General features: G+C 37.9%; 1 protein-coding gene across 1 annotated transcript; it reads right to left on the bottom strand.

Annotated features, from left to right (window-relative positions):
- Positions 1 to 1,489: 1,489 nt before the first annotated feature.
- TFPI (tissue factor pathway inhibitor) lies at positions 1,490 to 43,660 on the bottom strand. The gene is made up of 9 exons (XM_082483913.1): positions 43,584 to 43,660; positions 32,356 to 32,475; positions 22,512 to 22,712; positions 14,716 to 14,754; positions 11,351 to 11,527; positions 9,680 to 9,775; positions 9,116 to 9,208; positions 2,151 to 2,333; positions 1,490 to 1,772 (listed from the first exon to the last, which is right to left on the bottom strand). Exons 2-9 carry the CDS (start codon positions 32,468 to 32,470, stop codon positions 1,660 to 1,662), a joined length of 1,017 nt encoding a protein of 338 aa, XP_082340039.1. The 5' UTR covers positions 32,471 to 32,475; positions 43,584 to 43,660; the 3' UTR covers positions 1,490 to 1,659.
- Between the last annotated feature and the right edge of the window lie 17,288 nt (positions 43,661 to 60,948).

The following is a 60,948-nucleotide window of genomic DNA, read 5'->3' as shown; positions in this document are numbered from 1 at the left end:
AGAAAATTGACGTTACTAGTTTGCAGCAGCCTGTGGAGTTTATAGGTTTCCTGTCAGAAATGCACTTGTCCGATTTAGTTATTGCATTGTAAGTCTGTGGTGTTTATACATTTTAGATTACAGGACTAGAAAAATATTTTCTGTTGTGCATTTCAGTTTCATGAGCATTTCTCAAATCAGACTTAATAGGTGCTAGATTAAAAGTCATGAAAGGGCTTAGACACCAGAAAGGAGATTCGGACAGAATTTCTGTATAAAACCGTGTGACTTTTACTTACCCGCTCCCTCAGATGCTAGAACGTATAAATGCTTTCATTTTCAGCAGTAAAGCTTTGCCTCTCTGTGGAGTTAGTCCAAAGCTCATCGGGCATATAAACCACAGGTTTTCTGAAATCACGCGTGCGATCTGTGGTGCGCAGGCAAAGGCAGCTTAGCACAAGGGATCATTTAGTATTCTGTCATTGCTGTCCTTGTCCTTGCTGTAGTGTCTGAGCCACTCACATGTATTCCAGCTACTTATTTCCACACCACCTCTCACAAATAGTGTAACTATCCTCAGTAGTTTTAAGCATAAAGAGAAAACGCGTGATACATAAAAAAAAAATAGATTTACAACATCAAAGGCCGAGAAGAGTTTAAAAATATCCTGCTATCTTTTGTTTTGTGGGAAACAAGGTGCTTCTAAAAAACTTAATAGGAAACCAACTCCCTTTTTCTTTTTGTTCCTTCCTTTCCTTTAAAAAAAAATCTCATTGCAAAAGATTTACTCAAGATCAGAGAGCTGCCTTGGAGAAGGGCAGCAACTGCACCACTGTTTCATATCAGTCTTAAAAACACCCATGAAACCCCAACCAAAAAACCCCTCAAAGTCAACTGGAGAGTAAGCATAGTGTTATCTCTAAAGCAACTGTACTGATTTCTATGAAAGGAATTTGTTCTGGTTTTTGTAAAAATTTAATACTTATTTCTGGAAATTACTAGCTTGCTAGCCATGAGTCTAGTTCAGTACCAAAGATAAAAATCAATGATCCCAGAAAAAATATTTTTAAATCTTAACAAGTGTCTGTCAAATTGCTTCACACATTTACGACTAACACGCTCTTTATGGCTTTCAGTGGGTTAATTCTGATCTCACATTCATTTTACAATAGTGTAATTATATGCACTTTGGAAAAGTTAAATCTAGCTTGCATAACCTAAAACAAATCTGATTAAAACAAACCCGGTGCCTATTTCCTCTTTATAGCAATAAGTCTGTCTTTTAGTATATGACTGAAACAATCACGCTTGACAAGTGATTACTCTTTGACAAGTATTATCCTTTTTTTAGCACAAAAACAGATTTAAAAAAAGAATAATGGGTAATAAAATAAATTTGAATCCTGTCTACTTTTTAATCATTATGAGTTATACACCCACACAGTCTGTTCTGTCCTGTTTCAGCTCTGACAATTATATACAATCAAACGACAATTTAAGAGCCTTTATTCAAAGTAAAGGGTAATGTTTATTAACATGAATGAGGAATACATAATAAAAATATAAGCAGCTTAATAATATGTAATCAAAATAATCAGTACAGTAAATATATTTAAAGGGTGTACACTAAAGGCTTCCATTCACAGACGAATAGTAGTTTACTTCACATTTCTATAAAAATCAAAGTTGTGTTCTTTCAGGGATGATTTCCTCACCCAGAGCCTTTAGTGACTGTTTCTTTCTTTTCTTCTTGATTTTTATTAATCTTCTTTCTCCTTTTTTTTTATTGAATCCTAAAGGTAAAATGAAGAAAGTAAGATTAGATGCTGTATGACTAACACATCCAAGATTATCAGAAATAAGAGACAAGTCTTGTTTTCAGGGAACATTCTTAAAAAAAAAGGAAAGAAAGAAGAACATTGTCTTACCTAAAGTCTTCATATGCCTGACCAATGCCAAGTTGTCTTATTTCTGTTCTTGTACACTGTATTTTACTGTCCATCTTTCTCTCTCTAGCTCTGTCTCTCTTCTGATTTCCATTTTCACTTTTCTAAGACTTCCAACTATCCCATTTTATCAGGTCAATACTGACTACCAAAAGTTGTAAGAATGTTTCAGCCTGCATAATATTTACCTTTTATGATAGTCTGTGGCAGTATCACTTCCCATACCTTTCTTGCAGATCCTCAAACATGACTTTCTGGAGATGAAATTATTTTCATTCCCACCGCAACCACTGTAGCTAAATGGGTGACATCTTCCAGTTGAGTAGTTGTAGAAAAATCTTAACTCTTTGGCTCTACAAAGTCCTCTGTCCATAGGGGTCATGCACAAAGAAGGGATAGGGGGTGGTTCTAGAAAGACCGAGAAAAACAAAGTTAGAGACAACACTGCAGTTTACCAGTTTTCTATTATATTGATACTGTATATGATATTTGAAGGTCACAGAACTCTGAAATTTATATGAAATTTAATGGCAAATTCAATTCTGCCCTCCTGAAAATCCAGGATACTTTACATATACATCTGCCTTTTTATGATTAAAGCCAGCAAAAGCTGACCGCAAAGCAAGGTTTGTTTCCTATATATTTAGTGATAGAATTGCCATTTCTGTGATAGGAGATAGTAGTCAAATTCAATTAGAGAAGTTTCAAGTGAAGCGTTTGCAGAAAGTGAAGTGAAATATACAAAACTCAGACAGCTTTTAAAACATCATAAACATTTACGATAATTAATGAAGCGAATTTTCCTAAGTACTGCTAGACATTCTGAAATCAAATAGAAGTAAAAGTACGCAGCATTTCCAATGTCAGATTCAACACCTTAATATTGGGTTTGTGGTATGAATACAGAAAGCTTGACCTAAGTAATAGCAGTTGGTCTATTGGAAAACGCTGAGCAATTATCAAGAAAAGGCTTGTAAATTGCAAAAGAACAAAAGATTGAACGTGAAGATTAAGTGCACAAGGTGACCGAGATGCCGCTGCTTTAGCGCTGCTGTTAGGTTTTTACCATTCCAAGGAGAAGGCTGATGGTTTGTTTCTTCAGTGTCGCTGCAAGTGAGAGTATGAGAACTGAACCACCGGAAGATGAACCTGAAGTGTCCGAAGCACCTGGGCACTGCAGCAAGTTCAAGAAGCAAATCCGTGCCAGAATTCCCAAGCCTGGAGAAACTCCATCATCTATCACCCTGGAGTGACTTGTACAAAATCAGAACGGACGCAATTGCTGCACAGGATGCAAGAAACTGAATGGGAGCCATTTTATCATCGGTTATGAGGGACCCAAAGGAGCACCCTTTTTCTTCAAGAAGTAGCAGAATTGAGATAGCTGAGATCTAAATGCACAAATGGAAGTGTGAAGCTTGTCAGATGGCTTCCTAAAGTTACAAAGCCAGGTAGAAGTGGTTCAGAGGAAAAACCAAGCAAAAATTTTAGGGGATAATTTGCATTACAACAGAGCTGAAGACATCCTGTTGTCACAAAAGCGGGAAGCAGAGGAGTTGCTGAAAGCAAGAAGTTATAAATTAATTTGGGCAATTCAAGAGGCTGACGAGAAGACATCCAAAAAGGACACGATACTTCTTACTTGTCTTACATGTATTACACCTGCTGAAAAAGGTTCATCTGCGAAGTATAATAGCTGAATGGGCATGGTGAAAAAGTATGAAAAATTGCTGGGGAAAAAAAATAAAATGATGATTTATGGAAAGCTAAGACAGCAGAATGAAATTAATGTATTTGAAGCTGTATTAGCAACATCATACTATTCAAAAAGAATCCTGAAATGCAAAAACTGAGTCACCAGTTGGTTATTCAAGATAGAATAAATTAGTTTCAGGTTATAAAATGAGCACTGCTTAACTTGTTTTTATTACTGTGATGTTACTGTAAGAGTAAGGTTCACTCTGGATCAAGGGGAAGAGCCCACAATGCGATACGATTTATATTAAGTCTACTGTTTTATTTATAATGAAGACGGTAGTTAAATTAACTAATGCAATGCTTTTGGTACTGCTCTAACTGGGAACTCTTGTGCCTCGAACTAATTTCATCTCACTCTAGCTGGAAAGGATGTTAGCTTTCAAAGCACATATCCAGCAACATTAAAAAAAAGAAAAAGCTTGCCTTTTTAGCCTGATAATTTCAGAACAAAGCAGAAAGGCTTGCCAGTGATGAAAGGGCCAAACAGCAGAGGTTAAGTATATAACAGAATTTAAATGTATTCTTTGTAATGTAACTTACTTATCTGGTATGTAGAATTTTCCAGAGAGACTTCAGAGTCCCCTCATGAAGGAGTTCTCACAACTGTAAGCTTTAGGGGAGCCATGGAGCCAGTGATGGGGTTACTGATGGATAAGGACTACCTACGTATGTATAAAGCAACTGGCAGAGTGGCATCCAAATGCTATTCGCAATCCCTCTTGCACTCTTTCTAAAAATCATGTTGTTCTTTGCCTAAATTATTGCTAGATACATGCCCCAGATACCAAATGCTATTCCTGTTCATCATCAAAATATCTGCGTATTCTTTACACTCGCAGAAGCAGCCAGCCCACAAAGAAAACCTCTCAATTTTGCCATATAACAGGCGTTTTTTTCAACAAAACAGTATATTACAATAAAAATTAAATGACATCATCATTTCCTCTCTGCGGAGGGTCATAAAAATTATGAATTGATTTTAATATACTGATCACTAAAAGACCTGTTAACTTTAAGTTACTGTAAACATAAAATAGGTACTGTGCCATGCCCAGCCCAACATCTGTATTGGCAGGACAATCTATAAGCCTGTTAGCCAGTATGTTAACACAGTCACTGGGAGCATTAGATCCAGGTAAGTTTTCTCTATTCAGCCCCAGCTTCTAACGCCGTACTTATGTGTATGACGTTACAGTAAGTTTAGATATTTTGCCTGTTCTTGAGTTTCTCTCTCAAGCATTTTGGCTTCAAAGCCTCATTTTCCGGAGCTGTTGAAATGTTTTATCTCCTGCTTTTTCTATGAAGAAAAAAGAAAAAGAAAGAAGCAAATCCCACCACCCGCAAAACTACGCAGAGAGGAAAGGGTACGCACTGAAAACGGTAGAAGAGTAATACATGTCCTACTACCAGAATTCTTTTCCCCTAATCTAGTCATTACAAGTCCATAAATTACAGATGTCAACTTTATTGAGAGACTACTTCAGATAGAAATGCTGGTTTTAACTCTACTTTTTTTCCACAATTTAGATTACATTTTAACATTATATTTTTTCACAGTGCAAGTAGCATTACTCATTACATTATATAACCCATTACATGTTAACATCAAGTGGATCATATGAACATAAAAATTAATAAGTGTCATTAAATTCTTTCTAACTATTTTTATCCATGCAACCACACGGCCTATCCTATGCCTTTGATGCAATTTCTACAGAAATCAACCAGTTACTCGCATTGACAGCAACAGGCCTTGAGACTCTGGCTTCACCCTTAGTGTTCCTGCTATTCTGTTTCTCCAAAATATCTGATTTAAACAGATTTTCAATATTCAATAACAAGCTCATAAACTTGGATTTGCTATGTATATTATTTGCCAAATGTATGGAACATAAGTCAGGTCACGAATGGGTATGGGAAAAAAGAATTTACAATTCATACAGGCAAAGGACAAATGAAAGTTTCCAAGCTGAGTTAGTCAAATCTTTCCAGGTGTAAAGTTTTCTTCTGGAAAATGCTGATACAATGTAATACAAAGTTCTGTTCCCCAGAAACATGGCAATTCCATCAAAAACTTTTCAAGGAAATTAGACCTTGGAACCCATCTTCAATGGAGCTTGGGAACTGGAACTCTGGCCACTAGCTCTGCGGGAGCTTCTCAAATGGGTTTCAGGCTTTACAACAGCAAAATATAGCATAGATCTTTCTGTTATCTTATCTTTCTGTTACTTCTTTTTCTTGATGATGCAGATATTTGGACTGAATTGTTTTGGCGAAAGAGTAAGACCAAAAACTGCAATATTTGATTGATTTTTTTCTTCTGAAAAAAATATGTAAACTAATTATATGTAATAAACAGTATATTAGAGAGGCCACCATTCTTACCTATAAAAAGACTATTGTATCTTACCCTTCACTGCTACCTAAACAACCTTTAAATGTGTATGATTTAAGACATAATTATTACAATACAGCCTTTTCTTGAATCCCAGACACCTCCCCTCTGTGGTGTGAACAGATGACACGATCATACTTCAAATCTCCGAAACATGCATATTCAGATATAGACTCATTTATAAAAATAATCCCAACCCAGCACTGCAACAATAATCATTGTCCCTCAGGCTAAGCTGGGGTTGTGTGACAATGAACTGTTAACTCATCACAGTACAAAAGAAGTTTGAAATGATCTTGGTGAGCTGGATGAGAAGCGACGCTGCCTGCATTCTCTTTCACGAGACACAGGTGCATGACAGTTGTGAAGCTTCAGATTTATTGCCAGATTTTTGATATGTGTAGACTTCAGTATCTCATTTCTGGTTGCAGCAAAGAGAAAATAAAAGCATCTTCACGTAGACAAGCTATTACAAAAATAATGAGTCATCTGCACTTGACGATACTCCATAGGTATAAATTGGTGCAGATCCATTATAGCGAATAGAACTGTGTCAATTTATATCAGCAAAAGATATGTCCCTGACTTTGAGAAGTAATAACAGGAACTGCCTCTGTGTGCCATTCCATATTTGCCGAGTTGAAAATTGCTTTTTGATCCTGCATCCCACTTAGCGAATGCAGAGTATAGCACTTGTAATTTCCTAACATAGATCACTTCGTATAATCTAAAAATGAAAGGTTGGATTCTTGGCTTCACTTTCTCTTAACTTTCCCGGAATAAAAGTTACTTTAGGTCTTGCAGCAGAGTAAGACCAGAACAATCTTGACGCTCTGCAGAAAGTTCATAGCTGAGAGATAGCACTAGAAGTTTCATGTTTATATACAGGGGGGAAAAAAAAGTTTGTTTTGTTTGGCCACAGAAAAGTTCAATTTTCTGAAGATCAAGAACTTCGTTGGAAATCTATTGAGCTGATATCATTACAGAGTTACACATACCGCCAATAATATGTATTTTTTTTTTCTTGGAATCAAGCTGAAATAGCATTTCAATTGTGAGGTAAGGTATTCTGTAAAAGAGAACTCCTTGCAAAATTGTTTTTTAATGGTGGTCATATATTTGAAAAAAATGAAGATACATATCCCCACCAATATACATGCAAAATAGATGTTACAGTGGCAGACAAGCTGCTTTGCCCTTGCTAGAGAAGATGGGCATCAGCCACTCCACCCCGAACAGTCCATCCTGGCTTCATATGTGCACCACCAGATTCTTGTCCCTCACTGAGGGCCGTGGGAGTCACTGCACGTGTTTGTATGAGATGGCTCTACCTTGCAACTTCGGTTTACACCTCTACATGTAGTAACAGCAGGAATGGAGGCAACTCTCTCCACGGTTCTGTGGAGAAATCAGCTGTCGGTTTTGGCCCTACCCTTTCCTCCTCCCATAGTGGAATTGCACAAAGCACAGGATTTTAGCCCATCCCAGCAGCCTGGAAGGTACAGGGTGATAAACCGAATGGCAGCAGATGGCTGCATGGGGCAGGATAGTGCAAGACAGACAAAGGTAGGGAAGAAACTGTGGGGTCTTCAGACTTTCCACTGAAACACACTGGTCCTTCCAAGGTCACATTTCTTACCTGACCCATCCAGCTACACCAACTCCACCCACCCTTGTTCCCCAACCCCTTCTTCCACGGACTTTCGAATCTTCTCTTTCTCTTACTCTCACCTCTCCCTCCCAAAATCTGCTCTACCAGAAAATTCCCTATTGCTGACACAGCCAAGAACCCTTCAGTTTCTTCTGAGAAAACAGTGTGAATCATGCCCCTTTGCTTGCATAGGTTAGTTGTTTTGAGGATTTGGAGATTCCTATTATGAGTAAAAGCCTTCAGGAAACGTGTACGCTTTTATGTCCCTAGACTTATTAACAGGCCTTAAATCATTCAAACGTTTGTCAGTGAAATAACTTGCCAAAAGCTTCACCGTTTTATATTCAGTCGTGTTAATAACAGAGTGCATTGATGCTTCGTATGTGGTAAACAAACAACCCGGCTATCACAGAAACTTACCTCAACTCAACAGTGCATGTGGATCATAGTGCAGGCAAAAAACCATAGACTACAACACACATTCCAGCTTTATTAGACATGTCATTCTAAGCAAAGAGTACAAGAACGTTATCCTACATGCCCATTATCTTACAGATCACATTTAAGACAAAACCCTTAATGAATTTGTAAGCCATCACTCAGTGCCCAGAAGTACAAGTAAGTGTAAACGCAAAAAAGCAACAGAAATGCTTGGTAAGAACGCTCAGGCTTTTTCCAACTGTTTCTTGTTTCCTCTTGCATAACTGTGGATCATAAAAATGACATGCCTCAAATTCAGTCACTCTTTACAGTGTGAGCAAGTACCAGCAATCTATAGTGGACAGCCTCCAGCTGTAGAAACCCTTAAAACCTATCACTCTACAGTGAAGGTCCAGATTCTTATCTGCATTATAATACATAATGCAAAAATACCTTGAAGCAGACACAAAATTAATTCACGCTCATTTTGATTACACTCAAACCAAGAACTGAGTTTAATACGGCCTTAGTGGGGAAAAGAAAAAAAAAAAGTATTATGCTAAATCTGTTGTGCCATATTCCAAAATCCAAATTACGGTCCTTATTTAACAGGTCAGAGGAGCTTTAAATCAGCTGCAAATTAGATCCTCACAAAAATACTAATTTTGACTAAAAGAACTCTTCATCACTGCTTTTTATCTTTAAATTTTTGTATTTATAAGACCTTCAGGAAGCACACACTTTCAGAAGGGTACAAGATGTGGTCTGTCTTCCACTTTCTAATATTTATTGAAGATCTGTAAGTAGCAATATATTTCTTTGCTTTGACTTTCTCTGCTTATCAAAACATTTGACATAGATGGAAGCCCACTCTTTAGTCTCGGATATGTTGGAAAATGGGCGGAAATGGAAAAGCAATCCAGAGTGCATATAAAAGACCGAGAGCTAAGAACTGCAAAATCTTACCAAAAAAAATGGGAAACTGGTTGCGCTCCTCCTTTGGGGAACTACTGTTCAGATTGTCGGACTTCTCATTTCCAGCAGTTGGCAACAAGTTGACTGAAGGGAAAAAAAGTGAAACAGTAAGTGATGGATTATCTAGACACAGCAAAGCTCTGAAAATAAGCTGTGATTGGTACTCATTTGCCGTACTCCATTAAACTCCATATTAAAGAAATATTGTCTTTTAGTGGTAGTAAGTCCCAGAGACATAGGAAACTGATGTGCTGAAGCAATTTTGGGATGGATTCTTTTTGCTTCTTTAATTTTACTGATGTAAGACTTAAATCAAACATGGTTTGGTAAGGATATTTTTTATATTACTAGCAGACATTCTAACCTTTGCAATTGCAAGCCTTTTTCAAAATATGTATTACTGACAACAAAATGGCCACGGACCTAGTTTTAATGTTACTGAATTCACTGTGCTTATGTATTTCAACTTGAAATAAACGGGAAAATGCGCGGAGAAGCCAAAGTGTGTCTGTATTAAAAACGCATTAACTATGAACAGCAAAAGCAAATTCTTACCAAAGATCCCAGGAAACTGGTTGGGTTTTTCCTCTGGGGAACTACTGTTCCCAGTGGTAGAATGCTCTTCAGCTGGAACAATTGGCAATAAATTTGCTAAAAGAGAAATGACAGGAAAATAATGAGAAAAAGCCACAGAAAATAATTTGTATCAATGATTCAATATCACTCAGGTAAAAACTTTGATCTATTTAAACCATGGTAATGGCCCCTAATCCTCTCTTTCTTCTTGGGTATTCATATAAATTTACACGAAGGTGTTATTTCAGAATAAATTCAGGGAAAAAAAAAAGGCATTCTGCAACTTTTAGTCCAGAAGGTTAAAAGTGGAATCAGAGGCCGTGAAGAAATGCTTCAGCAAAGGTTAAGGAAAAGCACAGGGCTCTGTATGTATGTCTTTTAAAAATATCTTTAAAAAAGAACCATAGTTGGTCTTTCCTTTTTCTAAATGTGAATAAACTCAAGTTCCCCTTGTCAAAATGACTGATTATGAAACAGTCCTGAAAAAAGACCCACTAGATACAAGCAAGACAAAAGGGTCTGGAGGCTCCAGGTTGGACAATGTATCAGTCCTATGAATAAAAGTAAATGCTTTGTGAAGGGGAGAGGAGTTATGAAGGTTCCTATATTGTGATAGATGACAATTCATAGAAGCTAGTAGGATGAGGAAGTGGATGAATGATCTACGGTCAGTCTGAATGGCTGTTTTGTAGCCTGAACCGCACAGCTAAATCATTCCGAAGTGAGGGACAGGTTTCCATGATTCTTTGGTGGGAAGGTAGCAATGCACAACAAGGAAACAGTTTTTGGCACCTCGTTTCAGTCCAAGACTTGGTTTGAAAAGAGTATATTCAGATGTACAAGTTAAAAAAAAAAAATCTATATTAACATTTTATGATATTATAAAGCCAAGCAGCTGGCAGATTTTGGGTTACAGAAAAAGATTTATGTGGCTGTAACCAGAATAGGTCCATTTCTTCATTCCCTGTTGTTATAATCTCTATTACTGTAAACTCTCTGCCCTCTTCTATATAGGTACCAATATTTTTACAATATATTTCAAACCAAATTACCCCAAATTCCTGCCCTAGAAAGCGTATTTATAAAATCTTTCCCCTAATGGCAAATTTAATGGAGAAATGTGATGCTCTAATGTCCAGGTATGGCCAGAAAACAGTACTCGTTGTGGACCAAATCCCCTCTTCAGTTGAAATTGATGTTATTTTAATTACTTCATCTGTCTGTATTGCTTCTAACATACTGTTTCAAATTTTAGATCACAAGTTATTTGTTTCAACTTAGATATATTAAATAGGACACAGATTTCTGAAAATTAATACAGTGCTCTTTCTTACAGAAACAGGTTTAATATATATTTTTCAGGGAGTTGTAGAAATAACATATATGCAAGCAACTAACTGTCATGAGAAAAGTAAAAAAGTAGGAGTCCAGTAATATTAATTAAAATTAATAGTCGCTACCAGATTTTTTAGTTTATGTTTTTTATTTTTGTATTTTTATTTTAAAAAAATATAACTAATGTTAATTTAAGATATAAATTATTGCCACCTCAGGGTACCCTAAGTTGTCTTTTTTTCCATGCAAGATACCTTAAAACACACCACTGTTTATACAATAATAAAATTAAGAATAATGAGGACAACAACTTACAGTTGCCTTGGCAGATAGTCTGGCATTCTTCCAAACTCTTGAAGTTGTTTTGGTTTCCTAGGCACCCACCATACTTGAATACTTCACATATCTTTGTCTCTTTGTTATAGAAATACCTGGAAAAATAGCCTCGGCAGATTCCAGGGTCTTTCTCATGAAAGCAAAAGTTGGGCTTTTCTAGAAACAATGGTGAACGATGAACAGGATGGGGGAAGAGAAAAAAAAATAATAAATCAACACATGTTCCAAGACAATAATAGAACTGGAGGAAGTTTATAAAATAAACCTGTAACTTTGGACTAAAGACTAACTGTAAAATAACTGCTGCTTTCTTGTACTGCTTTTGTTCTATTTATAGCCCTGCAATATTACGCTGGAGCATTATAGGACATTTTTATTGCTTTTTCTCCTCTTTTCAAGTAGCCAGTAAATTACAGCTTTGAAAATGAGGACTAATGATCATTTAAGTGTCCTCCTACGCTGAAGCTTTAAGAGGAAAATTAGTTTTTAGTCTGAATTTAAACAAGACGAATCTCAGCTGGATCATTTGAATCTAAGTACACATTCTTATCGTTTATATGGTTGTTTTAGTCAATGTTAGTGTGAAATATACAGAAAGCAATGTCAACACAGAAGGAAAAAGGAAATAGTTAAAAAAAAAAAATCAGAAAAAATCTAACAATGCATTTTGCCTGGGAAAGTCTACTGCTATAAAAGGATACAGGAAACTGGGAGACAGAGCAGCTATAGCATTCTTCAGTCCCAGTTCCCAGTTTGCGATCAGTAACTACAATATCAACCAAGAAAAAGTTAACAAATGAATATTGTGTAATTTGACAGAATATCAAGGCATGGTATCATGTCTTCTGGCAGAGAAGAAAAACACATAGCTGTACAGTAATCCCCGAATGTCAATTTCTCACCATATTAAACTTTTTCTCAAAATTATATTCTCAAAAGAAAATCGTGGAAACAATAATGAAATATATGTGGAGGTATTCTCAAATTCTTGCTACTAGATACTTTGAAATACGATTCTTGACTGAGCTGACTTGCAGAGAAAAGTGTATTTAGCCATCATATAAGACAATTATATCAGATGTGACATATAAAGGCCTTCCTTACCTGTGAAAATTAACAGAATATTGAGACTAAAACAGTGTGCAGAGATCTGCCATTTTAATAAAAATGACCACAGAATAATTAAATTGAAATCCCTAACCTTTTTGGAGTAGATTATGGAGTTGCAAGGAAGTTGATCCTATTACATCTATTTTAGCCAAGTACCTATTAAAAGTTAATGCTAGAACAAGAATATTATTAAATTCAATTGATGCACATCACATATTTATATAAAACATTATAATAGCTCATAATTAGTGTTTTTCCAAGAAATAATTGCCAATACCTTGTATTTCAATTATTATAAATCTTCATGAACAGGAAAACGTAAAATTCAAACCATTAAAATGTTCTTGCATAACGTCAGAGAACCAACTATTTTAAGCACTCCTCTATAGCTTAATTTTGATTTTTCACTACAAATTGCATTCTCTGCTAGTAAGTATATGTATTCTACAGTTCAGATATTTCACGTTTCTTACTATTCAAATGCAGCACCTGTTGACGTTCACAGATTTACAAAACTAAGTTGACATAGACCAACAAATCCGAAAGGCACGGGAAAGGCATATGATATACTTTCAGCTGAGAACGGAAATGAGACAGTTCTGTAGACAGGTAGCAGGGAAGAATCTACCAGAGCAGTATCTATTCCATTTACCATCTATCAGGAACGCACAGACAGTGGGAGATACAGAAACAATTCTTTCATCAAGCTTTGCATAATATTGTGAAATAACAGAAAAAGATTATTAAATAGAAATCAACTGAGAAAGTAAGGCAGATAATGATAAGGCTGTGTAAAGTAGACAACAGGATTACGACTGATTCTTAAAACCAGCTGCTCTTCATTCAGAAAATCCTTATATTAAAATGGTTCTTGCAGAAAAGGGAAATTATGTCCAAATAAGTTGAAGTCACAGCTAACTTCTATAGCCACTTTTGAAGAGGGAGGTCATGAAGGCAATGTAATCCTAACTATACAAACTAGTATTACACTTCTAAATGCCATGTCTTTCTCCAGAGACTCAATATTCAACACTACATTACTGGAAACAATAGTAAACATGTAATTAAGTTGATGATATCCATGAGCTGAATTTAACAGGATATGTTCTGTTTTGTCATTAAAAGCAGGGAACCAGGGTCAGACCTTAAAAGAATTAGTGCCAAACATCTTCAGCATCTGTGGAAAATCAACTTTAGTAGCTTCCATAGCATAGAACCACAATTTTTCTTTTAATGCATTAGCAATAGAAAAGACAGTAGACAACAGGAAAAGAAAACCATCATCTTAGTATGACAATATTCAAGAATATCATTCTGCAAAGATAAATTATTTAATAAGCATATTTAAAAATGTATGTGCAAATACTGGTATTTCAGTGAGGAGTTCAATGCACATCAATTCAAGAAGAAACAAGTGGGAAGAGGAGTAAGAGAAGGAGGGTAAGCAGAGAAAGAGGAACTGACTTTTGATGAAATTTACTTGTCTGTATTTGGGGAAGTCTGGTTACCAGCACTGGGCCCGATCCAGATAAGTCTCTGACGTGGAAAGAGAAGGTGGGGTGGAACAGGTCTTCACAAGCTCTATTGTCAGTGTCGAACTTAAATATCCTTGTTAGGAACATAGGTTACTTCAATAGACCAGCGGTGTTTCAGACAAGTGATTCTCAGAGCATAAGCACCGGCTATTTAGGAAGTCTGGGTACCAAGGCATTTAAATTTCTGTAAATCATCCGCCCCTTCGGGAGTGGGAAACTTGTCCCCTTGCTTAATGAGTAATTAGGGGATCTGCCTTAACCTCTGTTAGCACCTACACAGGCAATGCCTGAAAAGTTCTGTTTCAGAGTGATTTTTTTCCTATCTTTGCTAACAGCGGAGGAAGCATTTAGATTAGGCTCAAAACACACAATAAGAATTTCATATCATGGCTAATCATATAATGCTTGAATCTCTGCAGAGTCCTTCTTTTCTCTGCATTGAAGAAAGAGGGAAAAAAGCATCATGATGTGTTGATTTTTGCGAGAAGAGATTGCGGCTACTATGTTCAGTGACCACAACTGCCCTCAAAGTCTTTGAGGAATACAGAAGAAGAAGATTAGGAATAAGAACTCACTTCAGACTGACATTCTTGTTTTTACTAGGAGATAGCTTGGAACCATACATAAAGGATTTATCAGAAGAAGCTAAATCCCTTATCATTGTATGAGAGTCTTAGGTTAATATGTAAACATAATTACCTTTCTTAATTTTTGCTAACATCATCTTCCGAGGCAATTCTGCAATATAAATAAAAAGAAAAGTATTTAGCAAAAGCAGACTTGTTAAGTCTCACCTGTGATACCAGGGTGCTTAGCAATACCATGAGCACTGAGGAGGAAGAATACAACATCTCCTCCTCTTCTTTCTTCTCTTTGTTAAAGAAGTAGCACAAAAGCTTGCTCTGGAGGACTGAAGTATCATTTCCTTTGTATAAGACCTGCTACATTGGAAACTTGAGGATATGGAAAGTACTGGCATCAAATTATGCCACTATTGAATTGAACTGAGAAATTCCTCTTCATGTTACTGGAACCAGAATCCTGTATTATGTAATCTTACATCCTTAAAAGAGGAGTAATTAGCAGACTGACTTAACCCAACTGCTGTAGCTACTGATACTGCTAATAGCTTCAGAGCTGATCTAGTTAGCAATAAAGACCTCTCTCATGCTACCTAATTCCCTTTGCTTTGCTGTGCTATGTAGTGTTTCGGTAAAGTGTTCATTATGCTGTTTATGATATCAAAGCCCACTCAGCCAAGTATCCCCAACCATCTTTAAGGTAGTACAGACGACCAACTTGTTTGCACTGTTCTTTTAATGCCTGACCGGGAGTGATGAAGTTGCTATTGCCATTTTTAATGGAGGAGCCTGGGTTTTATTGTACTTGCTCAAGAAGCTAAATATCCGAATTCAACGCCACATTCCTTTTCAGCAATTGAAAACAAACCCCCTTTCCCTTCTAGGAGACTGTCTAATCGTAAAACATATGACGGCCTGTGTTACATTTTTGAAGCAAATCTATCAGGTAGAAAGCCGTCTCTGAGACAATGCAACTGGCGTCCTTAAAAAAAATATTATTTAAAGACACGACATGCGCTTTAGAGTGATGCATCATTTGTTTGAACATCTTTCCAGTGCTTCCTATTAGTAGAAGGCTGTGCCTTAAATCCGTGACCTAAACCGTGGACACTCACATCAGGCCATTTCACTCATTTCACTCAGCTGTCCCCTTCAGGCCAAAATCAGCAATCATGCATGTGATCTCTACTCTTCCGGCACAGGACAGGAAGAATTTGTTGTAAGTTTATACAGGCCTAGAATATTTTAATCTTACTACCATGTCAACAGTGCCTTTTTGCTTCTGGTTTCAGTCAAAAAGGCAAATCCACAGCTGAGTTAATTTCCTCTTTGTAAACAAACTGTATTTCTGAGTAGATCTACTGTGTAAATAATAGACATCAGAATTGCTGTCTTGTCCAGAACCTTTTGTCAGTAGGTATTTTCCCATGTTACAAGCTTAAGTAGCCTAAGATATATATTCACTGCCTTGAAAATTAGGACCTTTGTGCTAGTGGTAACATTTGTGATTCTACTCATATCCAGTAACCAACGGAGCATATAGGCAAAATCCTCTTAAAAGTATTTTCTTCTTCCCTGAAGTGGCGAGTAGCGGGCACAAGAAACAAAAAATGCAGCTGATTTCTAGGAGACGAGTCAGAACGAGGCATCTTGAATCTGAACACTGCCTTAGAGAGTCTTGGAGTGGCCAACCTGTACTTTGGCTCTCTGAACTCTCTTGTACTGACTTTAGTTAGTTCTGGGAATTACTCATTGCTGTCTTCCATGGCTTATTCATTCAAAAAATTTTAAAAGTTGCTCTGATTTAAGGAATTTGGCAATTCAGTCATGTCGGCTCATTTATTCTTGTATTTGTGCTTAATATTGGAAAATCAGACACTTTGACTATTCACATTATTTCTTTTGGATTTGCATGTTCCTTTTAGCTTATTTCTAGCAATCTTGTCCTTCACATTCTTTACAGTGATAATTCTCTGAGTATCTCTTAGATTTTTCTTTATTTTTAAGCATTTTCCTATCACTCATACTGTCTTTTCAGTCTGATTTCTACAGTTACTAAATAATGATCTTCCTGCAGTAATAAATACTGGAAACATTAAGTAAGATGAATATAACCATATACTGCAGGGCTGCACAGACAGAACCAGATTTAACAAATAAAACCTACTGAATTACTTTTTTTTTTTTTTTTTTACTGAATTATGTCGACACAAGCGGGTTAACTTATTAGTTCACTTTATTTTATGGCTGATGGTCGACAGCATACTGTGTGTGCCACCAAACCATTTTATCTGCTAGTATTCATTCAAAGAATACAGAAATAACGAGCCTTTATTGCTCCAGTTTCTCATAGCAGATTGAACACTTGCAGATTCTTGGATGACTCGTGTTTTGGATGAGACACTGGCAGCTGCAGTCCTGCAAACAACCCTGCTCCAAGCATGGCAAAAATGCTGTGGGTCGAGCTGAAACCCAAAACCAGATGCCAGATGTAAAGTACCAAAAGTCAGCCTCGTGACAGAAAAAGAAAAGCTATCTTCACATCCTAGATCCCAGGTCGTTCTGACACTGAATGCTAATAAGAAAAATAACTTCCCAGTTTTTATCTTGAAATATTGTATTCGTTAAACTTTGCGGAGCCATAACTAGAAACAGATTAATCACAATTTTCTAAACAAAACACTGTAGAAGTGAAGAAAATGCCTTTTAAGGAAGGTTGTTCTCTTAGAATGACATTGCCAACATTCAATTTTTAAACTTATAGGTATGTATTAAGTCTGGAGTTCAGCTGCAAGTTTCTATTAATTTCTGTGCTGAAAATTCAGTAAGTATGGAAAGAAACTTGTAAGGTGTTGTTCATAAGGAAAAAAAAATCGGTTCAATCCATGATACAAACTTATGACTCATGAAAGCCATATGACAAAAGAAGAATTTTAAGTCTAGAAAGGTCATTTGTCAGATAAACGGACAATTACTATGCAAAATATCAATGCCACAATTTGAATAATTTTTAACTCCTTAACTCCTCAAAATTATATTAATTTGTCTTGAATGCTTATTAATATAATCATTCACTTCTGATAGCGATACATCTTCTGGATAACCATACAGAATAAATAACATTAATTAATACTGAAAAATTTGCCCTGGTTGGATTAAGTAGAGGAAGGACATCAGCTTCTTTAGTCCTAAACATTTACAGGGGTGATGATTAGCAAATGCTAAATGTGAGTGTTTTACACCCGGTTTGGGAGGTGTAAAACCTTCGGCAACCTTCAGCCCAAGTTGGAAGCAAGAGCAACTCCTGCCTTTTAATTCTCAAGCACTACATCCCTACCTTCTCTACTAACAAGCAGTAAAACTGATATATTCTGGATGCAGAAAATGACCCTGCTATGGAGGGATCAGAATTATCACTTAGACCTTGCTACAAGACATCTGAAATATGTTACTGATTACAAGCGCTGCTACAACCAGCACAAAGCTATTTGCTGTCCTCAAATATTGCAGGATTCAGTTCCCGAACAGCCAGAACTTTTGATAGGACAATTTGTAGAATGGAAGAAGAAAATATGGAAGGCAGAAAAGGAGCAAAATGTCATTTTCATGTTAGTTTTGTATAATGGTTAAGCACAGCCCTGACCTTCTGTTCCTCTGTAATGATTTTCTGCCTTGTTTGATTTTCTGCCAAGCACCAGTGTAGGTTAGGGGCGCACCTGCTGGGAAGTAGTTCGGAGGAGAAGGATCTGGGGGTCCTAGTAGACAGTAAATTATCCATGGCCCAGCAATGTGCCCTTGTTGCCAAAAAGGCCAATGGAATCCTGGGCTGCATAGGGAAGAGTGTGGCCAGTAGGTCGAGGGAGGTCATTCTCCCCCTCTACTCTGCACTGGTGAGGCCACAACTGGAATACTGTGTCCAGTTTTGAGCTCCCCAGTTCAAGAGGGACAGGGAACTGCTAGAGCGAGTCCAGCGAAGGGCAACTAAGATGATTAAGGGCTTGGAGCATCTGCCTTATGAGGAAAGGCTGAGAGAGCTGGGACTCTTTAGCCTGGAGAAGAGAAGGCTGAGGGGAGACCTTATTATGGCATACAAGTATCTAAAGGGTGGGTTGAAGCAGGATGGAGCCAGGCTCTTGTCAATGGTTCCCAGTGACAGGACGAGGGGTAATGGGCACAAGTTAGAACATAGGAAGTTCCGTTCAAATACATGGAAAAACTTCTTTACGGTGAGGGTGACAAAGCACTGGCACAGGCTGCCCAGGGAGGTTGTGGAGTCCCCTTCTCTGGAGATTTTCAAGACGCGCCTGGAGCAGTCCTGAGTAATGTGCTCTGGGCAATCCTGCTTTGGCAGGGGAGTTGGACTAGGTGGTCTCTAGAGGTCCCTTCCAACTCTGAGAATTCTGTGATTCCGTGACCTGTCATCTGCTCCTATTCAGTAGTTTCTTATGAAGATCTCAAAACATATTACTTGACTTCTATCTCCCTTTTGTATCTAATATCTTTTACTCAGGTATGAAGAATCCAAGATACAAATAGTATAGTCTAGAGAAAGAACAACATTATAAATAGCTTTTATCCTAACTGATTTCTAAAGAAACAAATACAGGTATGTGAGCGCCAAAATAATAATCTGCACTTCTAGTTGTACCTAAGACTTCAACATGAAAAGAAAATGAATCACTGATGTAAGGGTTCTTGCCCTTCTCAGCCAGTTCAATAAGAGTTGGCTTAAGACCCAATTCAGATCCAAGTAGGACAGAGTTTCATTGACTTTATGTGCGCTTGCATTTAGGGCAAGGTGTTCACGTTCAGGAAGATGCTTTTTCTCTATGTCACCTCTTTTTTGACTTGAAATGCCAGATTATGTTATTTAGTAACCAAGGAATTATGATTTCCATATCATTTTCCCTCAATGGAATGTCATTCCAAGATATACCTTATTTTAATATCATTAGCACTGCATTTACCCACATATGAATCCTGAAAGACAGAGCGAGACTGTGACTGATTCTTGCCACTGCTACTGTGGACCACATCCCGTCTCTGAGAGTCATTAGTGGATCTTGCCAAAAGTCACCAAAAGATAAGTTTCAAATTAATCCTTAGAGTAAAATGCACTGAAAAACTGCCATTCACTAAAGAATGGAGTGACCTGACCATTTTCATTTTGGCAAGTTGTTAGTGAAGTTTCATAATGTTTTTTCCAACCTGATAGTTTTATAATCACGCAATTGTTTGAAAGCAAAACATAAGTGAAAAATAAATGAAATCTCCTTTCATTCTAAAATTTAAGATTTGTGTTTATTCTTTTTTTTTTTATTTTGAGTGGATTGTCTATAGTACCAGGTACAATAACAGAAAGGTATGGTGACACCATCAGATCAGAAAATAGGTGTGAATGGTAAATAATGCCTTGACTGGGTATTTTGTGAGTAAATAAAATGCATGCAGTCTCTCGCTGTAAAGATCAAAGGGATCAAGACCAGGGATACCTGTTAGGAAGGATGGGAATTCCTCGGTTGGCTGTTCTTCCAGTATTTTCTCACCAGTGAAACTTTGTGCTCATGTACAACACATTAGGTTAAATTTCGCTATTATTTATACATACAGTTCCATTGAGGCCTTGTTCCATTCAGCCACACTATTCTGGCTCACTTTGCGCAGGTAAGAAAGCAACCCTGCTTTACGCTGTAAATCATAAACACCACTGGAAATTGTCACGCTAGAAATGTCTAAGAAATACATATACTCACTTATTCTTTCCCTTGCTGTGGCTGGACTGGATACAGAGGGACAAAAGCGCGACTCAAAGAACTGAATTACCGACGTGAGAAATTCACAAAGCCTGTGCTGGATAATGACATGTGTTGCTGGTGCGTTGCTTTGTATTCAAACGAATCATTCTATCACATAAACACATCTGGGAGGAAAGACTAGCTACCTATATGGATGGCTGGAAAGCAGTATAAGGAAACAGAGAACCTGCAACATCTTTTTAGTAACTTTACCTTTCCTTTTAAACCCCTGTGACTATTTGAAAAACTTGTTCAACCTTGTGGAAGTGTTAATAAGTATTAAGACTATATAATATAGTATCAAGACTATATAGTTCATACAGATAGAAGAGAAAAGGTTATACCTACTGGTCAAGTAAATGCCAGACGCGCTGAGCTCTACTTCCTGCTCTGATTCTAGCACAGTCTATGGACTTCACTTATTTTTCTGTCACCTTACCACCTTTCTTTTTCTGTCATTAAACGGAAGATAATAAATTTGCAATACCTGGCTTATTGGTATGATCAGTTAATGGTTGCAGGTTCTGAGGATTAGAAGCATCATAACGAACAAACATCAAAGTGTTACTTAGGGTAATGTGCGCATCAGCCCCAGCTGTTACTCTGACACCAGGATGGGAGACGGATGCTTACACTTTGATGTCTAGAATAAATTTAGTGACACAATTCGTAGTTATCTTTATCAGGAAATACAGATGTGTTGTGAAACAGACAATGTAACAGATTTAAGGCCTGATCTAAATACTACATAGATGTGAATTCTGGAAGGGATGGGAGATGGCTGACAGAGACATTTATATTTATTACAGAGAAAGCACAATGCTATAAGTCAGCTTGTCTTATGTATATACGTAGCCTGTTTGGGTCAGAAAACCCACAAAGAAGCTTCTGAAATCAGCTTTCTCATCTGAAATTTCTGAAAACATTTTTGGTACCATATATAAACTTGCTGTGCTTTAAAGTGACCTATGCTAATTCTAGAAGGTACAAATTTATACTCTGCAAACCAACTCAGCCCCTGTAGCACATCGGCAGATTTGCAGTTTTACGGAAAGGCCCAGGGCTAGAATAATTTATAAAAATAGGGAAAACGAAGTGACACTTACCGAGATCTGCATAGCAGTAGGGTGCTACCAGGGCACATCTCTAATAGGCAGGAGAGATTAACAATTTTCATCCAATCGTGTTGCACATACTAGAAACTAACCTAGAAACTGTTCTCCACTGCAGGATTGCCCAGCATCACTGTCTTGAGCTCAGTAACAATAACCCGTTTTGCTGCTGGGCAAGGCATACGGGGCTGAAAAGTACCTTCTGTTGAGAATGAATCCTTCTATCTTACCTCAAAGTCTAAACAAATGCACATCCACTATACGAATTCACTTGGGAAAAAACCCCAAATAGTTGCTATACTAATTATCATACACCGTTGAGGAGCTTTTTATTCTGGAATTTTCTTTCTATTTCTACTGTGTGTCCCCCCCCTTAACTCCCGTGTTATCACTTCCTGTTTACACAGCCAGACACATTCCATCTAATTCCCATGAAAGCAAGATCTACATTAGGTATCCAGAGGAAACTGTCAATAAGACTTTTAGAGACTTCAGTCTCTAAAAATACATATTAATGAGAATTATTTACTACTGTAAATTATTTTGAATCGCAGAAGTTGCCCAAGAGTTTGGACAGCCTCTATCAGCTTCTCAGTGAAGGAGAAACCTGGGATCAAAAATTGGGTTAGATACTCTGAAAGCAATAAAGAACATCTCTGCTGCCCACCAGCTTAGCCCAGCCTCAAAATCAACTTCGCTTTAAGAACTTGTTCAAAACAGGGCTTGAGCTAGAAAATGAGTTTTCTTGTATTGGTCTTTCTATTCCACAAGTCCACTAAAAAGTCACACTTATCTTTCCAAATCCTGAATGTTTGCTTGCACGATGTAAAATAGTTCAGACGACTGAAACATAGTATAATACTTTGGGAACATAATTAGAGGTACCACATTACTGCATTAATAGGAACTGCATAGGACCTCTACTTCTAAAATTCATACAGTTTGTGGATGAGAAATAACAGATACAAATAAAGAACGGGTAGGAGATAAAGAGAATGGGTACTGGCCTGTTACCCCACACTTCTTCTGACATTCTTCCAGCGTTAGAAAGTTGTTCTCATTGCCATGGCATCCACCATATTCAAATATTTCACACTCACGGCTTTGAATATTGAAGTAATAACGTATATGGATTGCTTTGCATGGACCTTCATCAGCTTTCATGGCACAGACTGAATGTCCCAGTTTCAGTGGTGGCAAAGCAGCCCCTGTAATAAAGAGGAGAAGTAGAATAACTGTTATTAAGTTATTCTTCACTGCACAGCATAACTTCAAAATGAGGTTGCTTGCGTCTTCTGCTAGAGAGGCACTGCATAACATCTGGCTGTAAACCTCTAAACACACTAAACATAGATGTAAACAGAAAATCATCATCTGTATTGTAGCACGAATTCCATTCAATCAAACCAAATGTGTAGTTTCAATTTTCAACCAAAACAGCTCATATTTTAAACTTTAACTCATCATGAATCTCTAAATAGCTATGGATATTGGCTTACTCACAGGAGCTAGTGAACAATTCTGAACAACAAATACATAGAGAAAATCCTAGCAGCTCCCAAGGATGCAGTGACTGCCCATGCATTAAAAAAAAAAAAAGGCAGAAAGAGGGTTCCTTGTGCGCTCTTCCATACACATCTAATAGTGAACATTGCTCATAAAGACATCTCATAGCAAACAACGTGGGATGAACTAAGCAAGACAGCCCTGCAGAGGGCACCATTTCCCTAACAGATTACACGTTACTGGTTCATAAATCCATGCGGTACGATTGAAAGGTCATCATAATGTCATATTTACCTTGATCTCACTGTTCTTGCATTACAGCTTTCAAGAGCTAAGAAGTACACAACTAGAAAGTTAAGGTGAAAAGGAACCATATCTTTTCAAATAGTGTCATTTCTATATCTTTCAATATACATTATTAGGTCAGGGAACGTTTCATAAAAATTCTTATATATATTGTGAAGAATACTGTCAAAGTTTTACACTGTCATTGTCTTTAAGGAAACGTTGACTGAAGATCCAGCTTGTGATAGTGTTCCCTTATCAATACATGGTTTAATATCTTTTCCTTTTTTGCTTTTCCAAGGAACTGTTTTACTCGAGAGGAGTTTGAGAGCTTTATAGAGCTTGTGTGGTTGCAATAGCAGCCAAGAGAACAGACCTGAAATTTTTCATTCATTCTCCCAGAGCTAATCAGAACATTGATGTCTTTTAACATGTATATGCAAAAGTATCTATCAGTGCTTTTTGCAGTGGCATAAGAAAAAAAAGAGGATGAGGACAAGAGTTTATATGATAATTGCACAGCTTCCTACTACTAACTAGATTAATTTTCCAGTTTTACTTAAAAGAATCCACAAAAATCAGGCTCTATGTCATGGTAAAAAGGAAATTGGTATGACTACCACCTACCTGCTCTGTGGATATCTAATTTTAACATGTAAAATTGGCCTTATTATATAATCTTTAAATGAAACACACAGTTGTGATAAATCCTCATAAATACTGAGGTCAATGGAAGTTTACCAGTTTTATTCCATTTGAGCCTTTTAATAAATATGAAACTTACAGGAAAGAAACAATTTTCGGTAATAAAATCTTTGAATTCATAGCATTTAAATCCTTGAAAAATTATCAACCTTTATTACACAACCATCAACACAAAAACTGTAGCACGCAATTGGATCTCCCAAAAATGGACAATTTGGTGTTAAAATGCAGATTAAGATGACTAATTTCAATATTCTCATTAACTATTCAGTCCCTAAGATAGTTTGTGACTGTCTCTTGGTTAGTGAAATTATGTTTACAGACTTTGAAGTTAGGAAAATACACTTGAAAACAATATTGAAGACTGCGTAATAGGAAATGTAGACAAATTAAAATAAACATTTTTTAAGAGGTGTTATATCCAGTAAATTTCTTATGGAGCTCAGCTTGCCAAACAGATTTCTGAATCTTGTTTCTTGCCAGTTTCCTTATCTGGTTCTTCCATAGTCCATGAAGAATTAGGATTTAGAAGTTGCAAGAGATTCCAAATTGGACCTCGAAGGTCTAAAGTTATCCAACAGGTTTGGGAATCCTTTGGAAGGAACTTAAAAAGGCTCAACTTGAAAAGTTGAGAGGATATTGCATTGCACAATGAAACTTTGGAATTCCCCCACTCAGTAATACGGAAAAAATGCCTTCAAAGCATCAAAGTTTTCAGTAACTTTTGGAATAACTCCTGAAATGGTAAAATCAAACATGCAGAGCTCCACAGAAACCAATCCAACTCAAATGTGGTTGGGGTGAGGGCTGGCAGCTGGTTTATAAACAGGTTATTGTCTTGGCACACAAGAAATGAGATCTTCTACACAACCTGTGTCGGTGACCCAGTTCAGTCTAGGAGAGGTGGTGAAAACTTACTGGGTTTCCTAACTACTGGAATTTCAAACATGGGGTTATGTCAACTCATTTTGCTTGCTACATTACTCGAAACCAATGTTGTGAGCTACCAAAACAGAAATAGCATGCAAGCACTGTTGCAAAACTACACAAAGATGATGGCTTAGTCGAGTTTATCTTGGGAACTTTCTGGTCTCAACTCCTAGCCTATTTCCCATCAAACCCACAGAACTAAATTATTGTTTTCTTTACCTCCTAAGGCCTTTCCTCTGCAGTCACAGTGACACTGTTAACACTGTCAGATGTACTGACATCTGCTGCAAACATATAATGACTATCTGTGTCACATCTTTTGGCAATCAGACATTTATTTGCCTAGGAACACTAGCAAGTTACCATACTTTGACTAAAATCTGTACCCTGTGAAACCCCCAGGGGCCAAAGCCTCCGACTTTGAACAATAATCAAGCGACTCTGAAGAAACAAGTCTCAAAGGGATTAATGGGAACTGAATCATTTTTGTGGCTGGGAACACTGAAAGAATTTTTGCCCATTATTTTTACACCTGGGAACACTTAACTCATACAGCTGATATAAAATTAGCTTTCCTTCTCAGATTAGGGCAGCAGATGAGAAGGCAAGCTTGAGTGTTCAGCCAGTAGATCTGCATGGATACAAGTCTGCCTGTACTCATTTTACATGTGGAATATATCTTGAGAAAACTATTTCTTACTATAAGGTCTCCTCTTCTGCTCCTGAACACTGGAACAAATTACTCCTACTACATTTTAGGTCTTGTGTGAAGAGCACAGGATATGACATTTAGGGAAGTTGTCTGTCAGGAAGGTCAGTGAATATTCTTCAATAGAAACATGGGAAGCTAAAACTGGAAGGAATTTTAAGGGAGTTTCTCATTCAAGTTTCAACATATTTCTATGGGATAAATACTTTTTCTGACAGATGTCCAAATTGTTCTTAAAGTCCAGTGAAGCAAAATTCCCGGCAACATGATGCAGCCGAGTTCCAGAATTTCATTAGCCTTCTCACAAGGCAGTCCTTTTTTGTAATATACAGCCTAAATATTCTTTATTACATATTAAATCATTTTGTACTTTCTTCCGTGAATAGACAGAATAATTTAAAACCGTCCAGTCTTTCTTTCAGAAGGCATTTGATTCCTCTTAATTATCTCTACACTAAATAAACTCCCCTCTTCCAATCTTTTTACGGGCCTTGCTTTCTAACCCTCTTACAACTCTCCTTTGGATCTTTTCCTATTGGTCTGAATTACTGTTAAAGTATGCTGCCCTGAGCAGAACACAGTCCTTCAACTGAGGCATTACTGATGCCAAATAGAGTAGAATGATTATCCTTTGATTTTTTTTCTTAATACATCACAGAACTACTTGTAAAAAAAAAAAAAAAAAAAAAAAAGCCAAAACCATTGCGTTATTTTTGTAATGCTTTGCAACTTTCACTCACTCTCCAGCAAATACAACCTTGTTATATGGGTACCTCAACAGTTATTTTCTACCTTATAGAATCATAAAATGGTTTAGGTTGGAAAGGACCTTGAAGATCATTGAGTTCCAAGACCCCTGCCATACGTAGGGACACCTCCCACTAGACCAGGTTGCCCGAGACCACGTTCAGCCTGGCCTTGAACACCTCCAGGGATGGGGACTCAACAACCTCTCTGGGCAACCTGTGCCAGTGCCTTACCACCCTCAAAGCGAAAAACTTCTTCCTCGTGTTTAATCTGAACCTGCCCTCTTCTAGTTTAAAGCCATTCCCCCTTGTCCTATCGCTACATGCCCTTGTAAGAAATCCTTCCCCAGCTCTCCTGTAGGCCCCCTTTAGGTACTGGAAGGCCGCAATAAGATCTCCTCGGAGCCTTCTCTTCTCCAGGCTGAACAGCCCCAACTCTTTCAGACTCTCCTCGTAGAAGAGGTGCTCCAGCCCTCCGATCATCCTCGTCACCCTCCTTTGGACCCGCTCCAGCAGGTCCATGTCATTCTTATGTTGGGGACTCCAGAGCTGAATGCAGTACTCCAGGTGGGGTCTTACGAGAGTGGAGTAGAGGGGCAGAATCACCTCCTTTGACCTGCTGGCCACACTTCTTTTGATGCAGCCCAGGATACAGTTGGCCTTCTGGGCTGCGATCGCACACTGCTGGCTCATGTTGAGCTTCTCGTCAATCAGCACACCCAGGTCCTTCTCCTCAGGGCTGCTCCCCAGGCATTCCCTGCCAAGCCTGTATTTGTGTTTGGGATAGTCCCGACCCAGATGTAGGACCTTGCACTTGGCCTTGTTGAACTGCATGAGGCTGGCTTGGGCCTACCTCTCCAGCCTGCCCAGGTCCCTCTGGATGGCATTCCTCCCCTCCAGCATGTCTACCTCACCAAACAGCTTGGTATCATCGGCAAACTTGCTGACAGTGCACTCGACCCCACCGTCCATGTTGCTGACAAAAATGTTGAACAGTACAGGTCCCACTACTGACCCCTGAGGAACACCACTCGTCACTGCTCTCCACTTGGACATCGAGCCGTTGACCGCAACTCTTTGAGTGTGACCGTCCAGCCAGTTCTTTATCCACCGAGTGGTCCATTTGTCGAATCCATGTCTCTTCAATTTAGAGACCAATTATCTGATCTTCAATTATCGTGTGGGACAGTGTCAAACGCTTTGCACAAGTCCAGTTAGATGACATCAGTTGATCGTCCCTTGTCCACTGCCTCTGTAACCCCTTCTTAGAAGGCCACCAAATTTGTCAGACATGACTTGCCCTTGGTGAAGCCATGCTGGCTGTCACCAATCACCTCCTTGTTTTCTACGTGCCTCAGCACAGATTCCAGGACGATCTGCTCCATGATCTTGCCAGGCACAGAGGTGAGACTGACTGGACTGTAGTTCCCTGGGTCTTCCTTATTTCCCTTTTTGAAAATAGGAGTTATGTTTCCCCTTTTCCAGTCAGCAGGAACCTCGCCAGACCACCACGACTTCTCAAATATGATGGCTAGTGGCTTAGCGACTTCATCTGCCAGTTCCCGTAGGACCCGCGGATGTATCTCATCAGGTCCCATGGACTTGTGCACCTTCAGATTCCTCAGGTGGTCTCACATTCGATCTTCACCTACAGTGGGAGGTTCTCCATTTTCCCAGTCCTTGCCTTTGCATTCTGCATCATGGCCAGTGCGGCTGCAGTCCTTGCCAGTGAAGACTGAGGCAAAAAAGTCATTGAGTACCTCAGCTCTGTCTCTGTCCAGGGTAACCAGTTCTTGCGTTTCCTTACGGAGAGGGCCCACATTTTCCCTAGTCTTTCTTTTCTCTCTGACATACTTAAAGAAAGATTTTTTGTTTGTCTTAATGTCCCTGGCCAGATTTAGTTCTACCTGGGCTTTAGCTTGTCTGACCCCATCCCTGGCTGCTCGAACGATTCCTCTGTATACCTCCCAGGCTACCCGCCCCTGTTTCCACTCCCTATAGGCTTCCGTTTTCCTTTTGGTCATGTCCAGGAGCTCCTTATTCATCCATGTAGGCCTCCTGGCTTTTCTGCCTGCCTTCCTCTTTGTAGGGATGCATCTATGACGAGCTTGGAGGAGGTGGTCCTTGAATATTAACCAACTTTCTTGGGCCCTTCTTCCCTCCAGCGCCTCATCCCATGGCACCATACCAAGCAGATTCTTCAAGAGGCCAAAGTCAGCTCTCCCAAAGTCAAGGGTGGTCAGCCTGTTGCGCACCTTCCTTGCTGCCTTGAGGATCTCGAACTCGACCATGTCATGGTCACTACAGCCCAGGCTACCCTTGAGTTTGACACTGTCTACCAGCCCCTCCTTGTTGGCAAGAACAAGATCCAGCATGGCTATATTTATGAACACATTAGTTCTCCTTCGTATGTATAGTATGTTGCATTTGTCATTTTAAAAAGAAAATTATTTTAATCCTCCACATTGGAAATGGCCCCGTTAGATATTTATTACTTATCCAATTTAGGGATCTGATCCAAATAAACTTAGCAAACCTGTAGAATTATTGGACTGTACTACCCTAGACCAAGAAAACTGAGTTTGTTTTGCTAGAAATACATTAAGGGATGGTTACAGCTGATGCTCACCATCACATAAAAGTGATTACTTGACATACTAAAAATAAAATAAGCAAAGCAACACCTCCTCTCCTCTCCTGGTCCTTGATCTCTTAATTTAATAACTTCATTACATCATCTACATAGGTTTTCATAGCAGAAGGCACCAAGCGTCTGCTACGATCTTAACAATCTTTCCACTCCATAGTTTCTGGAAAGTGCAAAGTAATGCCGTGGAAATGGCTCACAATGAGCAAGAGTTTAGTGCAGATACTTTATGTCTCTGCCTTCTTCCTCCATTCCTTCAGTCTCCCTACTTTTGGCAACTGTCAGGAACAGGATACAGTCCAAGACTGGTCCTACACAGCACAGCCATTCTCACTTTTATTGTCATTCACATGGCAACTTTTGCAACTAAGGACGTGGCTGCTTAACACAAGAACAGCCACTATTAACTGTCATGCAGTAATTTCATTGCGAAAGCTCTAATAATCTACAATTAGTCATGCTGTAGCCCCGAGCGCATGGACCTTATATGATCAACATAAAGTAGCGTCATCATTTTACTTGTAAGCAATATGATATTGCAAAACCAGAAGTGGTGAATAATGTCTCTAATCCTCTTACATGAATACAAATAAAACCAATGCTTTTTCCCCTTGCTGCAGGCATAATACAAGACTCTAACTTGACTTCCAGACTCCTAAGGATAATCTGCAAAGCTGGTTGTTAAAAATACATCCTTTTAATTAGAAAGTGAACTGATACCTCTATTATACCTATGGCACAATAAATATGAAAGACAACAGTATTATTGCATAGTTGTTTTTCAGAATAGGACAATATTAATTGAATTAGGAAAAGAAAACTTGGTCAGGAATATTTCTGACTTTTTATGGAAAATACTTTCTGGCTTTCTTTGCTTAGGTTATGGGTTCTCAACCTCACAAGAGTTTCTGTGGTTATCCTTAATTATAAAGATATGCTGTCATCTTCCCAGGCTTTCTTGTAAATGTCTCTCTTTGATAAGTGATATCAACACTAAGCACCTTGTAACTAATGAATAGCTGTTTTTTCTCTCTCCGTCTTCATCAGTTTGACAGCTTCCCACCCGCACACTGTTCAGGGCTCTTCCTACCCATGTGTTTCCTACCCTTTCTTTAAGCAGTCACATTTATTCCTGATAAAATTTCACATACAAATAAAAAGCACATTCAACTTGTGAGTCATTTTCTTCAGGCTTTGGAATATCAACTAAAGTGCTCCCAACCACATAAAGTATTATTACTGAACAGTATACATAAACTAGTTATATTTATATCTTTTATTTTTGTTATCACCAGTATTTATTGGTGGAAAAATGACAGTTTCTGCCAGATGAGAACAAATTGAGAATCCTTTTTATCCCATTGGATTTGGCTTACAACCTTAATTTTTACTGTAATTTAAATACTAATGGACAAAAAAAATCCTCAGATTCACAAAGTACTTGTACCTAATGTGATCCAAAAGTATGGCATTAAAAATAATGGATGCACGCAACTCATTTTATCCATAACTCAGAAAATAAATGCTATCGGTGAAATTGCAGCCTACAAAATGTCTACAGTTAAATTTACTGAGAGCAGAAGTTCACTCTTAAGGAATCACAAATACAATTTTAATTAGCAACAATCTAATCATTTCATAGCAACAGAGTACTGCAAAAAAGTTTTTTGTAAACGTTTCAACTGAGTCTTCCGTAGTCACCAAAACAAGGTCCTAGTTTAATTTCTCAGCATCACATTTGATTTTTTTAAAAAACTTTGGAATACATGCCCAAAAGTTCAGAACTGTTCCTCATAGTAAATAGGTTACTGGTTATATAATCTTAAGTGACTAGCTGTAAAATAATAAATAATAAAATAATGCCCAATAAAAGAGACTATTTAATTTCCTTGAGATTATTTTTTTATTGTCTTTTATAAACAAAGTAAATAGAGGCAAAAACTTAATCCAGCAGATTTCTTGTTCTGTTGATGAAGTGGGTTATTTTAACAAGCAAGACAATTTGACCTTCATAAACTGGAAGCTTAGGCTAAGGATGTTTATAAAATTAAGAGTTGCAGTGGCTTTGCCCTCAAACAAGAAGGGAATTTACGCATTTCAGGGCTAAAGAGAAACAAATTCATCCTGTATGAAACAGTCTTGGCTACACAGCCATTCTAAACATATGCTTAATGTGGAACAGCACATATCTTAAATTGTAGTGACTAATTGTGACACCGTCCTAAAGCACCAGCTCCATCCATAGTATAGCCATGATTGTGCACAATTAATATTTTTGTGTCAAGGAACACTGTAGCAAAATACTGATAGAGAGAAATAATCTGGATGGAAATTGGACAAGACATGAGCAGATTAAGCAGAGTGCCAAGATAAAATAAAGAAAAAGGTTCCCCTTAGCTGCATTCCCAGTTAGGCTTCAAAATCAGGCCTGTAAAATGGGAGAAGTATTCACTCCATAGTTGTCTGCAGCTTAAGAAAGAGATCACAATTGTGTATCATTTTCTCAAAGGAAAGAAGAATATTTCTGTACAGCTCAAAAAGTGTATTTCCCCCTCATCTGCTTTCTTAAATTTTTTGGGAGGAAATTAAAATATCTTTCACAATTATGTCCAGTATAGAAGTCTGATCCACCTTACTTAATTTCAATGCACTGAAAGTAAACAACGATCTTAAAATGGTAAGAAGCCGAGAACCTCCCCAGTTCCAACAGTCACACTTTTGACATTCTTTTTCTTAGCAAAAATCTCTTTCTAGCTGGTGAGTTTTTATTTATCCAGCAATATCAAATCACTTGGGGCTATACAAAGAGCTGTTTCGAGGCCCGGAAAAACAACTAGGGAAGCAATTGCATCAACTTTAGACCAAACTTTGCAAATTAACTGTAACTCAAGAGAGCTCTGCACAGGACAGAATAACATCAGTCTACGCTGTTATTCATTGTGTTTCTGCTCCATTCACATGGAGAGATAAAACTTGAGTTTATCAGCTCTATACTCTTTTCCCTAAACACTGAACTTTTCCATGGGTCCTAAAGCAAAGCTTTAAGGGAATAATCTTGATATCTAACGCAATGTTTGATTAGGATTAGAAGTTCCAAAAAGCGTGGGAAAGAGAAGCCTTATAGAAGGCAATTTTGCTAGAGCTTGATGCAAAATTCTGAGCATCTCCCTGTTAGTTAGAAACCAGTGTATTTTTAGCTTAGTTCCACTTTCAAAAGTTTCCCAGAAAGATTCTCAGGTACAGAATTACATCTACAGTGCATTTTAACATTGTGGGTTTCGTTATTTGAGATAGTTTTATGTGTCACTTTTGTAACTTCTTACCCAGAACATCCTCCTCTTCCCCGTCATCTACGTCAGTAGTTGCATGTCCAGTGATACAGACAAACAGCAAGATCAAGGTTAAAGGTAAGGAACATCCCTTCTTTCTTCCTTTCATCTTTCCTGTATAACATATAAATGACAATATACACTTCAATCAAATTCCTTGAGTGCTCTGCAAAAGTCATTAGCAGGGTAGTGCATAGCCGTATGGGCAGATATACAAACTGGGAGCTTTGGAAATAATGTGAATGATGTTCGTATAATTATATTGTAAGCACAATGAATAACAAGATAAGATTTATAGTTGTGCTCAGCTGACTGCAAGTGTCTTATCCCATCTCCAGTACGAATTAGAGGCATTGCTATTATTTTTATTTTAAGCCCTAATTGAAATCACCTCTTAGAATACATAATGATATAAAACGTAACACACTGTACTTTTAATATCCTTTTAATTAATACTGTGTATAGTTGGCTGGTATGGCAAATCTTTCCAAGTTTTACTTTGTCTGCCCACCCCAGATTTGTTGCCACAAACATAGGATTCTATTTTTAACAAATATTTCATCAATGTATAGTTACCAAGTTCCTGGACTTTTCTGTAAGTTCCATTTCACAGGAGTCAGTGAACTTTGTGCACCGTGGGTTTCAACGTTTTAAGAAGTATTTTGTATCTTGTAGATCCCTTTAATATTGAATACCTCACTTAAGTGCAGAGCTATTATTTTTCACATAGGATCAGCGCAACCATTGTCATTCACACAAAGAAAATACTTTCATTCTCTGGCAGCGGGCATGTTCAAGTTGCCAAAGATGAGGTTATGCATGCACATACGTGAGTACCTCTGGAAAACTTCTGCTTGAACTTTTTTTAGAAACACATATTTTGCAACTAACTAAAAGTTTCTTAAGGATGTCTGAATTCTAATTAGGGAATAGGGTCAATATCTCTTTTAGCTCCCGACAGATAGATTCCCTATAGATATCCTCTTTTCTTAAAGTATGATATTAAACTTTGGCAAATTTTTACACCTATGAACAAATTCAAAAATTGTTGCTTTCTGCTAGAGATGTAATAACTACTCTTGGAATAGAAACCAACTTGTTAGAAATTCTGAAAAATTATGAAAATTGGGAAAACACACAAAAGCTACAACACTCATTTTCAGGTATTTTTCAAAGAACAGAGGTAGTGCCCTCATTTTTCTTTCTAACTAGAACCCCGGTTTTACATTCCTATACTATTTTACATATTAAAACTTAATCTGATAAGGTATTATTTTTCCCCTTTCCCAGCAATAAATTTCTAGTAATCTGTTTGCGCCATTCAGAATGGATAATCCATAATGAAAATAATTTTTCCCCAGCCTCTTTACTGGAGAAACTGCTGACAGGTCGCTTGGCTGATTGCAGGATATCCCTACAACACTGCTAAAACACAGGGAAGAAAAAACTTGGCACTGTGCTATGGATTTATCAGTTATCAGTTCACTCTACTATGCCAGATGCATAGACTTAATTACATTCATTAATGCTACTGTCTACATTTACTTGTGTACCCCATCTGCTCTCATTTGCCTTACTTTTTGTCCGTCTGTTTGGAAGTCTCTTGTTTATATGTGATAATTATATGCTAGTTAATTATTTCCATTTTCTAATGCCATCCTTCTCCCAGCTGTTGTCCCAATGTTATCTCATCAGTGACTTTTTAAAATATTTCACCATTAAATGAAACGAAGAGCCTTTACTGAAATGCTCATTGCTACCCACTGAATACTTCTGAGTTAGAGCACCTGACATCAGCAGCAGCATGCTCTCTCTCTGGGATATTTTCAGCATTTCTTGTCATCACGCAGGTAATTTTCAGTTTTCCAATCAATCAAAGAACAGACATTCCCTCTCCAACTTTTTTTCTGAGCACAGTACATACTATAACTCAGGTTGAAAGAAAAGTAACTATACCAGACCAGGGGGAATGGCCAACCTTGACATTACTGTCACAGCTTCAGGAAGTTTGCCCTGAATTTGATCAGCTTCTGTGAAAGTGCATGAAGTTGAATGCCAAAAGATCCACAGAAATAGATCTCTTTGGACACTACCTGGCAAAAATAGTGTCAGTCTTCAGAAGCTAGAAATAAATCATATATGTTATAAGCAAAGCTTTTAAGATATCAAAATAATACCGTGTAAGAGTATAACAGTAGTCCAACATAAACCAGGAAAACATCTTAAAAAGGAGTTCTATTGACTATAATTCTGCACAAAGTGAATAGAGGCAACAATGTTTCTCTACAGCTTTCATAGTCCATTCTATGATTTCCAGAAACAGACTACCTCTTACTATGCATTTGGCCTAATACCAGAGTTTCTTCCATGCAAAGCTTTGTGGTACTTGGCCTTGTAGGAATTTTACTTTTTTATCCAAAAGTTAGAGAAATAATTACAGCAAGTCTTTTCATTCATCCCTCCAGTCATGCTTTAAAAGAGGAACAAAATAACTCTCTACAAGGTAACCTGAAGTTGCCCAAGATTGCCTTTATGATTTGAGAGACTTTTGAGTTATTAGTTTGACATCAACTAAAAGTAAAACAAATCAACAACTAAGAAAAACATGTACGGGGAGAAATAGTAAGTAAAAAATTTCAAACTGCACAAGAATAAGTACTTAACATTACAATGTAAATAAAGGTGGTGATAATTTGACATCATCTAGGCTGAATAAAAGCAGAAATATCATCAATTATTCAGATTTGATACTTAGATAGTAATAACTTTCACACTTTGCCTGGCTCCTGTGAGTTCATAGGAATGAAAAATCACAAAATATACTTTCAATTTTAGTTTTTGAAATGACACAGGAAAGGGTAATTTTCTAAGCACATTGTTTTCCTTAGCAGTCTTAATTTGTAATCACTGGCACAGTTGTGACCATTCATAAAGAAACTTACAAATTTTCCACAACCTCCCTTGCCCATTGATTAATTCCAAGTTTACCCCTTCGCTTTCATTTTCTGTATTTGAGTTTTTCCAAACAGGATGGCAAAACTCTCACTAGTTTGGGAAAATTCTGTTTGAATTTGCTTTTGGGACACTCAAATCGAGGCTTTGGTTCCTTCGTCCAGGAACCTGCAACATATAGATTTAGATTACAAAATTTAGTAAGCCATTTTTACTCAGTCATCCAATAATCCCAAAAGCCTGTTCCCAAGTAGAAGAAAAATATAGGAAATGACCAGCCAGAAATGGAAATCCTCAGTAAGTTTCTCTTTTTCTTTTGGAAATAGAATTTTGTATATCATGAGCTACCTTGTATAATTGTTCCCTGTACAAATGCATAATCACACAGTGACAAAAACCTTACCAGGGTACAGTATTTCTATTCTTCCACTCAACTTCTACATTTCCCTGAAAAGAGTGTCTTGTCAGAAGTAGGACTTCCTGATGCCTGAGCAATTTCCCAAGAGGAAAAAAATGATGCTGCGTAACTCCATATCTGCCTTCCTGCAACCTCCTTTATCTTCTTGCTAACCATCCCCTAAGGCCACGCGTTCCCAGAACACTGGGTCAGGTATGGGTGGAAGTGGGATGAAGGTTTTAGTACTGAAATACTTAAATCCTACTGTAGCTTAATTGGAATTCCTACAGGAAGAGTGAAATCCAAGATCAAAGTGAACTTGGCACCTCTTTTTCAGTGGAAAAAACCAAATCCTCTGGAAAAGTCTGACTTTTCTGATTTAATGTTCGACTGCCCAGTAACAACTTTAAAGCTGTAAGGCTCTTATAACATTGATTTTATTTCCTTTTTTTAATGCATTCCATTTACTTTTTATTGTATTTATATGGAAAGCATAATTCAAAATATTTCATCTATGACATCTGGCTCAGTAAAATATTCAAATGCACACATTTGTGAGGGACTGTCTGCCACGGGAAAGATAGGAAATGTTTTGAGTTTAAATAATTCATGTTAAACAGCCTGATTATTTAGGCCAAATTCTGAAAATCTCTGGGAGTAAATATAGCCCCTTACTCCAGAAGCGTTCTAATTTAGGGCAGCCAGGAATCAGTCCAGCATTAATAGCAGCTTTTCTCTACATCAAAGTGTCATTAATGCAAATTTCATAAATTCTTAAGGCATTTCCTTAGGAAGCGGCACTCTATTGCTCCCAAACTGCCTACCTCTTGAATGAGACATTTTTATATCTATAACAGACAACATCTAGGATACTTGAAAAAAGACATCAAAAGTCTATGGGTAATAATTGGCACAGATTTATCTACTGGTTTAATTAAATGCTTTCATTTGTGAAAATGCCATTAACTTCCCTCAAGCTGGAATATAGGTAGACAAAGCAGACCACAAGCGATCAAGAAAGTTCCCAGTAATAGATCCTTATCACTAGGCCTTACAACTAGGCCTTTTTTATCCTACCACCTAAACATAGAAATATGAGAAAACTCTGAAGATTTTTTTTTTTTTTTTGCTAAAAACAAACAAGTATAAAACTTGGTGTTCTCCGTGCAGTTTGCAACCTCTAGAGTCAGATCTTTGATATGTGTGTGTATATAATTATTATTTTACTTAGAAGTCTCTTCGACAGCAATTTCTATAGTTACCAGAGTGTTTAAGCAAACGTTTCTTCAGCATGGTATTTATCTCTAACTAGCTAACTGGAAAAACCAAAATAAAAGCTAACATTTCCGGTAGTAGCCAAAACCAGAAAGCTTTAGAAAATGACATAAAGTGACATTGTAATGACTGTAAAAGTGACTCATTCACTGACAGCCCAGGAAATGGAAGCACACAGAAACAAATTAAAAAAAAAAAAAAAAAAAAAAAAAGAAGGCAAAGGATAGAAGTAAATAGAGGAATGAATAGCAGGAGATAGGACATGCATATTCAGGGGTTGAATTTAGCACAGACAAAAAGGTCTAATTAGACAGGATTATAGCACCTCTGATATAAAAGCAGGCCTTTTTCAGTTCGCTATACTCCAGAGGCATTATATTTGCCCTACAACATATCTGTAGCATTGTCTCCCAGCTGGCAGAGTCGGTGAGTTGCCTTCAAAAGCATTCTATTACATGTGCTATTTTGCAGCTGTTTGAAGCATCATGTTTTCTCATTAATCTGGAGTAAGTATGAAGAATGAAGCGAGTATGAATTCTATCAATGTAAACTGAACAAAGAATGATGATACATGCCCCAGCTTTATAAGTCCCAGAGTCAGTGCTGGCCTGTCATTCAAAGTGACCTCCACCAAAGGCAAAGCCTTGCAGTGTCACAGTAACTTAATAAAAAGGGAGGCAGTCTGCTATAGATCGTCAGCACGCAAACATTACTGATTGAAAGCACGAGCTATCAAAATTCGCCCCCCAACTTATCTCCCTCCTGTGCTGTGCTGTACCGTAGCAGCCCTAATAGTCCGTTTCAGTCCTGAGACCAGAGACTCCATCAGGTTCCTCCAAGAACTTCAAAATTCCATCTTGTTATGAAAAAGAACTTGGTTTGCTTACCTCCCTTTCATCATTTAACATTAAATTGACTTGCTGCTGCACTGTTCCAGACTCTTAAATTCCCAAGTGAAAACTGGGAAGTAAAGTGAAAATTTAGAAAAACAAAGGTCTTCATTAGCTTTCATGCTGAAAATTTTATGACTTGATGTCACTGTTTCAGATTTAAACTCCAACGTTGGTTCTGTTTTTATTAAGGTTTTAAATGCTGCTTTGTAAACACAACTGATAACAAGGTTTTCTTTTCAACTCGTTTATGTTTTGAAATTGAAACAACCACCAAAATTAATAAGCCTACCACAATAACACACTATTTTTCACATAACTACAGACCTCTCTTGCCTTTTCACTTTCTTTTGTCAACTCCTTTCACTAGTGCTTTCAAACTGTTTTCCATTTTCCCAACTTAACTCCAGGACCTATTTTTTCCCTTCTCCTAGTCAGCTCACACCTGGCACCGGGCACTTTTGCCGTCCTGGCTCCACTCAACTTCTCTTGTGACACAGCTCCACATCCAAATTTCCTCCTCCATTGAGTTGTCCTCCTTACCTGGCTCAGCTGGGGCCTCGCATCCGGGATATCCATCACCCAGGAGATGGGAACTGGATATACTCTGGGAGGCAGAGAGATGGTGAGAGCGTGCCTTGGCATTAGTAGCCTGCAAGTCGTTTTCCTAACTCCCTGATCATGCAATGCAGAGCACCTGATACAAAGCCCAAGTGAATTACGAACTCTGAAACTAAGAGTGATTTTTTAAAATAGCCGCACATTTCACAGGGACACTGGATTTGCCTACATCAAATCATGTAATTACTACTAGGGATACCTTTATGGAGAATGAGTAATGATTTTGTAGCTACTTCCATTATCACAGAATCACAGAATCATCAGAGTTGGAAGGGACCTCTAGAGATCATCTAGTCCAACTCCCCAGCCATAGGGAAAAACCTAAAAATAAAACACATGGCACAGGATCCAACATTATGAGCTTATCATAAAGGGGATACCGAGAACATTATTTTAATTTCAGTTTTCCACCTCAAAGAAGATCAATTCAAACAGAAATAAAGAAATAAGGCAGTTATTTATTTAGAAGCGGCAACTGCATCTATCTGACATGCCACATCCCCATCTGAGGTAAAATTGTATTCCACATATACAACCTGTTTTCATTGTGACATAGCTTTCAACAGGGAAAGGAAATAGTCCTTTGCTCCTACCAAAATATTTTTAAATGTGGACTAAACCAATTTACTCATTTACACAATTTCATAAATCTTAAAAAACAAAACACTAAACCCACTACACTCAAACCTGTACTACTTTGACAGAAACTACCTGTTTGTAGCAAAAATTTAGGTCATATAATTCTATTTTCAAACAGGGAATGCCTTCAGCATCCTAATAATAGCTACTCTTAGAGCACAAAAGCCACTACAGACAAGCAGCAATATTAGTTCTGATTTTCGGAACACAGCACGGCAGTCCCAAAGTCAGCATCATAAAGCCTCTAGCCTGGTTTTCTCCTAGCAGTTTGGACTGAAAAAGTATAGCATATGTTTTCAAGTCTTGGATGTACTTATCGATAAATAGTCAGGTATTTAGAGGTCAGTTAACTTACTACAACCTTCTTTTCTGATGGAGAGAGTCATTTCAGTGCTGTATATTTGTTACCAACCCAGCTGTGTGTAATATCGCACTGTACACACTACAGAAACACAACTACTCGATTTCACTAAAGCGAAACTGCCAGTTACTGAAAGTATAACAGGCAGGTGCAGGAGGAAACTACCTGCCACACCGATTCCTCTCATGACTGATTTTGACCATATCTGACTATTAACCTTTTGTAACCTCATCGTCACATAGATCACGTTTTGGACACACACCAAAGATCAAAATACAAGTTCCCTCAGTTTGTCAAGCAGGATTAGCTCACCCTGTCCATCTTCACAGCTGGAGACACCGCATAATTTTTTACTGCAATGGATGTACGAGCTTTGGATCATCACACAGGTTAGAAATGCTGTAATTGCCGTCAGTGGGAATACCCCCAGATTCAAACTGCCTTAGATTATCACCCTGCAAATACTTAAAACCAACAGAAAACAACATTGCCGCAGAGAAAAAAAGGGTCATATTCCCTTCACCTCCCACCATAGTATAGGTGGCACTGCTTATGCTGGTGGCAGTGCCAGCTTCTGTGGACCTAGAGTATTCATCAGATGAGTCTCAGAGCACAGAAAACTTCAGCCTCACCTTTCTTCACTGCCTTGTCTCTGACTGATCAAAGCATAAATCCTTGTCCAGAAACTCATTATGTTAGAGATTGTACAAACATAGAGGAAAAGATTGCTTCTCAGCCAAAGTAGAAAAACTTTACAGAAAATGCTAATACAATTCTGCAGACCTTTCTGTGAAGTTCATGAAAACTGTACCAAGTATTTCCTTCATATAATACTTGTATTTCTAATTTACTTGCTACAATTGCTACTTTCTATATAATTGTTTTAAAATCAGTTCTTTTGGAATGCTCTATTTTCTGCAAGAACGTTGAACTTTCTGGTGTCCGGATCACATGTTCAAACGGCTAGTTTTATTTTCTCACTAAACCCTAAATCAAATTAACCAGCTAACTTCAGAGGTATACTCAGTCATGAATGCCACACATCAAGGAAGATGGCAACAATACTAAAGATGGAAAATGAACAGCTGTCTTAACAGCAACAGGAAACAGTAAGGAAACCAAGGAAAGGAGTTATAAGAGAAAAATAAAAAGGACTGAAAATAAACATATTTTGCTGTTGAATAACTATTAGAGGAAAGGAATTATACAATTCTCCATATGGTTTTGCTTCATTCTGTCCCCAGGGGCACTCTTTCCCTATTCTAAAGTAAAACCAGCTTCATAAGAGAAACGGACAAAAGTAGGTAATTTGCCCCTGATTTTTAAGACAGTTCTCCCTGGTTTCAGTGCAAAGAAAAGCTTTAGATATGAAGACCCCATCTTCAATCCTTACCAAAACATCTATCCAGTTTTGGTTTCTTTAGAAACTGTCAGCTTCTGCTAATTCTTAGAAAGAAAATACAACTGTTCAGAACATAGCCTAAACAAAGAGCAATAGTAAGTACTGGAATTAGACAGATTTTAAAGGTTTTACTCCAAAATTGTGAGATACGAGAGTCACGTAATTCTTGAGGCTTCTAAGCTCTACTGATGTTCTGGTTTTTTAAAAGTTTCTTTTCTTGTTCCTGTACATATGCTCTGACTCCTTCTGGCAGACATTCTCAGAACATACTGAACGCACACCAACAAAATCATGGTAGTTACAGAGCACTACAAGCAGCTACGACTTTATTTTAAACAGTAGAAGACAGTTATTACCAGAATCACCTTTTTTAAAGTAAACGTAGGTGCTAAAGCAGCTTCCCAGAATGTGAAAGACTGTGTCAATGTCTCTTTTTTTTTTCCAGAGGAGATTTAATATTCATGTCTCCAGAAACGATCCTAATCCCATTGATATATCCGTGAGACCAATCGGTGTTCTCTGCCCCAAAAGTAACTCAAGATGCAATGTCAGAAGAATAGCATAATGGCCCTGTACTGGAGAACAGGCAATCTAAGGGCTACTATCAGCCCCTGTTTATGCACTTAACTTGGAAGGGTTATTGGAGAAACACATAGACAGTCCTTGAAGCTAGATCTGGAATCCAGTAACTCTCCTTCTCAAACTGTGGGTCTGCTGTAGCTAGAGGTGAGATTTCAATAGGCTCTGGACATGTTCTCTGAAAGCCTGTTAGGAAGCTTGTTCTTTTACACCTTTGCTTTGTTTCGTAGACGCGCCACTATAACGGACTACTTTTCCCCCAGTCTCTTAAAACGTCTTCTCTGATAGAAACTTTTTGTACGCTCTCCCTTATTGCCCTTTAGCTCTGACACTTAACCCTAAATTAGTTACTAACAATTTGTAAGTTTTTACCGTTAGATTTTCAAAATTAACTCTCCAATGAGATTAAGGATAGATTAATCTGATGCCATTAATTGTTCTACCCGTCCGGAGTCAAGAAGATCATAAACTTTAACTTACAGTTAATCTGCATTTAGAAGATTAGTAGATGAGTTACAATTGAGTTTTCATTAGTAATATTAGTAAACGTGGGCACTGCACTAAAAGGCTGAATGCACTTTAAAGGTCATATAACTACCCTGGACAGCTGAAATGCGTTAAATCTCCAGATTACAAACTATTCAATGTACAATGTAAGGATAAACATAAAGCTTCCTGAAAGTCAATTCACAGCACACTTGGAGATTCTCCGGCATAGACGTTATAAAAATTTCAAAGAAATGGATTTATCAAGCAATTGCCCGCATGGCTACTTTTTAATGAACCCTTTCATGTGGGACATATTTGACAGGAGAAAAGGCCAGAGCAGAATGTGTTTTAATAATCTTTACCTCCTTTACTTTGTGTGCATTACACACAAAGTAAACTTGATTACAATTCTCAAATTCAGCTTAAACAATAATCCAGACTGTGCATATAGATATCTGCTGCCTCCGCAGAATCACAAACTTTCTCCTAGTAGAATTAAGGAATGAGCAGAAGATCACAAAGAGAAAAGGCTGACAATTTTTCCCAAGGAGGTGCCTAGCAATTCCTCAGGCATGCCTTCGCTCTTCATATCTATACTGTCAGCTGGACTTCCTGTCTTTGCGTCTGTCCATAAGACATTCAGGAAGGAAGGTTTATATCTTTACATGTTTTCCATGAAGTACTTTGATGACTAAGTTCTAAAGTACCGAGTCACATTGACCTTTCACATACTCCTCCCCCCCATCCAAATTGTTATTCTCCCAGCTCCATGTTTCCCATTGTTACGTGCCTTTTCTTCATTTAAATTGTATTCAGTTTCTATAACATAGCTATTTAAATTTTAGCTGACTTTTTTTTTTTAATACAGGCTGGTATCACTGTTTTTCATTATAGTTACTGCAAATTAAGTTTATGTCAATTCTTCCAAGTAAAATATTACAAAAATAACCAATAATATTTTGGGGTTTCAGGGGGCTGGGGGAGTGTTTGTTACATTTACACCATTGTAAAGCCTCATTCACTACCCTCCTCATTGTTCAAGTGTTTTTAGTTTCTTGAGAGTGAAATTGGCTTACAGTAACATCAGCTGAATTTGTTCCTCCTAAATTGTTCTTGTACTTCCCAAAATATTAATTGCTTCAGACGTTACATGCCTTAGAAGGATTTGATGCAGCCTAGCAGCCCATCGTGCCTGAATCAAGTCTCCCTTGGAGCTATCATAGAGGAGAAATTGTTTTAAAAAACACAAGCCTTTTTTCAAACTCCAGTTAATGATCAAAATAAACACATTCACCTTTAGGATGGCTTTCTTTCAAAAAACTCTCTTGGAGCTCAAAATACCTTAGTCTGACATTCTGACAACTGAAGATTAGTTGTATTAGTAATCATAGAAGCGTATTCATTGTCCTACTGTTTCAAATTTACAGAGAAAAAACGTCTCCCTTTTCACAGCCCTCATTGCTGGACTTTGAATCTAAACATCTGCCTACTGCATCTGCCATATTCCAGAGAAAACAGTAGTTACTCCTTTCTGCCAAATAAAGGAGAAAAAAAAAAAAAGAAACAAACCAAACAGATCTCTCCGGTAAAACTGAAAGTCTGTTACAAAGTACTCACCAAACTCCTAGCAACAGCTCTTGAAGAAAGAAAGAATTCCTGAATCACTGCCGAATAGATCCTCCCCTACTAATTCACGTTGGAGGGGTGTGGTGTAAAGCTACAAAGGCAGGACACGATTGCAACCTGATCTTCCGAGAGCAGGCTCCTGCCTAGGGATTAATCAGCTACTCGTTGTTCTGGCTTTTTTTTTGGAGAGCACATGGGTTCACTCTGGGCAGAAGTCAGCGGCAGGGACGCTTCCTGCGTGAAGTTTTCGGATGTGCCTGCAATTCAGAGCAACGGTTGTCTAAACAGCGCCAGCTGAAATGAAGCGCGCTTTTAAAGAAGGAGAGACGGTCCGTAGGATATTCTGCTCGTGGTACCTCGCAGGCTTTGATGCAGCTCACGAGGCTGTCATATTCACTGCCTATTTAAGAGAGATACGTCAGAGTTTACTGTTGGTTTTTTGTTTATCTGTTTGTTTTGAAATAATGCCGTGCTCTTCGCTCTAGATCCGGGCTGCATTCATCACGGTATCTGAGGCTGTACTACAAAGGTTGTTCTGCCTTCAGCCAGAACACACCATCTATTTACAAATCAAGCCAGTATGTGTTAAAAGTAGAGTTAAGCATCATCAAGAGCACTATGTCTGAAGACAGGGACGGGGACTCTAGTTGTAAGACTGTGGCCCTGTAACGTGGATGTAGAGACAGACAACCAAAATCCTTGTCCTGGTCACCCAGGATGAAAATTCCCCAGATAATGAATTGAACAGCAACAGAGAAAGACGTAACAGCTGAGGAACAGTAATTCACACAGTTAGTAGCTGTAACTAATTGCAGTTATTTCAGGGCAAAGACAAACAGGTGTGCTAAATCACTTTAATTGAAGATCTATATTCATCTGTTCATCATCATCCCCCTCCTGTTAACCATCTCTGACACAAACAGAAGTGCTCCTGGCAGCTTCTTAGATCTCCTGTCCGTTGTTCCTGAGTGTAAGAATCTCTGTAATCTTTTCAGGGCAAAGTCAGTAGTCAGCTGAGTCTACTGACTATTAACTGGGTCAATAATCAAATGGATTAACTGTCCTGAAATGGACGAGAAGTACGCACAAAGTAAAGGGGCACTTTGAATGTTGGGGGTGGGGTTCTACCATACAGTTACAAATTACCAACTCCTAGCGCAGATAAAGTGAGGAGCAACCCCGCTCAGGAGAAGTTGGTTAAATGGAAATGGTCAGTCTGTCATTTGTGTGACACCAAGCCTCTGAAAAAAAATATATGTTTTGGGGGCCCATGTGTTAAGAATTAGTATCTATCAGTGTTCTTCATAAATCTCTTCGAGGGTCACAAATAAGACAGCCCAAAACAGATGTAGTAAAATAACACCATGATTTAAAGAAATTTCAGTCTGTACAGTTACAATAGAAACAAAACCAACCAGATTTCACAAAAATGACATACTTCTTCATTTTGCTTTTCATAGAATCATAGAACAGTTTGAGTCGGAAAGGACCTTAAAGATCATATAGTTCCAACCCCCCTGCCATGGGCAGGGACACCTCCCACTAGACCAGATTGCTCAAAGCCCCAATCCAACCTGGCCTTGAACACCTCCAGGGATGGGACATCCACAATTTCTCTGGGCAACCGTTCCAGCGTCTCACCACCCTCACAGTAAAGAATTTCTTCCTAATATCTAATCTAAATCTACCCACTTTCAGTTTGAAACCATTATCCCGTGTCGTATTGCTACACTCCCTGATAGAGTCCCTCCCCACCTTTCCTGTAGGCCCCCTTTAAGTACTAGAAGGCTGCTATGAGGTCTCCCTGGAGATTTCTCTTCTGCATGCTGAACAACCCCAACTCTTTCAGCCTGTCCTCATAGGAGAGGTGCTCCAGCCCTCTGATCATCTTGGTGGCCCTCCTCTGGACTTGCTCCCACAGGTCCACGTAGATAGTTTCAAACTTGCTCCACTCTACAAGGCATTTGTAAAGGAGCTGCTTTATTTTTAGTCATACTGGATGGTGAATGGTTTGAATTTACTGGTCCATGCAAATATATTCCTAATCTAGGGACTTGACCTGGTCATTAGTTTAAGTGGACTTTTTTTTGTTTTAATGAGAAATATTTTTTTTAGATGAACATGCAAAAAAGAATTTTCAAAGTTTATGTCATAACGTGTGAGCATAATTCCTTATTTTCCTGCAAAATCTCTATCAAGTCACTCAGATTTGGTGCGTAAATTAATAAAGTAACTCTGAAAGAAACAGTCCACAGACATGAAAAACAAGAAAATGCTATGTTTTAAAAACACTTTTGTCTTTTTATAGTCAAATAAGTTGAGAATCACATATAAAGAGAAGTGCACTTTGGGAAACATATAAGAGAATAAACCCCCTTAATTTGATTAAAAGTTAGATTAAGAAATCTTTGGTAAATAATAAAACAGGATAAGACCTGCATCTTCATGCACATACCACCATGTGCATGAAGAACACATATCCAAAAGAAAATTTCAAAGGAAACAGTATTTCATTTTAAGAGGAATATTTTTACTTTCTAGTTGGTTAATGTCTCTCCAGTTCCCATATGCAGTTCTCCTAATTTAGTTGTCAGGAGGGTCTCTGGGCTCATTTGCATTGTAACTATAACATAAAAGGCTTCAGTTGAAACTGGATTTAGACTTTGAAGATAGAAACAAAACTGTTTTGAACCTTTAGTGGGATCAAAGAATTCCATTGAGCTATGACCTGGCCTAGACAATCACACTAACCTCTGGCTTATCCTGAAACCTACTGATAGCTTAAGACCGTTGTCAATAGATAAAGGTCCACAGTGGAAAAAGTCCCTACAATTCTAAAAAACATTTTTTGTTCCTTTTTAGGAGGGGCTTTCAAGATGAGCAAGATGGAATTTGTTAGCTCTAAAACTAGTCACTAAAAAGGACTTTTCTAAGGTCCTGTGGGAGGCTAGGAACCTTTCAAAAAGTAAAACTTGCAAATCAAAAAACTCACCAGCCTGGCTTCTCCTTAAGAGATCACCCAAGATTTGTTGCTTTTCTGAAGAACCCAAGAACCCTTACTGAGGGAATTTCTAACCTTTGAGTATGTGACATTATCATTATGTTGTCCCTTCATGTTTATTTATAACACATGCTACGCGAATCAATTGCCAATACCAAGATTACAATTCAGAAGATCACCATTTCACATGACCTCTGAGGTCAACCCACAGAGTCAAGCTCTGGCCAGTTATGCAATAGTAGGAACTGTACACATTATTGAATCAGTGTGAGAAAAGGCCATTTACAGTCCATACATCAACAGGGTCGCTACCAAATTCTGCTTGTTTTTCACAGATTACACAGGAACATAGCTTGGGCAGTACAAGCCCAATATTCCAGCCCCCTTTACAAGCTTTTTGCTGCTGGCCTACTTTGAAATTACTTGGGTTTGACAGTCAAAGGAAAGTCCAGAGAGCACTTATATGATTCTTCTTCTATAGCCAGAATAGCTTTACTCAGGGATTACAACCCAAGAACATTACAGACTGGAGAGGGGCAGAAACGGTCCAGCAGGAAGGTCTGAAGGAGAGTAGACGAGACCAGTGCTATTGAATGCATTCCAGATCATTCATATTGACATAAGCACAGTCTATACTGCATTTCTGTCAAAAAAAAAAAAATTACTTAAGATGCATGTTTCATAACCTCTCTATCTCAATATTTATCAATCAATAGATAGATGCAAAAGTACAGCTAAAGTAAACTAAAACAGAGATGGCATAAAAAATGCCTTGTACAAATTCTTGGAATACTCAAAGGTAGTTTGGCTCTGGAGAGTTCAAAGCTGAGATGATTAGATTTTAGCCTTCTGATAGTGCCTAAAATTCCTACCCACAAATTGCGAGATCAGGGAATGAAAAAATAAAATGGGAGAAGCTCTACGTGAGAGACCAGCATCATTACAAACCTGATGAACAAACAGACACTGCTTGAAAAGGCACGCTGGCTACTTTCTGACCACAAGAAAAATCCTTCAGGTCCAGGTTCTCAACAGGTAGCTCTCACTGTGGACCTCTTTCTGGTGATAGCTCCCCTTTTTTCTAACAACAAAAACATGAGAGAATGCGCCATCCCAGAATACCCGTTAGTTTGGAGCTCTTGTCTTGACTACTGGTCTGCAGAAGGTAGGCAAGGATAAAAATTTTAAAGGTAATAAAAGTCTTAGGATTTTAAAAATGCTTACAATCCACAGGTCAAAAATGGCTCACTCTTTCTTGAGTCATACCAGTGACTTCAGCTCAGATACTCCACCCTCCTCTTTCATCACCTGCCATGGTACTACCACAGCCTATGTTCCCACTGCAGTGTGGCAAGCTATTACTGGTTTTACGCTGGGAGGATTGTTAATGCCAGCAAGACATCAGGAAAATGGAAGAAAATGACTAATAACTAACCTAATAGCTTCAGAGGACTGGGGCAGTGTCACTGTCTTCTGGAATGTCTGTTCGGGTTTGGTAATCATGCTTATACTGAAAGGGATAGAGGGAAAGACAGTGAACTTCAAATTAAAATTCTCCTATACTGTGCATCTTCATTTGTACAAAGTCCATGGGCTTCAGCAGAATGTGTTATACTTACCCATAGTGCTAAATACATGGTATTCAGAAACAAAAATGATGCTCAAATGTCCAATCTTGTTATTTACTGTACAAGAACAGAGATAGAGCAGCACAAAACTATATGAAAAGTTTTGTGTGTGCATATATATTTTTTTTTTTTCTTGAGATCTATCATCCCTGAAGCAAGATTCACTATGTAACACAGCTGGAAAAACACAAAAGCATTTGTTTACACAAGCTGTTCTTCAGGTCTTAACAAAAATTATTCTCTCTGTGATGGTGTGACATTGCTTGGTCTTTAACAATATAGATGTTTGTGATGTTTTGTTGCCCCCTAGTGATGCCAGTTCATTTTTCCACGGCGTAGTTCTTTAAAAATTTTCATAGAGGTAAGAGCTTCCTGTCTCCTCCCTTCAATAAACTAAATCGTTACTTAATACTTCTAGTTGGCGCTTGAATTGGATGAAAACGTATGGGTGTTTCTGACTACCACCAGCATAGTTGGCTTGACCCCAGTGCATTTAAAGTCAGAGCTAAGATGCCGCAGTCACTCTCACCAGACAGGTGACAAAGCTCCCCAAGGGCCTTTTCCTCACACTGAAAGTTGCTGCTTCCCATGTACAATGCTACACCACCGCAAACACCTACAGGAGGTGACAGCCAGCTACCTACCACAGGCTCCCCATTTGCCCTGATAGTAGTCAGTTTTGTCGTTAAGTGTTATGCTACCTTAAAATTAGCTGACCTGTTTGAGACCGCTGAAGTAGACGTCTGCTTTTCCAGCTGAGGTTGATGACATACAACTTTCAAACCCCAGCCAGGTTCTAAAAGAGGAACTTATCTTAAGTTCCTCTTAATACGCGTTTTGCAAATAGCACTGTTACTGTTTTATATTATATCTGTTGTATTATTTTTATTGTGGTCCTTCTAGCATTTCATATTTAAAACCCACCTAAAAATACATGAAAGCAAGTGAAAGTGAAGGAACTTCTCCAGCGAAAGGAAGATCAGAACCCAGCAGCTGGCTCTTGAAAACCGCTCTCTATAATACACGCCTCTTTTCCCCCTTATTGTTCTTCTTTCCAGTAACTTCCTGTTCTTATATAAAAACCATGGCTATCTCAAGTGTTTTCGAAAGACTGAAATTAGAATGAACAGAGGGTGACTGTTGTTGCTGATAGCAGAATACTGAGACAGTACAATGAGGATACTAAAAACAGAGGCTTTGTTTCTATCTATTTGAAAACTGTTTAAAACAAGAAGGAAGAAGCAATGCAACCATGACTAAAATGTAAATTTTTGCTCTTTTCCTGGTGTCACTAGTCAAACCATTGCCTCTTGCCAAAGCATAGATGTGACAAATTTTCACATTTCTTGTTTTCAGCCGGGTAGTTGTTTCCTTTCCAATTCTTTTAATCAGTTTTTCTGTGCATTTCTTTTTGCTTATGATCCTACATAACTCATATACTTATTTCTTCATTCATCAGCATCTTAACAGTAAAAAAGCAGGCAACTTGAAGAATGCTTTGAAGTTTAAATCTGAAGGAATTAGTTCCTATTATGACCTTTTTGAGAAGCCCAGAGATAAGCTACTTCTAAAGTACAATTACAATAATCAAAAAGTACAGAACATATCATGTGACATTTTGAATACTGTGGAGATTTCAAGACTCAGTTCCAATCAAAAAACTTTTGGATAACTGAGGAAGTAGGGGGTCAGGTCAATACCAGATGCACCTCATTTTTAGAACCAGAACCTATATGAGGTTTGAATTTCATTATAAAACTCCCTCTGACTTCAAACAAAACAGAATAAGGGACTTCTCACGTAAAAGGGTGGTAACATTGTGTCACCTTCTCCACACAAGCAAGGTTTCTTAATTCTTTTTGGTCTTTTAATTTCATTAATTTAAGAAAAATTGAAAGAACTTTCCAACACACCGCCACGTTTAGATCTGAGGTAGATTATATCTGAAGCAAAATATAATAGAATTGTTCCCTACTGAGTTCTGTTGTTATTGTTAAATAATAAAAAAGGGCATGAAATGCCTCATAGTCCCGTTAAACAATTTGCCTCACTGGGCAATGCACTTGTTCTAAAATAATTTATTCCTCACTCGGCTCAGCAAATACCTAATTCTGAAACAGATATAGCTTAATTAAACATTTCTATGATTTTTCTGGATTAGCTGTTTATCACGTTTTGCGTTCTCATGCGGTGTCTGTTTATCGTCTCAATGAGCCCGGTGCCTCACTAAGGATCTTCAGAAATAAACCTCCCTTTCCACCCATGTCCTTTCGCATTCATTCCAAATGCAGATGAAGTTTAGAACTGACTGGCTTAGTCACTGGATGTCACTGTTGCAGCACTAGCAGCTTAGGTATTTTATCTGGAAACAGGAGGCAAGTATACTCATACGTATTTTATTCCTTCGTTGTTATTATTAAAGGGTTGCATTCCTGCTCAGATTGAAGTCGGTGGGAGTTTTATTATAGGTTGAGTATTTCGAATTGCTTGGGCCTGAGGATAATTTATGCTTCCAGGGGAAACTAATCTACCAATGGCTTTTCATTTAAGTTTTAAAACTGTTTCGATTTTAATTTAAAAATGTGCCCTTTCTTAGTTCTTTGTTTCTGTTGCTCTGATAAGAGCTTTATTTCTGAATATTTTTTTCTTATATATGTACACAGTGTACATAATTCTGGTAATACATATAGCCACACATACGGATACACACCAGTACCAGAATTATAAACATATTTATGTATATGTTACTGTTATATGTGCATACATAAGATTTCTAAAAAAAATTCCAAAATAATTTTCTTGGTAGGTTCATATAAGCAATACATTTAAAGGATTAATTACTGCAAAAATAAAACACCTACCCTTTGCCTTAAAAAGCCTGAAGGAAAGCTGAACAGTAAGAGAAATGCCAATCTACGTGCTCATAATTTTGAAAACTGAATAACTTGAGCGTGTGCGTAAGTAGCTTACAAAATGTTGCTTCTTACAGGGGATTTTCCAAAACCCTTGAAATGTATTACAGCAAAGTTATCAACTAGAAATATAGTATCACAGCGTTATTTAACTGTTTCCAGCTCTCACTAAATGAAACAAAATGAAACTAAATGGCATATGTTTTTAGATAGACAACCAGAAACAAGCAGAATTCCGTATTCTTTGGACTTTCTACTGATTTCTCAGAAAGCTGTGGGTATGCCTGTACTTCTGTTTTCTTGACAAATGATGATTAGAAGTGAAAGTTATTTTTTCTGCGGTGAATTTGACTGGGAGACACTAGTTACAGATGCTCCTACAAACAGAACCGAGGTCACCTTCTCTGCCTTTCTCTTTGTTCGTTTTTTTAACATGCCAGCTTCTCACAGGTTGAATCCTTCTCTATGGTATGTCTGGGGAATAAATAAGGAAGGTACAGGAGATGCTTAAACCATGACATAAGGAACAACAATGGGACTTTCACAGTATGCTTTCAGAAAAGTATTTTGAGAGTATGAGTAAGTGAAGGAGATGCCAACTGAGGACACCACCACCGGCTGCCAGCTCTGGGAAGTCCGAGCAGCCAGTAATGAAGCATTTACCAAGGGACATGCTAAACCTGTATCCACCCCTCAGCCCCTGCTGCTGCAGCGTCAGACCTGCTTCCTTCTGTTCACCCCACCTCAACACTGTGCCGTATCCTCTTGCCAAGAGTGGCTCTCAGCATCCTTGCCCCAGTTGTCATTTCTATACCGTCACCTGCTGATTCCTAACGTCTAAACCAGACATAGGAAGGCAATCCAAGCACATAAGGAGAAAACCTGTTTCCCAACCGTAGTGAGCTGCTAAAAAAGGAAACAAAGCGTTACCCACAACTACTGTGATAAAGACCTGTACTCCCTGGGGCTGGCTGCTTCCTCACCAAGTCACTGGCTTGCAGCCTGTCAGGCATTTCTTTGGAGAGGAAAAGGCTTCTCTAAGTGATACAGAGAGGGAAAAGTTGTTTTGGAAACGCCACATAAGCTTTGGCTGTGTTCAGCTGCTATCTAGTATCTAAGATGACACCTCTAAGCTCAACGAGCTCTTAAAGTGCTCTCATGAGAAGTCATTAGAACTAAAACCAGCCAGTTCCTGTGTGACAGTTAGTGCAGTACACATGCTTACCAGAGAATGCAGGAAAAATTATTTACAGTGCTCATAACTCCGAGAAGGCACAGAACAATTGCTGCCGTTTGCCATGTTCTTGCTTTCCAAGAAGCAGGATACAATTCATGTTTCTTTCCCAGATGACAGAACACTAATCCTTCTTCAGCAAAGCTCATGCTGCCTAGCAGTGAGAAAAACAAAAAAAAAAAACCAAACCAAACCAAACCAAAACAAAAACAAAAAACAAACAACCTTATTCTTCCAGTATTATTACTATTTTTTTTTCCAGTAATAGAGAATAAATAATACAGAATGAGCAGATTGGACACAGGTAGGAAATCTAAATATCAGTCTGTATGTCAAGAAAGGGGGAAGTACTAGATTCAAACAGCAAAAAACAAAGCGTATTCAAAGTCCAGTATCACACTGTTTCAAAGCTAATCAGTCAAGAGAAAACTATGCTGAACATGGAATATTTTGTACACTGTAATACTGAAACTCATGAAGCGATACTAACAAGTCGCCTGTCACAGGTCCTGTGAGATTGCTCTGGCTGGGAGACCCCTTCCAAACTCATTAGGTAAGAGTTACCTTAGATGACTGCTATACATCAAATTATTCACTGGTAATATCATTTGTTCCTTTCTTGAGTAGCAAGATGACTTCAACTAATATGCTGGATTCAAAACATCTCTTATGTGCAACAGTTTCATGGCGCACACACAAAGCAACAAAAAACCCCAAACAGATCCTCCACGAGATTGCCTGTCTCAGGAGATAGGAAATGGAACATAATGCCTTTCACAAGAGTTTTCCGTTTGGGCTTAGTCTTTTAAAAATGAAGAGTAAACATCTGGGATGCTGATGAGCCAAAATGACTTAAGTGTGTGCCTAACTCTAAACACATAAGTAATAACACAGGAATCAGGAAGTATTTTTAAAAGGAGAAAACCCCAACAGGTTACTACAGAAAAGTGTACTTACTGCTGTGTTCTCGCCTCATCTAGCAAGTTTGGACATATTGATCTGGTCAGCAGCGGGATGAATGAATCAACCGAAACGGTATCCACACTAGTTCTTTAACAGAAATGAATTCATTACAGCTCATGTGAAAGATTTACTAATAGGACTACCAGAGGACAAGTCAGATAGGAAACAGATTGGAGTTACTGGAAGATTGACAACAATGTAATAATGACCCTGTTTCACTCATTAGAAAAAGCAGCATTTATAGGTGCTTCGTGGGGACTAAGTACATCCTTAGTACAGCATAGTTCAACATGATTGTTCAGAATACCCACAGTGGTTGTATTTACAATGTATGGAAATCTGTGTGGCTTCTATGGAAAAATCCAAATTTAATTTCTGTAAAATTCTAGTTTGCGGAGTGGCAAATTTTTAAACGGCAAGGATCTCCCACTGCAATATTCTGATCATAGAAACAGCTTTTTCATAATCACTATCAAAGACAATATAAAATCAAAATCCACCATCACACTTTCGTGTGCTTCTCTGAACGAAACCTACAAGAGGTATGCTGCTACAGATGAGATTTCCTTCTGATGCTGATTTTGTGAAGCTTTTTAATAATGCATCTCTTTCATTAAAAATCATTGTGAATCTGATCAAGGGTTGAAGTCTCTCTCCACCTTCCCTGAATTAGCCCATTCTAATAAGAAAACACGTGAAGGAGGATTTTTTGTAAAGCTCATGTGCTGTGGATAAAAGAAGATTAAGCATTACTTTGTATTTTCCTTTCATCCTCTGCAATCTTTTTCCAGCCCCATACAAATCTCCTCTAGATTCTGGCAGAAGCCTGACAGCTTATTTGATTTCTTTACAGCACGTGGGATAGCAGGGGTGATATTTTTTGCTCCCTTACACTACAGGGTGACAAGACCTGCCACGAGCCAAGACACTATCCTACACACCCCCTGCTCTAATACACTGGATAACTGTTCTAATAAAGGCACATAAACTTCTTTCACAGAATAACCCTCATACACACAAGTTGCAATTGCTTACAGCTATGTTTCAAGGAAGATCTTAATGCAAACTACTTGCAATAATTCATACACTGAAACAGTTTCCTCCCAATAACTAAACATAAGCTGCACAAAGGTTTCTTACAGTCACCAGAGTGCTCTGTTGGACCATATTTAATTAAAGACATTTAAATATTCCCCCCAACAGACTTTTTTCCTCCAATACTTTTTTTTGTTTTTTTTTTTTTTTTTTTTGTTGCTTGTTGGAGAAATAGCTGATATATAGGTACCAGATATCTGTTTATGGTGGCTTTCCACCATATCTAGAAATTCACATGAAATTTGACTTTTTCTTCAAATACTTTTTAATCATATAAAATTAAAGACAAACAAACAAACAAAACCACTTATACAAAAATGCTACAATTATTTAAATAGAATAAGCAGCTAACTTGGAAGATAGATGCAAAAGAAAGTATGTTACTATTAGATTGATCGAAACATTTCCATTTTCAGATCTTTTTGATGGAAAACTAGGTTTTTGTTATATACCCACCCCACCACCACCCCGCCACCGAAATTCTGGAATACGCTGACATGGATAGATTTCAGCCAGGGATGAAAATTAAGAGGAAAGCTATATATTCAGAGAGGCAGATTCTGAACACCGTCTTCCTTCAAGAAGGCTCTGTTCATTCTGTTGTTTCTTCCAGTTTCATTTTACAAAAACTAGTTGTGAAGATCGATCTTGTCCATTGCGCAGATGGGTCGGATCTTGTCCATTGCGCAGATGGGTCAGAATCCAAAATGCGTTAGTAAAATAACCAGCCAGTCTGGGCGATCTTCGAAGCAGAATATCTCAAGTTAATCTTTCCTAGCCACCTTTTGCACCCCGACCAGACTCGTGCTGGTAAAATGAAACTCAATGGGGCACGCCGACTGAATCTGGAAGATTGGCACTTGTCTCAGCAGGTCGGTTCAGAAAGGGAACGCCAACTAAGGAAGCATAACGAATAGTTGAGCAAGTCAATTGAGAAAAGCAACAAAATAAATAAAGTGTGAAATTGGAAGCTAAATGGCACCACTTTTTGCTGCAAAGTAAAAGTTACCACTTCCAACAATGAGAGGTTGGTTATATTCTAATACATCTGTCTTTATGAACCGAGATGTAGCCTTTATGTGCTGTGCAGAAATACAGCAGTCCACTAGTACATGTGTTTCGTATCATGATTCTCTCTATGCACGTAAATGTTTGCATATATATATACGGTTGGGTTAACATTCATTCAAAAATAAAAGGGCATATCAGGCACAAAATAAGAATTCTTTCAAGTCTGAATAACTTTTGTTAACCATCTTTTCTTGTTAAATGCGTACTTCTGTACATGCAGTTCCACACTTCTGGGTCCTTCTATAGACTACGTGTGCCAGGTAAATACTGGGAAGAGCATTGTTGGAAGACATCGAACATGACGAAGAATTCAACACACGCTCCTCTGGGACACTGTGGAGATTGCACTATCATTCTGTACTAAGAAAGATGCAATAGGTTTATAGCATATGAAACATTGTAAGGATTGAGCTATAATAGTACACAGTGTATTTCCTACTTGGTCAGAACAGAACAACTTCAGGTTTTGAGGGTGAAGTTCTGATTCTTCTGATTCTCAGAAGCTGTTCTAGTTAACTTTGCAGAATAAATTGGCATAAATATTTCAGTTATGCTTTAAAGAAATATCTTCTCTCCTTTTGTACCCTGCAGAAGGGAACCAGGTGATCTCTATTTGCACATAAGTATGGAAATCTTGTAACCACGCTGCTCTACCATTTCACATATCAGCTCTGATCAGCTGATCATTTAATCAGATCTATGAGAAATGACAAACTTCTCTCTTATTTTTGTTTCCTTACTGCTGAACTAACAAAAATAGAAGTGTAGATGCTTTGTAAATAAGAGTCTTGAATAGGTCACAGACCCAGAATAGGGTTAGAATTGTTCATACACTGAAATGCAAGAAGAAGGAAATGAAGTTTTTCAGGACTTGTTCCAGAGATGTAAAATTATGTGTATAAAGGCAAAAGCATTCTTAAAATTCAAGGGTTCTCTTCATTTCTGCTAGTGTGCTGCAGGGAATGGAGGATGAGGTCAAATTTAACAAGAAAGCAAATTGAAACGTTCTTCAGAGCAATCAGATGTTCATGAGAAAAAATACTTCGTAACATATGCACAAGAACATATAATAATTTAATTAATCTGCTAAACAGCACCAGTGCTGTTTAACATCTTTGTTCGTGACATGGATGTTGGAACTGATTGCACACTCAGCAAGTTTGCCGATGACACCAAGCTTTGAGGAGCAGTCCACACACTGGAAGGAAGGGATGCCATCAAGAGGTACTCAGACAGGCTTGAGAGGTGGGCCCATGTGAACCTCAAGAAGTTCAAAAAGGCTAAATGCAAGGTTCTGAATGGATTGAGAGCAGCCCTGAGGAGAAGGACATGGGGGTGTTGGTTGATGAGAAGCTCAGTGTGACCCAGAAGTATGCTCTTGCAACCCAGAAGGCCAGCTGCGTCCTGGGCTGCATCAAAAGAAGTGTGGCCAGCAGGTTGACAGAGGTGATTCTGCCCTTCTACTCTGCTCTCATGAGATGCCACCTGGAATATTACATCCAACTCTGGAGCCCTCAACATAAATAGAACATGGACCTGTTAACAGGTCCAGAGGAGGGCTACAAAGATGATCAGAGGGCTGGAGCACCTCTCCTATGAAGACAGGCTGAGAGAGTTGGGGCTGTTCAGCCTGCAGAAGAGAAATCTCCGGGGAGACCTTAGAGCAGCTACAAGAAAGCTGCTGAGGGACTTTTTACAAGGATGTGTAGTGATAGGACGAAGGGTAATGGTTTCAAACCGGAAGAGAGGAGATTTAGAATTCGTATTAGGAAGAAATTTTTCACTATGAGGGACTGGAGCAAATTGCCCAGGGAAGTTGTGGATGCCCCATCCCTGGAAATGTTCAAGACCAGGCTGGATGGGGCTTTGAGCAACCTGGTCTAGTGGGAGATGTCCCTGCCCATGGCAGGGGAGTTGGAACTAGATGGTCTTTAAGGTCCCTTCCAACCTAAACCATTCTATGATTCTATGATCTTTGACTCTGCTATACGACTTTGTTTCTTAGCACAAAGACCATTAGTTCAACCAGTGCTATTGATGAGGATGTGAATTTTTTTTTCAGATTATGTCAAAATTTTAGAAATAATGAAGAACACAGACATTATTATGATTGCTTTGTTCCATTTAAAAAGGAAAAAGATTACTGGTTTTTGAACTGTGCTTTTTGGACACAAACTGTAAGCAGGTGGACAGGCCAGCTGGAAAGCAGAAGGAAAAAAAAAAAACTCCAAAAGAAGTTACAATTGCCGAAAGCAAGAAACACAATTGTTTAAAGATGAATCCCTAGGGAGATCTTGTAAGTATTTTTGGAAATAAAAATATTCATGCTAAATTAGGTCCCCCCTCAGTAAACAGCTTTTTTTTTTTTTCTGAAAGCAATTTGCTTTTTGCTAAACATAGCTGATTCACATCATCAAAAGAATGTCCTATGATTTTTACAGAGAATATTGACTTTTCTTATCAAAATTTCATTCTGAGCTATCAATACTTTGGTTTCAATAGACAGCAGAAAAATGATTAAACCAAGTATCTGTGTGAATAATGGGCTACCAGTTCCCCCTGCTTATGCAGTTAAAGGGGCACTGAATAATCAGTTAATAATCAGTTAACTGATCTACTGAGTAAGTACCACGCCTGGGCATAACGCATATAAAGGTGCATGTGCTTAAAACACCAAACAGTTTCTTGGTGATTGATTACTGATCTTTGGAAAAAAGAATGAAACTATATGATATTTAATTTGATCACTTGCTAATGATTTTGCAGAAACATTTGTGACTTAGGTGGTAGCTTTTACTACTGTTAAAGTGGGAAAATGATATGTCTTTCTTCATTGTTGCATACCAACCTACTCTTTGTGCCTTTGAATCAAAGAAAGTGACAGCAGCTCTGTAATCCTAAGCATGACTGTGTAGAGTACAATGAGTCTGGAGCTTTCCTGCTAGCTTGCAGGTGGACCTTTATGCTTTACCCAAATGCCTGCAAAGTGTCTAGAACCAATTTACCTTTTATTTCAAAACCAAGTTGAAAAAGGACAGTCTGATCGGTGTAGCTTTATCATTAGGTAAAAAAAGAAACCCAACCCTGCTTTACTAGAATATACACATCTAAGGTTAAACAGTGGAGTATGTTACTGGATGAAAAGAGGGTTTGTGATTTTTGTACTCAGTCTGATATATGCAGATTTTTTGTTCGTGTACTTTGATTTTACAAAAGAGTAGAAAAAAGAAATCCAACCCCAAAATGGTTCTTTCAGATTTACTTTAAAAGGTGGTCGACCTGTAAGAGACATAGCAAATATTCTGTATGTGTAGTACTAAGCAATAGCTCCGAGTATATTTTTGTAAAGCATACATAATGGGAAAGAGCCACACTAGTACATATTGCAGTGGCTACTTGTGAGAGCATCCCTCTTCCTCCAAAATAAGCAGACTTCAAATAAAGTGGAACACTGAATATTTACCACCTCACAGGCATGGAGACACTCCAACATCCTCTGGCAAATCTCTGCAGGTGTTCGGCTCTGGCAGGTTTTAAAGCGCACTAGTCAGAAAAGCAGCTCAACCACTAGAGGGTGGGGAGGTATTCCCACTGGAATGGGAATGGCTGTGTCAGCACATGGTCTATGTTTTGTACAAATCATTAGCATCACAGTTTTGTAGCATTTGCTCAATACTTTAATTTTTTTCACCTGCATATCCTGTACCTTCTTGGAATTAAACATATTAATCAAATTACAGACGTGTTTCAGTAAGATGGGCCATGTAGATATCTGCAAGGTACAACTTCTCTATAGAGGTTCTTATTAATCCCGAAGTCCAAGGTATGCGGAATCTGTAGCCAGTATTTACAGCACAATCATTTTGTTTCTGGAATGACACAAGAAATATGACCTGATAAGGAATTACGTTTTAATTTAGCCATTGGTATGAGCTTTAAGCCTTTGAAAACGTAACCAAAACAATACTAAAATTAAAACTTGGTGACTTGGTATCTCAGCAGACCTCAACAATAAATAACTCAAAGATACTCTCTACTTAGAATTCTGGAGCACTCAAAAATATATTGACTGCTCTAAAAAGCTTTCTAGAGGAACTTCTGTATTTCTTTAGAAATAAGGTGGTTACTCATTTGGTCACTGTCACCAGAATATTATATAAAATTAATCTCCCTTACTCCTAAATTTGTCTCTACATTATTATTAAAGTCTTTGCAACATAGGTAATGCTTTCTACACAGACCAGTCTGCGATCTTAACAAATGCTTCTGACTATATATAATTAATCTCTGGAATCTGCCACATGAACCATGCATGATGTCATGTCTGACTATAAAACCAATCCAAATTACAATTCATGTACTCTGAAAAGTGGAGGTTGTAATGTTTAAAGGTCATTTTCAGTCAGAATGCTGAGATATCATTTCCTTAGGACCCTTTCTTCCTATTTTTTCCAGTACTAAGAACAGTCGTCACCAAGAGTCATCCATCCAGAATCACACATACAAGAAAACTCAGTTTAGGCAATAGATATTATTTGAGAATAAGAGAAATTCTGGAAATACAGGTCCTCCTTACAAGGCCTTAGCTTCTATAATTTTGAGAACTTACCAGCAAACCTTTAAAGTAATTCAAAGGCAGAAGTTAAATGAAGATCATTCCACATTTCTGACATAATATTTAAAGAAAATGTGTGAATTGATTGTACAGATTTTCCTACCCTAGAACCAGTTGCAGAATTAGCTCAAAGAGGAGGCATTCCCCCACTTCAAGTATGTTCTAGATCTATTTTTCTAGTTCACAGCCATAATCTAGTATCTGTTCTGTTCATTCAACTAAAACTGCTTTTCAAACAATAAACAATCATTTATTAGTCTAACAGTAGTAAAAAAAAGGTTTTGTCTGCAGTATACATTTAGGCAAATTCCTATTGTAAGATGGCATTTGGTTCATTTAAATCGAAGATAATAGAAAGAAAATTCTAAGCGAATACTGCAGCTAATGGGGATATAACCCATTTGTGTTTTGCAGGATCAATCCAAAGGTCACTATTCTATTTGCCTGTACATTTTGTGGCTGACAAAGAGGATTTATTGTCCCAATTAAAAAGAGAAACATCTTTCTTCTTAGCAGAATTATTTTTTGCTAACTGTTCCTGCCCATGGTTTTAGATCTGAAGGACAAGAGGAAATAAATACCTGTAAATACCTGAACAAAGGAATCTTTTTTTATTTTATATGAGATGCTATGTTTATCCATGGCTCCTGCAGCATCAAAAGCAAAAAAAAAAAAAAAAAAAAAAAAAAAAAGCACCCCAAACCAAAAATCTTTGACATAACCTATTTTCTTAGGATAAGCATCAGATAAAAGATTTAACTCTATTTTCTACAATAAGAAGGTCAATGGATGCCTACATTCATATTACTATCAACTCACTATCTAAAATAAAACAAG

This window comes from Vanellus vanellus (assembly GCF_965231255.1).
Source record: "Vanellus vanellus genome assembly, chromosome: 5".
In the NCBI taxonomy this organism is placed as follows: Eukaryota; Metazoa; Chordata; class Aves; order Charadriiformes; family Charadriidae; genus Vanellus; species Vanellus vanellus.
This window is presented reverse-complemented; position numbering and strand designations above follow the sequence as displayed.

Coding starts and splice junctions, on each gene's coding strand:
- TFPI (XM_082483913.1), bottom strand. CDS start 32,470: ATGAAAGGAAGAAAGAAGGGATGTTCCTTACCTTTAACCTTGATCTTG. Junction 22,713..32,355: donor GGAAGAGGAGGATGTTCTGG/GTAAGAAGTTAC, acceptor TCTTTATTACAG/GGGCTGCTTTGCCACCACTG. Junction 2,334..9,115: donor CCAGTTTCCCATTTTTTTTG/GTAAGATTTTGC, acceptor CGGTCTTTCTAG/AACCACCCCCTATCCCTTCT.